This window comes from Cervus elaphus, chromosome 19, assembly GCF_910594005.1.
Source record: "Cervus elaphus chromosome 19, mCerEla1.1, whole genome shotgun sequence".
In the NCBI taxonomy this organism is placed as follows: Eukaryota; Metazoa; Chordata; class Mammalia; order Artiodactyla; family Cervidae; genus Cervus; species Cervus elaphus.
Window position 1 is genome coordinate 10,638,347 of NC_057833.1, and position 72,089 is coordinate 10,710,435.

General features: G+C 40.0%; 1 protein-coding gene across 1 annotated transcript; it reads left to right on the forward strand.

The window, feature by feature from the left end:
- Positions 1-14,448: 14,448 nt before the first annotated feature.
- LOC122675502 (TCDD inducible poly(ADP-ribose) polymerase) lies at positions 14,449-41,848 on the forward strand. Its single transcript, XM_043874375.1, has 6 exons — positions 14,449-14,700; positions 17,546-18,498; positions 33,194-33,362; positions 34,659-34,819; positions 38,823-39,101; positions 39,783-41,848. Exons 2-6 carry the CDS (start codon positions 17,585-17,587, stop codon positions 40,228-40,230), a joined length of 1,971 nt encoding a protein of 656 aa, XP_043730310.1. The 5' UTR covers positions 14,449-14,700; positions 17,546-17,584; the 3' UTR covers positions 40,231-41,848.
- Positions 41,849-72,089: the final 30,241 nt, after the last annotated feature.

Below are 72,089 nucleotides of genomic sequence, written 5' to 3' on the forward strand. Positions count from 1 at the left end.
AACCAAACTCTTCTACAACTAGCTCCTTCAACCCTCCCACACATTCTTAAGAAGGACTGAAATTCCATCAAGCACTTCCTTCATTCTATTGTTTCTGGGGCAGTTCCTCTTTTAACCCCTTGGGTGCTCAAATGCCTGCACATTCCAGTCAAAATGCACTCTCCAGAAAAGACTGAAAACTCTTTCACTAAACTTGAAATGACTACCAGCAGTTTAAAAAAGACACATCTCCCAAAGGAGAGTTTGCCTTTTGAGAAGTATGTACAGTGCCCAGCCAGTTGCCAAGGCATAATAGAATCTCTAATTTTTTGTTCAGTTAAATTGCCATATAGCTCAGTAGGTGAACTAGAGATTTCCATATCAAACTCTGTCTTCGTTAAAGCACTGCTTTCAGAGTGTTAACACTTTTTATTGATAAGTTCATATAGGAGAGAGCTAGAGTCTTAGATGATCAGGTGGGCATTTGCAGAAGATCTTTGTGATATTGCTGTTTTATGCTTAGCAAACAAAATAATTCTTATAATTTTCATGGATGGCTTATCTCAAGAACTATTTATAAACTTGAATTCAGAGAAGACAAAGTTTTATCTTAAGGTCTCGTTCATCTGAAACTCCAAACACATGCCTTAAGCTGTAATCAAAGTTCAAAATATTTGACAAGAATACTACATAGATGATGGTTTGTCTTCTTTTGTTCATCATATCAGAAGGCTTATAATGTCTGTTAGCAGTCATTTTAAGTTTGACCATTGGGTTAAGCTGGTGTGTGATTTCTTTAATGGTCAGATTACTTCTTTCCTTATTTTTAAAAAATACTTATTTGGCTGCATCAGGTCTTAGTCACGTCATGTGGGATCTTTTGTTGCCTTGTGCGGACTCTATAGTTGTGGAGTGTGCTGCTCTGAGGCATGAGGAATCTTAGTTTCCCAACAAGGGAACCCAAGTTTAGAACCCATCTTCTGCATTGCAAGCCAGATTCTTAACCACAGGACCATCAGGGAAATCCCATCTTTCCTTTAGCTATTAATGAGTAATGTTTGGGCTTCCCTGATGGCTCAGAAAGTAAAGAATCTGCCTGCAATGCAGGAGACTGAAGTTTGATCCCTAGGTCAGAAAGGTCCCCCAGAGAAGGGAATGGCAATCCACTCGAGTATTCCTGTCTGGAGAATTCCATGGACAGAGGAGCCTAGTGGGTTACAGTCCATGTAGTCAAAAAGAGTTGGACACAATTGAGCCATTAACACTTTCACTTTTTCTTTTAATCAATGTACAAGGAGATACTTGGAGACTATGTGAATGTTTTATTTTCCAACCTTTCACCCAGTAATGTTAACATCCATTGATGATCTTTCCTTGTCAATTATTATATTAGTTGTTATGAAATGACGATTTTCTAATCCTGTCAATCTATCTACATTTATTACCTGGAACCCTTCTGCAAAGAAGAGCTTTCCCTCCTCCCCTGCACCCTGCCTCCACTCCCTGCCTTTTTTTTTCTTTTTTCTTTTTTAGTATTTTGATTGACTCATGGATTCTTTTTCATTCAATATATTATAATGAATTGCCATCATTATTTTTAGAATTAAAATTGCCCTGTTTTGGCCAGTAGGAGAAACTTTAATTTGGCTTCTGTGTCCTTTGACATATCCCATTAGTTTGGAATGCTTATCTGGTTGCTTTTAATTGAGTGCCAGATATTGCATTTAGATAATTGTAAAAATAGTTTGAGGCCTACAATAATATTATCTTTCTCCAAGGAGGATTTATGTTTGCTTCTGGCAAGAGGTTAAGGCCACTAGCAATCCTAGATCATTTTAATCCAATTGCAGAACCTGAGAGGATTTGAAGCTAGGAGGGCTGGTCTATTTCTGGTTTACCCTCACTCCCCATGTAGTCCTTTGGGTCCCAACCCCAAACCTGGCGTCTCTCCTCTTGACCTTCCCTGAACTTCAGTTTTTATACCCCAATCCCTGCTAGGCTGTCAAAATTCTCTTCCGCTTCTCAGCCACCTCTTTGGGAAAAGTGGCTTGAAATGTTCTGCTCACCCCTGAGTCTTCTCTCAGGTCTAATTACCATAATTCTTTATGTTAGATCTTCGAATAATTTTAAAAAGTTTTTTTGCCAACTTTTAGGGTTGTCTGGGTAAGAAGGCTAGCCTGAATTACATAATCTATTACTGGAAGTGGAAGTTCTCCTGACCCCAGAGCTGACTTTTAGAAATAAACTATGGTCACATCATTTTTCTAACTTAAACACTGAAGTGACTGCCTATTTTTCTGCCCAATTCTTAATCAAGCCTAAAGGTCCAAATCCCTACATCTCTAGCCACTCTTCTCACTTTCTTCTTTCTAGACATACTTGCTCTCTTTGCATGCCACACCTTCACAATTCTGGCTTTGCACTTGCAGTTCCCATCTCCTGACCGCTGTTCATTTCTCCCACCCACCTCGCTCTGAGCTAGTTAATGCTTCCTTAATCATCAGAGCTCAGTCAAATGTTTCTTCACTGATGAAGTCTTCCCTGGCTCCCTCAGCCTAGGTAGGTCTCAGTGATGACACCCTGCTGTTCTTCAAAGCATTTAGTAAAGTTTGTAATTTTAGATTGATTTGAGTGATTATTTAAGTAATATCTGTCATCTTCCATATCCTATATGAAGTCAGGAATCATGTCTGTTCTGCTCACCACTGCACGCCCAGCAACTATTTGTGGCAGGCATTCAACAAAATAGAAGAATGAATAAAATTAATTGTCAATCAGCACTCCTTTTCTAGGTCACTTACATATGCAATTAGCCCACTTGTTTTTTTAACCAAGGGGTCCACGTACAGGATTTTGTTGATGCTGTTACAATTTCCTGACTTTTAACTTTGAAGCCTGATAAACAGTTTCGGTTTCCTTTTCTCTCACGGTCACATTGATTTCACGTCTGCAGAAGATTCTTTTTAACCAAAGAAACATTTTGATGTTTTTTGATGACTTTACATAACTCTGAAACCAAAAGGTTTCCTTCGTTTCAATGTAAACATACTGATGGAGAAATAACCAATTCAGAGCCTTGATTTCCAATTAAGTGAAGTCTTCAGAAAGTGAAAAATAAAAGTCAGAGTCTCAGGTAGGTGAAGGAGTCAAAAGAATTCAGTTAATAATGTTGCAAATATTTTCTTTTGTTTAATATAGATTTCCCTGGTAAATTTCCATCTGCTTTGCATTTGAAAATAAAAGACAGTTGCTTTTTAAGTTTGTAGGCAAGAAGTCAATAAATAATGGGAACTCTAATTGATACTATAGGTTTTTGTTTTAAAACCAGACTTTGCCTTACATTGCTAGAAACTTGTATGCACCTGTGCCAATTTTTTTTTTTTTTTTTAATAATTATTTATTTGGCTGCTGCACTGAGTCTTAGTTGCGGCATACAGGATCTTTAGTTGTGGCATTTGAACCCTTAGTTGTGGTATGTGGTATGTGGTATCTAGTTCCCTGACCAGGAATCAAACCCCAAACCCCCTGCATTGGGAATGTGGAGTCTTAGCCACTGGACCACTAAGGAAGTCCCTTAATTTTTTTTTTTTTTTAATAAATTTGTTTGTTTTTCATATTGTAATATGCTTGACTTGACTTGGCTATTTTTCTTCCTCTAAACCCAGAGAACCCATACAAATGTCAATTGTTTCTTCAGACTCAAATTAATTTCTTAGCTTCCCCAAATGGGGCCTTCATTAACAAAGTTAGGTAATAAGAACTGGAAATTAGCTTAGATTTATAGATTTTTTTTTCCTAACATGCCAAGCTTGCCTCTACCTCAGATGCTATTCCACCTACCTGAAATGCTCTTTCCCTAATATCCTCATGGCTAGAGACTGTGTCTTCCTGAGGCTTCTGCATAGATGTTTCTCTTGAAGGACATGCCTTTCTGAATGGCACGTCATTTTTTAAAAGCCCCTCATTACTTACCCAAACTATGTTTTTTAACATCTTACCCAGAGTGACTATATATCTTTATCCAGGACAGTTCTGGTTTCATTTGCATTCTCTTGACATAATTATAAATAATTACTCTCAATGTGTCCTTATTTGATGCATTATGTGGCTTGTCTACCCTTGAAAAAAAAATATGAAAGTGTTAGTCACTCTGACTAACATGACTAAGAGTCATGTCTGACTCTTTTGGGCCCTGTGGACTATAGCCTGCCGGTTCCTCTATCCATAGAATTCTCCAGGCAAGAATACTGGAGTGGGTAGCCATTCCCTTTTCCAGGGGAGCTTCCAAACTGTTACCATGTCTTATTTTTATAGCACTCATCACTACCTGATACCATCTGTCTGTCTCCTCCTGTTAGAATATTGACAGGAATTGAGCATTTTTTCTATTCTCAAGTGCTAGTATCCCTAGCACTTAGAAATGCTTAGAGAAAAAATATTCAGTAAATGTGTTGAAGGAATGAGGGAGTAGGTCATTAAGTACATGCTAATGATAAATGTTGAATCCGTTGGATCATAGAAAAAGCAAGAGAGTTCCAGAAAAACATCTGCTTTGTTGACTATGCCAAAGCCTTTGACTGTGTGGATCACAACAAATTGTGGAAAATTCTTAAAGAGACGGGAATACCAGACCACCTTATCTGCCTCCTGAGAAATCTGTATGCAGGTCAAGAAGCAACAGTTAGAACCAGACATGAAAAAAAAAAAAGAACCAGACATGAAACGATAGACTGGTTCCAAATTGGGAAAGGAGTATGGCAAGGCTATATATTGTCACCCTTCTTATTTAACTTATACACAGAGTACATCATGTGAAATGCCAGGCTGCATGAAGCACAACCTGAAATCAAGATTGCCAGGAGAAATATCAATAACCTCAGATATAGAGATGACACCAACCTTATGGCAGAAAGCAAAGAACAAAAGAGCTTCTTGATGAAAGTAAAAGAAGAGAGTGAAAAACCTGGCTTAAACTCAACATTCAAAAAACTAAGATCATGGCATCTGGTCCCATCACTTCATGGCAAATAGATGGGGAAACAGTGAAAGACTATCTTTTTTGGCTCCAAAATCACTGTAAATGGTGACTGCAGCCATGAAATTAAAAAATGCTTGCTCCTTGGAAGAAAAGTCATGACCAACCTAGACAGCATGTTAAAAAGCAGAGACATTACTTAGCTAACAAACGTCCATCTAGTCAAAACTATGGCTTTTCCAGTAGTCATGTATGGATGTGAGAGTTGGACTATAAAAAAGGCTGAGCACTGAAGTATTGATGCTTTTGAACTGTGGTGTTGGAGAAGATTCTTGAGAGTCCCTTGGACTGCAAGGAGATCAAACCAGTCAATCTTAAAGAAAATCAGTCCTGAATATTCATTGGAAGGACTGATGCTAAAGCTGAAACTCTAATATTTTGGCCACCTGATTTGAAGAACTGACTCATTGGAAAAGACCCTGATGCTGGGAAAGATTGAAGGCAGAAGGAGAAGGAGATGACAGAGGATGAGATGGTTGGATGGCATCACCGACTCGATGGACTTGAGTTTGAGCAAGCTCTGGGAGTTGGTAATGGACAGGGAGGCCTGGCGTGCTGCAGTCCCTGGGGTCTCAAAGAGTTGGACACGACTGAGTGACTGGACTGAACTGAATGTTAAATGTTCTCCTGTGAATTAGAGAGGAAAAGCTAAGACGGTCTATGTTCAGTGCACAAGTCCCAGCAAAGAGATTCTGGTTTGATTGGTCTTATGTAAAGAATATATATATTCTTTATATATATAAACAGATATGTTTATACATAGGTATATGTGTACACACACACACACATACATAATAAGTGGCTGAAGTGATTCTCAGGCCAAGTTGAAAACCTATGGTCTAGGTGCTATATGCCTAGAGGAGTCAGAGATGAAAGGCAGGTGGACTTTAGGGCCATCTCTTTTCAGTGAATGGCTAGCATGTCCAGTCTACCAAAATCAACGCACTGAGCTTGGACATTAGTGGGAAAATTTATGTTCTGTACACAATCCTGCCCAGTGTGACTGGCCAGGGCTAATGATGAATTAAATTCCTAAATTCTGTTTTTGTCACTGGAAAACATTTAGTATAGACAGAGTACAGGCTTTGCAGGGCCTGAAAAGAAATAGAAACTATTTATAGTCCAGAATGTCTTATGACAATACAAAAGTGGGAACAGGGAGGTTGTCCATGGAGAACTGATTCTGGGACTTGATGAAAATGAACACTTGGTCACAATTTATTCACTACAGGGAATAACGTTGTTATCAAACCTGTGCATACACCCTAATTATATCGCTAGGATAAATTCACACAGCTGAAATGCTGTTAACTCAGATGATACCTGCATATAATTTTCAAGATTACTTGGGGATCTTTAGTTACTTGGGAATTCACTTTTTTAAAATATAAACTTTTTCCCTATTAAATTTAGGTGTACTTCAAGTATAAACAACTGAGTTGCTTAACATTCTAAGAAATAATATCAATAATACTAGATACAATAATTCTAGAAATCTTAGTAATTCTCTGATGCTATGTAGTTCAGCTTAATTCTTCCTCACTATATATTCTTAGCACTTTGCATATATAATTTTATTAAAGCACCCACCACACTATAATGTATTTATTTGTTTTCCTTTGTGGCCATACCCGCCAAGTCTCCCTTCCCTCCTAGCACTACATACCTCCCCAAGTCCACCCCTCCACCCCAGACATTCCCCCTTCCTCCAACCCCAGAGTGTTTTAAACTCTGAACTCTTAAAGCAGCAGTGTCTAGAACATTTTGAAAGTGCAGAATCCTCTGCCTTCTGACATTTTGATTTCAAGAGGTCTAGGGTGGGGCTGGGCAATCTGTAGCTGACTTTTCCAGGTGTTCTGGGTGGTCAGTTCACAAACAATCAACAGAAAGTGGGACTTATCTTAGTCATTATTGCATAACTAGTACTTGGTATGTACACACCCAATAGACGTGAATTGAATAAACTGAATGAATGGCCTGGAAAAAATGTGGGACTTCTCTGAAGGAATCATTTAATACAGACCAAAACCAGTTAGATCGGACAGCACTTTGATTGAGTGCTGCATGAATTAACCACAGGTCTAAAATGAAGAGGATTAAAGATTACACCTGGCTGTCATGGATTCTGTGAAGATAAGAACAGTCTAATAAGCAACTAAGCCTGTGCACCACAACCATTGAACCTGTGCTCAAGAGCCTGGGAATCACAGCTACTGAGCCCATGGGCTGCAAACTGCTGGAGCCTGCGCGCCCCAAAGCCTGTGCCGTGCAACAGGAGAAGTCACTGCAATGAGAAGCCCACACACCTCAGCTGCAGAAGCCCCTGCTTGCCACAACTAGAGAAAAGCCTGAGAGCAGCAACAAAGACCCAGCATAGTCATAAATAAATAAAATTATTTTTTTAAAAATGAACAGGCCTATAGATTATTAGGCACTTTACAAATAAAATTTGGATAAACACAATAGATTGTGATCTGGCATACGCATTTTAGAATTCATCCTATTTTCTCTGTGTCATTTTCCAGTAAGCCTTCATTTTTCCCAGACAGAAGTATCTTGTTGCCTCATCAGAGGTAGAGAAAAAATGTTAAGTTTCAAGATAAAAGGAGATTATAAATGAGAAATATTTTTAAAACTTGGAAATGGTCTGCAAAGTGAACATTCTATCACTTTTTGAAAATATGTATCTTAAGTTTACATTTATCAAAACATGTTCATGTCAAGCTCTAAGCCATCCTATCTCTGAGCTTTAAATTAATTCACCCTTCATTCCTGCTGATGAAATTCTCTACTTTTAGTTGCTGTGACATATTGTCTAGTAGCATTTTCCAATCTTCTCCCACCAACACTATATTTAAGATCCACCTGAGGTAAATAAATTTCAGCCAGAATCTTTTCTTACTCTAGGATCTAAGAGTAGAGAACTGCCTCTCAAAAAAATAGGAAATCTTCCTTCAGATAAATTCCAAGAGTGGCCCATTAGTAACAACATCAAGATAGGGTTTTCACCAATAGGTTTCATGTTTTAAAACATCAGTAATTCAGTTGCATAAAAATAGTATGACTTTTCTTTCACTTTGAATATATCGCATACACGCACTTTGAGGTAGAGAATAAGCTGTCCTTATATACACAGCCAGAAAAAATTACAGCTTGGACTTAGCACTCAAAGATAAGGAATTGTCAACCTGCCATTTATGCAAATTGGCTGTGTTCTCAGAACAAAACTGCTGAGAGCCAAGCCCTCTGTTTTCAAATCTCAGGTCTTCATTGTGCGTTCTGAGTCATGCTAGTCACTGTTTCCTTCTTGGACTGGTAACCAGAAATGATTGTCTTTCTACCAGAAGGTTGCTGGGGAATTAACTATTACTAACAATTGTGAAAACAGAAAGCAAGAAAGAGATATTAATACTTTACAGCACGCATTCTGTTAATAAAAATGAAAACAGGAGATCTTCAGTCACTTGAAGTTTCAAGTAATCTCAGCTTTTACATGAATAAATCGTTCATTGGAAGTACTATACTGAACTGATCAGTCATGCTAAAGTAAATCCAGCAGAAAGGAGTCATGGGAATTAGCAATAAAAGGAGTACGTATGTGCTTGCTTAGTTGTGTCTGACTCCTTGTGACCCCATGGGCTGTAGCCTGCCAGACTCCTCTGTTCATGGAATTTTCCAGGGAAGAATACTGGAGTGGGTTGCCATTTCCTCCTCCAGGGGAAAAGGAGTACATGGAAAAGAAATTGGAATATTTCAACCCTATAAGCATATTTAAAAACAGATGACTTAGGGCCACATATGGAAAGTATGCACACACATCTGCCATATATGTTGCATGTATGTTTGTGTCTTGTAGTTTTGAAGAGCATTCAAATAGGCACTTCTTCATATACATGTACTTCTAATATTTAATCTAGTGACTTGAATGTAGTACTCAGTGAATAAGTGATCTTTTTTTAAGTGAGTTAATTTCAGTGACAAGAAACCAGTTAAGTAAAACTTAGTTACTTGGAATGTTAAACAGCTGTTTGTTTAAAAGCTATTTGTTTCCACATGGGAAAACTGCTTATAATAAGTGTGATGTTAGGTAAAATATGAATATACTGTAATGTTATAACGAAAAACCTTTGAATAAGATAAGACAGAATAACTATAACAAGGGGCTTCCCTGGTAGCTCAGTGGTAAAGAATTTGCCTGCCAATGCAAAAGATGAGGGTTTGATCCCTGGGTTGGGACTATCCCCTGGAGAAGGAAATGGCAACCAATTCCAATACTCTTGCCTGGGAAATCCCATGGACAGAGGAGCCTGGCAGGTTGCAGTCCCTGGGGTTGCAAAGAGTCAGATATGTTTTAGTGACTAAACAACAACAACTATAGCAAAGTGTTAAAATGGCACTTGGGAAGTTTCACCTATGGGTAGTCTTATGTCTTCTCTCTGCTTTCTATTTTTTTTATTTAATAAACATGTATCATAAAATGTTATATATATACTATACAACATGTATATAATTTGACATATCTGGAATTGGCAGGAAATGCTATAGGAGTAGAAATATTGCTTTGTGACAGTTCTTATGTTTCTGACATTCTAGGTCATGCCGTTGCTGTCCAATTGGTAGAGCCTGCAAGCAGGAAGACTTAGAAGATAACTTATGGCAGTTTCTGCTTTAGCCAAGAATATGTTTAGCTACATGTAACAGAAAACAGTTTAACCAAACTGGGGGTTTATTTTTCAGATATAACAATGAGTCCAGGGGTAGCCACTCTAGGACTGCTGTAGCAGCTTTAAGATGCCAAGAATGACCCAGCTCCTCCTATAATTCTGCTCCATGATCCTTAGCTTGTAGATACCATCTTTTTATTTTCCACATCATGTTCACCTTCATTATTGTCATGAGGTTCCAGTTCTATCTTCATGTTAGTATTCTATGAGGAAGAAATAAAAAGGAAGTAAAGAATTGGGGTATCTTTATGTTAGGAAAACCCACTCCAGTGTTCTTGCCTGGAGAATCCCAGGGACAGAGGAGCCTGGTGGGCTGCCGTCTATGGGTCGCACAGAGTCGGACACAACTGAAGCAACTCAGCGTCAGCAGCAGCAGCATATTAGGAAAAAAAAAAACTTTCTTTTAGAAATCATCACTCTACGTCTAGAACCATATCCCATGGCCACCTACATGTGTACAGGATCTAGGGAAATGCATTTTGAGGCTAGGCACATTGCTAGCCTTTCTCAAAAAAAAAGTATCAGAATCTTTCTATTAAAAAAGGGGTAACAAGCAATGTCTTTCCTTTCTTCTCATATAAGGAATACTCAATCCTGCCCTAAGAGAAAAAAGAAATCCCAAGGTTTCCACAATGAGCTTAGAGTACAAGATTCAGAAATCCTAATGATGTGGGCTACTCTGCAGTAGCAATGTGTATCTTCACGTACTAGCATCAGTTTTTAAAAAAGTTATCTGCCTATTAAGTAATGTAATGATGTAAGTAATTAAGTAACGGTGAGAGTGAAAAAGTTGGCTTAAAGCTCAACATTCAGAAAACTAAGATCATGGCATCCGGTCCCATCACTTCAGGGCAAATAGATGGGGAAACAGTGGAAACGGTGGCTGACTTTATTTTGGGGGGCTCCAAAATCACTGCAGATGGTGATTGCAGCCATGAAATTAAAAGACGCTTACTCCTTGGAAGGAAAGTTATGACCAACCTAGACAGCATATTAAGAGGCAGAGACATTACTTTGTCAACAAAGGTCCGTCTAGTCAAGGCTATGATTTTTCCAGTAGTCATATATGGATGTGAAAGTTGGACTATAAAGAAATCTGAGTGCCGAAGAATTGATGCTTTTGAACTGTGGTGTTGGAGAAGACTCTTAAGAGTCCCTTGGACTGCAAGGATATCCAACCAGTCCATCCTAAAGGAAATCAATCCTGGGTGTTCATTGAAAGGACTGATGTTGAAGCTGAAACTCCAATATTTTGGCCACCTGATGCGAAGAGCTGACTCATTTGAAAAGACCCTGATGCTAGGAAAGATTGAAGGCAAGAGGAGAAGGGGACAACAGAGGATGAGATGGTTAGATGGCATCACTGACTCAATGGACATGATTACATGATTTTGGGTAAACTCCAGGAGCTGGTGATGGACAGGGAAGCCTGGCGTGCTGCAATTCATGGGGTCTCAAAGAGTCGGACACGACTGAGCAACTGAACTGAACTGAACTGATAAGGAACATGATGTTGTTAAAACTCCTATTCAGAAAAGGGAAGACAGAGACACAGTGGTCACTGGGCCATAGAGCATCTCAAATCCTGTTGGCTACAGCAAAGACTCCATGCCCTTAGTTAATCTGTCAGCTTCTGGTTCTGTCAGGAAGATCTTATTACTGCATTATATTCCAGGGATCACATCTGAGGCAGACGTTGTGGAGGAGATACATTTTCGAAGCAGTAAAATTTTAGCAGTACAAGGAGCCTAGATCCAAGAGTGGTGGGTCCAGACTTTGGTGCCATTTTCCCCTTTGAGCCAATTGACACTCTGAAAACAGTAGTGGAGAGGTTGAGAACTAGTTAGGGCTCTCTGTTGCCTCAAAGGGAGTAAGTGGGGAGTGGTGGGTAAACAACAAGCTGGAATTCCAAAGGGCTACACCCTGGAAGTAACTTTTGATTATTAATCCTTGATTGGATTAAGGTGATCTGCTTTTATTCTAAGTATCTCCCAATATTCCCAGCCTCCAGCTGTCCCCTCCCATGTACACTCTGAACTTGGCTGTGTGATTTGCTTTGGCTGACAGTACATTACTAAGCATGATTCAACCAAAGGCTTGTGCACTGAGACTTGTCCCCTTAAAATGTTCCCTCTTGGAAACCCGAGAAGTTTCCATGTTGTGAGGAAGCCCAAGTTAGTCACATGAAGAATTCTTGTAGGAAAAAAACCAGGGAAGTCAGCCAAGAGCCAGAACAGACACATGGCCCTCCCTGAACCAGGCCCCAGCCATCTGAGCCACCCCAACTGAGCTTCCAGATACGGTGAAGCAGAGATGAGCTATCTGCACTATGCCCTGACTGAATTCTTCAGCCAGAGAATCCAGAATCATAAGCAAATAAGAGTTGTTGTTTTAAGTCATAAGTTTTGGGGTCATTTGTTCACAGCAATAAATAACCGAAACACTACTAAAAGAATATAGAATATATAACAAGTAACCTAATTGTTGAGAGAGACTAGGATCTAAAATACTCCAAAAGGCATGAAAGGAAAGAACATAGAACAGATGAGACAAACAGAAAACAAACAGTAGACTGGCAGATTTAAACTCAGATACTTGATTCTGGGAAACTCCATATATGAGTAGGCACAGATCAAGATTTGTCTCAATACAATTTAAAAAAATGTATTCATTTTTGGCTGTGCTGAATCTTTGTTGCTGCACACGGGCTTTGTCGCGTTGCAGGGAGAGGGGGCTCCTCTTCGTTGCGGTGTGCAGGCTTGTCACTACGGTGACATTTCTCGTGGAGCACAGGGGCTCTAGCTGTGTGGCCTTCAGTATCTGTGGCTTGCAGTCTCCTAGTTGCAGCTCAGGGGCTCTAGAGACCCGGTCCAGTAGATGTGGCACATAGGCTTAGCTGCCCCCCCTGCATGTGGGATCTTTCCAAACCAGGGATCTAATCTGTGTCCCCTGTATTGCTGCTGCTGCTAAGTCACTTCAGTCGTGCCCAACTCTGTGCAACTCCATAGACGGCAGCCCACCAGGCTCCTCTGTCCCTGGGATTCTCCAGGCAAGAATAGTGGAGTGGGTTGCCATTTCCTTCTTCGTCCCCTGCATTGGCAGGCAGACTTTAAACCACTGGACCACCTGGTAAGTCCCTCAGTACAATCTTTAAAGCTTGGAAATTCTTGTCTTTTACTTAGTAGCTTCTGAATCCTGTCTATAACATTTTCACCTTAAAGACCCTGCCTTGATGCCATATGAAATAGGCCTGCTGGGGGAGCACATTGTCACTATGTGGTTTCTGACTCTTTAGGACCCCATTGACTGTAGCCTGCCAGGCCCCTCTGTCTATGGGACTTCCCAGGCAAGAATACTGGAGTGGGCTGCCATTTCTTTCTCCAGGAGATCTTCCTTACTCAGGGGTTAGAACGCGTATCTCCTGTATTGGCAGACAGATTCTTTGCCATTGAGCCACCTAGGAAACCCAGGGTGCTAGGGGAGATAGTACCCTTAATCTTTTCTTTGCTGGTGTGTCACTCAGTTTGGTTTAGAACAGTTTAAGTAAGGCTTGGAACCATAATATTTATTATTATCCCTTCTTATTTTTTAACAAGCTTGATAAGGTTATATTAATACTGACTTTTTCAGCCCATAATGGCTCCAAGCTAAGGAATTAAGTCACTTTAGATTTCAGGTCACAGGAGAGCAACTCTTCGGAAGCTGTGTTCGTTTTCTACCAGCTAATGGGGATACAGTCATGATTAATTTTCCTTGATTTTGACCAGGGCCTACTTTCTCCGTATATAGTGGTGATTATATGAATAGTGCTTCTTCCTCCACCGCTGAAGAAATATTCAATAGATTGATTCACCATCCAGGATGTTTTACAATCCAGAAAATATTGCAAATTCGGGATATACGCCAAATATTTTAGAGGCAAGTACATGGTGCTACGAAAGCTCCATGAGGACAGGGAAGGTGTCTGGGCTGATCAGGACTGTAGTCTAAGCCTCCACTTCGCCCTCAGCATGCAATCCGCACTCGAAAAATATTTGTTGAATGAAAAGACAAGTCATCACGGTGTTTGTATCCTTTAAAACACACATAAACGTGCCTATACCTCAACACCCCAAAACAAAGTTTCCTTTCTGCAATGCTGCGAATGTTTCCCGTGAAACCCGTATGCCTGCAACCAGGTCGGGCAAGCGCTCGCCCCGGTGCTGTGTGGGCCCGCCCGTCCGGAACGGGGCGGGCGACCTCGTCTGGCCGCAGCAGCCATAGCAGCCGATAACCTCCTCTCGGGGTCGGCGGCTTCAGCGGCAGGAGGCCTCTGGTGAGGAGGCAAATAAACAAAGCCAACCGCACAAAAACGGGTTGTTCTGTTTCACATCCTCCCTCGGGTTTCCTCCGAACAAAGTGACCCTCCATGGGTCCGCAGGCAGGTGGAGCTCGCCCCACCCACGCGGCGCGCGCCTCCCCCCCTCACAGCTGCTCGACCCTAGACGCGTGTAGACGCGGGCCCTCCAGGCCACAGCAGCGGCGAGAGGACACGCCTCCTCCAGGGAGCACGCGGCCCCGCACGCACACCTCGCGCGCGCCTCCTCGCGAGCGCGCGCGCACGCGCACGCGGGGCGGGCCGCCTTCCCGGCACCCACTGAGCTCCCGGTCCCCTCACCCCACCCCACCCCCTGCCGCTCAGGCTCCGCCTCCGCGACAGGGCTGCTGAGAGGAGGCGACCGGAAGCCACTTTAAAGCAGAGCTCGAGGTGACAGGCGAGCGAGCTGGTTCGGGAGTGCAGTCGCGGCTCTCTGCGCTCCCCGCGGCAGAATGGCCCGAGTGCCGCTCGCCGCTTCTCGAGCCTATGACTCCTAGACGCCGGAGCCCACCCTCCGCGCCCAGCCGGCGGCGCGAACACTGCCTGCGACCCAGCGTCGTCCGGCTCTGCGCCTGTGGTCCGTTCTCTCAGACAGCCCGTTTCAGGTAAAGGACTCGGTTCTGAGGGGCCGGTGAGGAACCCTCGCTGGGATGGTGGTCGCGGAAAGGGGTGCCGGCCTTGCTGCCTGCTTTCACCGATCTGGGGTGATTGGTGTTTAGACTGCCTTTTTGTACCGAATTCACTTGGATCCAGTCAATATTAGGATGGCATTGATTTACACTTCTAGTCACTTCGGGTCTCTGGCAGGTGTATAAATTGGAGTAAGACACTGGGTTTAGTCGAGGCCGCCGGCGTCTCCGCGTTTCTACTAAGTAAGGGAGGCTCGGGGGCGCGTCTATGCGGTCGCCCCTGCCGGGCAGACCCCTGGCGTTCTGAGGCGCGCTGCGCGGGGGAGAGCGAGGCGGCTGAGGGGAGCCTTCCGGCAGACCCGCGTTACGGCTGCAGCCCAGAAGTTTGCAAGCTGTTTTCAGATTAACTTTAAAGTCCTCGCCTTCCTCCCCGCCAGCCCGAGAAACGCCCTCTGCGTTTCCTCGGCTCTGCTCAGGTCGGTCCTCCGAGCCTCGCAGGACAATCTTTTCGGGAAGGTCGGTCGAGGAAAGAAAGAAATTAAGGCGCCGCTAGTGGCTTCTGAAAGGGGGAGGGCAGCCGGGGCGGGGGGTCGCTGGGTGGGTGGGAGGAGGCTGGCCCGGGGGTATAGGAGCAGGAGGGGGTGGGATCCTCGGGAGCACCCGGGATCTGGCTGCGAATCGGCTGCGCCGGGAACAGTTCGTGCGATCCCGAGCGCCGAGCTGCGCAAACCGCCGCGGCCGGCAGGAGGCGTCCCTCGGACCCCCGGCCGGGATCCGAGCGTCGTTCTACGCCCAGACGGAGTCCTGAGTTGGGATCGGGGCGGTTTCCCCGATGGTGGTGGGGTGCAGAATGCCTGAGAACCGGGGCATCACCCGGGGGCATCGTGAGGTGAATGGTGAAGCTGTAGGTCGCTGGCAGAGGGACTGGAGGAAGTGTCCTTCCAATCTTTATTTTTTTTTCTGTTATGCAAACTAATTGAGGAACTAGGTTCTAGTGACTTCCTCACTCCAGCCACTCCTCCAGTTCTCTGCCTGTTTCTCGGTTTTATTTCTGAGTTGGACAGAGGGCAAAAATAGGAAAAGTTGTGGCGTGTGTGTGCCCTCGTATAAATGAACTGGGTTTCGTGTCTGTTTTGCCTTGATTGGGTGTGATAGGAGTGGTTAGTGTGTGTGTGTGTGTGTGTAAGTGCGTGCGTGGGGGAAGGCACAGGCCGGTTTGCTGTGGAGAGGGAATACCACAATCTGTGCCAATTGTGCCTTAAGGCAAGAGCACCAAATGATGAATAATAACGCCTGGCTTGGCTGCCTTCCAGTTGATTTATGTCTTATGTCAAGTCCCTCCTTCTTCGTGAAGCTTTCCCTAACAATGCCAGCTCACACTGAACTTTTTTCTACCTTTTCTTTTGTACTTGCCGTGTGCATTAACGCCTCGTTATATACTGTGTTTAATTTTTCCGAGTTTGATTTATTATGCACTTTTTACACATGTAGACTTCTAAATCCCTCCAATTAGATCTTGTATTCTTTTTTCTGGGGACTCAATTTTTTTCGTTTTGTTGCTTTTCTTGACCCATAAAGGCTCACGGAACTTGCCATTTAATTGGTGCTTTTTCTCCAATAATTCAGCTAGAAAATATCATGGAGCACCCACTGTGTGCAGTGTGCTAGGCACTGTACCCTGGATGCATACTTGGTGAAATCATGAGCCCTTGCAGCAAACATTTCTTTCAGTCTATTGGATAAGGGAGAAGAGGATTAATTGCTCATCACCACCCTTTTTCCACCTGGCATAATACTCAGTAAATATTTTCAGAATTAGTTAATGAATGCTAGATTGTAGAGGAGACACCATTCATCATTTTGCAAAGTTTTCTTTGCTTTTTAAGTTCTAGTTTTTTTCAATGGGTCTGGTTCTTCAAAGAAAGCACTTTTTAAGTCCCTGTGTAGTTCATTAGGAACCTGAAATTTGCTGTTTTGTTTTCTTGTGTTATTTTCCTGTGCCTTCATTTGTCTGTTTTTTTAATTCACATATGTAGCTTTTCTGAAGACAGGGAGGCCCCTTTCTGTATTAGGAAGTTGTGTTTGGTTTCTAAAACAGTGTGCAGTGGTTGTTGCTGATATAGCTTCTGTTGCTAAATAAACCCTGGTATTCTTCCGCTACTAGTGGTAATGTTTTGGGGATTGCAAAAGTAGACCCTTAACATCCTTGGGGAATATATTGGAACTTTCTGCATCTAGACGTGCTTCAACAGGTTCCTGGTTTTCTCCCATATAATATTTCAGTTGAGAGCCTGCTTCCTGAGTATAGCCTCATACCGCAAATTCACTCACAGTTAATTTGCAGTTTTTCCTGCATTTGACAAACTTTTTTTTTTTTTTTTTACAGTTTTTGTCACCTTATGAGACAGGAGATACATAAACAACTGTGAAGAGAACCACAAAGCAATAGAGATGTGGTTTCCCCACTGTCATAGATGCACGTATTTCTACCCCTCTCTCCACTCCATCCTAGACTTAAACTGTAAAAATTCATATCCCAGCAGAATTACAAATCATTTTATATTAAGTCCACAAATAAATGTCAGGAGCCTAGTGGAGAAGATGCTGTCTCTTTCATCTTTACCTGTTTGTGGGCTTTTGAATAACCTTGGCTCCTTTGGAGCCTTGATTTTCAACAAAATTAAAAAGTGACCTGTAAAGATGAAATATAGTATAGGAGAAAGGATTTCAGGAACTTAGAGACTAAAACAAAACATAATGATGAATGAAAAGGATTCTGTTGTTGTCAGCTTGGAAATGACCTTCTTTCCTTTTCTTGTAGGATTTTTAGACTGAGGAGCAATTGGAGCTAATCCACATCATGGAAGTGGAAACCACCGAACCTGAGCCAGATTGTGTAGTGCAGCCTCCTTCTCCTGATGAATTTTCATGCCCAGTGAGACTCTCTGAGAAGATCACTCCATTGAAGACTTGTTTTAAGAAAAAAGATCAGAAGAGGTTGGGAACTGGAACCTTGAGGTCTTTGAGGCCAATATTAAACACTTTGTTAGAATCTGGCTCACTTGATGGGGTTTTTAGATCTAGAAACCAGAGTGCAGAAGAGAGCAGCTTACATGAACCTCTGGTGAAGAAATCCTTGGAAATAAATACATCGTGTCCACCTACTGAAAACAGTATGTCTGTCCTGATTCCTGATGGGACAAATGTTGGGGGCCAGATGCCAGAAGCCCATCCTCCCACTGATGCTCCAGAGCAGGTGGTTCCAATCCAGGATCATAACTTTCCACCAGAAACCATCAGTGGGACAGTGGCAGATTCTACAGCAGGGCACTTCCAGACTGACCTTTTGCACCCAGTTTCAAGTGATGTTCCTGCTAGTCCTGACTGCATAGACAAAGTCATGGATTATGTTCCAGGGGTTTTCCAAGACAACAGTTTTACAATCCAGTACATTTTGGACACCAGTGACAAGTTGAGTACCGAGCTCTTTCAGGACAAAAGTGAGGAGGCCTCCCTTGATCTTGTGTTTGAGCTGGTGAACCAGCTACAGTACCACACTCACCAAGAGAACGGAATTGAAATTTGCATGGACTTTTTGCAAGGCACTTGTATTTATGGCAGGGATTGTTTGAAGCACCACACGATCTTGCCATATCACTGGCAGATCAAGAGGACAACTACGCAAAAGTGGCAGAGTGTATCCAATGACTCCCAGGAGCACTTGGAAAGATTTTACTGTAACCCAGAAAATGATAGAATGAGAATGAAGTATGGGTATGTATTCATAACTACTCTAAAGTTATTGTTAAATCATAGAAGGTAAAAAGGCTAAAGGCTTAGTAGGGTGGTTTCTTTTAGTAGTAACCTAACAGGTTTTATCCTCTTTTTCTACTTTTGTTCTTTTGGCTATGTGCTATCCTGATTTTTCATGGCAGTTGAATGCAGGCTATTTATCTAACCAAACAATGAAGGTTTTATGATTTGAACAATTCAGATGTCACTCTGCGCAATATGTGTGTGACTGAGAACTTGCATATACATTGAATACTGTGAATCAAATACTATTTTATCAGACAGGAGAGCTTCCTTTTGAAAGAAAATCTGTGGTGAATCTTATAAATTATGAATGCTTAATTTATCTAATTTTAAAGTTTTGCACACTCAGAAGTTGCTATATTTTTAAAAGAAAGTAGTGGTAGTTGAAGATTTTCATGACCCTCTTTTCATTTTGAATAGTTCAAAAAATTTTTCTGTGAATGATTCTGAGACCCTCCCAAACTTCTGAATTATGCCCAAACATGTCAAGTTTCTTTTTTAGTTTCCTTAAAGCTTTTTACCATTAATTTTATTATTCTATTTATCTTCCAGATAAACTGTTCCACAACTCAGTATTTTTTTAAACCTGAAAGAGTCTTTTAACAGTGAGTGAAGGGAAAATCTATGCCAATGGACATATTTATTTGTCATTTGCATAAAAGCAGTTATCCTCATGTTTTTTGTAGGCAAGACCTATATTGGGTTGACCATTTGGAAAAAAGATTGTATAGAAAAACCCAAATGACCTTTCTGGCCAACTCAATAAATAAATTGATTCTTTTAGTATGGATATCCAAGCATTATTCACTGATAGGGGAACTGAAATTCCCACATCTGCATTCTTTAATGAACTTGGAAATAGAGAAATAATAGTTGCTACATATAAAGTTGCTAGTGCAAAAATGGTTGTATAATAAGCACTGATCTTTGTATTCCTAAATTGTTTCTCCTGTAATATAAAGGGACTTACAACAAGCTAACTGTCCTAACTCAAAAGTTCAGAAGAACTTTGTGGAGAGTCAGTTTTGTTCACTAATAAGTTATACGACTTGTGTCTGGAGAGTCTGAAGGCAAATGGTGGTAGTGAACTATTTCCATGTTGTCCAATTCTGTTAGTTTTGATGTTAACCCTCCGTGTTCTAACAGTGCCAGAGCATTGTTGGTATCACAGTAAGCTGGCCTTTGTTTAACTTCTCTTGCTCCCATTTAGTATTAGGTAAGTGGTTTTCTTTGAATATTTCAGTACACAGACCTGTCTGTCTTTTTAGCAATTTTATTATCATGAGACTGGAATTTTGCATCTTGTGTTTCAAAAGCTACCTGTGGAGCAAGATGAGAAGCAATATAAAGCAATATAAAGCCGAAGTTTAGAGGCATTATTATGTAGAAGACCTCTTGGGATAAAAGTAAAGCTTATATCAAGAATATAGTTTTCCTGATCATAAATGTATTCTCTTGATAATATAATGCACTCAAGATCCTGTCCTGCTTGGGTAGCAGAATATTACAGAATTAGATCCTGTAATAAAGCTGACTACTTTTGACTTATTTTTTTAAGCCAGCATTGGAAGAGAGAAAAATGTTTTCCATTTTGCCTTAAAAATCTTTTTAATAAGGTATTGTCCAAAATCTCTGTTGCCTATGAGCTAGCAATTCTAATTGGTATGTCAAGGGTAATTAATTTTATATACTCTCAAAGCCACTCTAATCCTTCCATCTCCAGATTGCAAAACTGTGCATAACAGTGGCCTCCCACTTCACTCTTATGAAGCAGATTTCCAGTCTGCTGAGTACTTGAGCATCTTGGTACATTAAGTTTCTGTCTGTTTGAATTGGTTGAGAAGAAACTAGCAGGATTATTGTCCAACACATTATGTTCTCTTACTATGAGCAAGACAAGACAGGTATTTTGATCCCAGAAAATCCAGGAACTCTTAGGACAGCAGCATATTGAGTATTTTTTTTTTTTACTTTTTTTTTTTTTGGTGTCATATAATTTTTTTTTTTTTTTTTATTAGTTGGAGGCTAATTACTTCACAACATTTCAGTGGGTTTTGTCATACATTGATATGAATCAGCCATAGAGTTACACCATATTGAGTATTTTATCCTTTGGTAAACTTTCTTTGCTGAAAAATAGACATAGAGGAAAGCCCATATGCATTCATTGTTGGATCAGTTATAAAGTAGTTGCAGTGAGTGCTTGATTTCCAACCCAGTTTTAAGGAAGTAAATATTTATTTGACACTTGAGAGGAAAAGTTTGAGAGAATTATCATTATAGTTACTATTGCTGGCACTGTATTGTTACTGGTGGTAAGTGGTCCTGCCCTGATAAAAATAGCCAAAAGTATTGTTAATTACTAGTAAAGTGAAGTTCACCGTGGACTACAGTAAGAAATGTAAGATTGTAGATAGCCAAGTGTCAAAAATTGGGTTTTTGGGAAGTTGACCTGTGGTCACTGCAACCTGGTTTTCCTTGTATTCCAAAGCGATGTTGTGTTTCCTGGCAACAAGATGCAGATAACGGCATGTTGAGCCTTGCTGAGAGATTCACAAACAAGCTGGAGCAGCCCAGGTTCACATGGTTACCACATTATTTGGCTAAAGCTATTAATCTCTGTGGTCAGGCCTGTAAAGCTGGTCTATCTGTGCAGATTGCACATAACCAGGAAGTGTGTGTTCAGCTGTGTATATGCCCAAGCCGAACCTGGCAGTCTCTGGATTCAGGAATAATGAATGGCAGTTGTTTATCCCACTTGTTTTCCTCAGTTTATATGACTTGGTAAATCATTATTATATACTATACCCATAATAGTTCATTGTGTGGAACTTGGGGAAAGTTCATAGTTCTGCGTCTCTAGCAAAGATAAGAGTTCATAGTTTCAAACTGTGTAGATGAAATTCTTTGGTTTTTGCAAATGGATTTAACATTTAACTTAACTCAAATGAGATGTGCAGTGTTCATTTTATTCTTAAGAGTGAATGGAAGGAAAGTTGAGCTAGATAAGTTCACAGGTGCCTTCCAACTATTAGTCAAGATGCTTAGCTACTAAAAACACGTATAAAAATGGGATTTCAGTAATAAAAGTGCTTATTTGGTTCATTATAATGAAATTATTGTAACTATTCTTTTCCAATTTTGCCTTCACTCCAAATTATATTATTCTACTTTGCTTTCTCACTGCTTTTGTACATCTGCAACATCAACTGAAAACTGGTTCTATGTATGAACTCCCCATATTTAGATGCTGAGGCTTCTTTTGCACACAGGATGAGCTTTGGAGAATTTTCAAATCCAAATACACAGTTAAGAAAACAACATCGAATGTTGTGTTTTCCGTTAAGAAAACATAGTCTCTGACAGTTTAGGCGTTCATCCTGAGTAGAAAATGATAACTAAATGGCAGGACTAAGCGCTTTTAAAGGGGTCTCACTAACTGCAGAATACCATTGTAAAGAATGTGCAAATCTCCCCTTAGCAACTGAGATCGCCATTAGTTTTCACATTACATTCATTTTTAAGTGTGCCAGAATAGTCTCATAGTTATTATCACCCATAAGGAAGAGGCACTGTGCTGACCTTATTTTGGAGGTAACCTATAGGTGGAAATATGACCAGTGACTTATTTCTAATTCTGAATTTCCTGAAAAAGGGAAGGATGAAGAAGAAAGTTGCAAACACTGACTCCATGGTTAATTTTTGTCAGAAGATAGTGTTCTTTTCTCTTCTTTAGAATTAAAACTTATTGATAAAAGAAGTTTTGGGGCTTAAGCCTAGAGTGTTGTCATAGCTGTAGTTCATTAGTTTTGAGTGATTTTGATTGCTCATTGCTCTTAGAAGTTTGTTTCTGTTTTTTAAAAAACTGTCCAAGGGACAGTACCATTAGAAGACTTCACAGGAACTGCGTGAAAGAAGGAGAATTGCTTATTAGTGATAATGAAGAGCACATGCTGTTCTTTTCTATATGACTTGCAGAGTGGATTATCTAAAGTAGACCAAGCTCCTGACTGAACTCTACTGGAATAGTTAAATTAGCCAAGTTAGCTCTGGCCTGCACAGCTGTGATGATGTATGAACTAACTCATTATGTGTTATTGATAACACAGAGAGAGGAGAACAGCTGAAACTTACTATGCCTTGTGACTTTTTGGTATTTCTTGAATATACACAGCTGGATGAGTTTGAATTTATTTAAAAAATTCCTGCCGAAGAGAAAGAGAGAGCTCCATAAGCAAGAACTGTGTTTGAAGTGACTTTCAAAATGTGTGCCTAGTGTTTAAGGAGAAAGCAATCCAATGAATTATTTTCTGTACCTCTTTATGATGCTATTTACATATGAAATAAAGCTAATTGGCTTCTGTCTATACTAATCCAGGGAAGTTACTGGGTCTGTGTAGAGCCTTCATGGGAATCAATAGCAATCATTCATTTATTCCCTTTCTGGTTTTGTCAGTAAGCAGATTAGACTTTTTGAAGCAGCTGTCACCTGGCTTCAGGTTGGGGTCAGTCTATTCCTGATATATTCATGGTTAAGAAAATGGATCTTGTAGAGAGCAAAGATGTGTAACTTTTAAATCAGACAGTTGGGGAAATAAGTTACGAGGTTATCTGATAGTTCCTAAAAATAATTGCATGATACATTATACATTTTCTCGTTGAGTTGACTCTAAAGCTTTTACTTTTTATTGTAAATAGAAAAAATAATTCCATTCAACATTTAAAACTTCATTCTGCATATGTGAACGTGCAGAAAATGCAACTTTTGAGTGATTACTCTGTTCCTGTAAAACTACTCCCTATTGTTAGACTAGAATTTCTAGATTCTAGCTTTGCATTCTACCATAAAGCAAAGGTAAATTCATAAATTTCTTCTGGGTGCATCTTTGATCTTAGTGATTCTTAGTTTCATATTGGGTTTGGGGACTATTTCTAAAAGGTGTGAAGCAGTAGGTAACCCTTACAAACCTTGCCTACTTAGGGAATTTGAATAAAATGCAACCATGTAAGATTGTGACTGTTTTCCTGTGGCCTCTTGTATCTTATCCCCTGATTTGAGACCACCAGATTCTACATCCTTTGTCAAAAAAATAACTTTTTTCACATTTAAAATTAGGACCTGAGATCCTCTTAACCTAGGTCAGTACCCTTTGATAATTACCAGTATCCTGTTAGTTGCACTTGCCTTCTTGCGAAAGGAAAGCTTATTTTTTAGTTACAAGATGATTCTTGGTTTTTCTGGAAAAACTTTTTGTAAGGCTGGTTCAGATTGGACATTGGTAAGTTTTATAAGAAACTCCCTTTGTAAGTGCAGTAGAGTTTCTCTTTTAAATAAATCTGAGAATATTAAGCTAAAAGGAAGTGAATATGAATGACGGTTGTATCTTTGGAAGATACCAGAGTGCTGAAGGTTGAGCCATTTTGTGTTTCACTCTGGGCTTGAAATCCGTAGGTAATAGCTTAAGATCTTGAGGTGAACTGCACTTTGCAACACCGTCAGCAGAAACTGTACAGAAGAATAAAATATTTCTAATTAAAGTTCACCATTTCTAGGAGCAAACAAGTCAATGGTTTTAGATATGAAGGGACTCCCGTAACAAAACAAAATGTTATTTTTATATTCATAGATTATTTATGGCAGTGCTTTCTAGGGACCAGGGATCATGCTGCACAAACTCGCCTCTATTTAAAATCCCTGTAAGTGTTAAACATAATCCAGCCCAATCCCCAACACATTAGCTGAAAGCCTCAAATTTCTAATGTAGATTAATTCCTTGTTAATAGGAGGATTTGAAGTTATAAGGGATAGTTTCTGAGATATATTTTGAGATCTTCAAAAATGAAGGATTTTATGTAAAAATAAATTCCACTTATTGAGCTTGGTAGTTTGATTTATATTTGATTTGCGCAAAAAATAGTATTGTAGTGTTGTGCTAAATAAATATGACTAATTCTGTGAGCAGGAGCTCATTTTAGAAAGTTGATTATATTAATAAACTTCTGATTATGAAAATTCCAGTTTGCCTTGCTGACCTAGCCAATTGCTGTTGCTAAGACAAGCGCAGAAGGGAGTTAACTAAGCCCTCCTGTTTGCTGTGACCACACAGCAAAATATGTCTGTCTCCTCGGTCTTCTCTGCTCCGTGCTGTTTACTTACTGGTAACACCCACTTGACCAGTAAAGAATCTTTGCATGGTCATCACAATGAAAGGATAAGCGTGTTATGAGAGTGAGAATGTTAGAGCAACTGTTCGGTTTCATGTTCTACAGAAACCAGTGATTTGTGAATGTGTGTACCACAAAATGTGTAAGGAGTGCATTAGAATCCCTTGTGACTTAAGTTGTCTGAGAAAGAGTTTGGGAAGTTTGTATTCTGTATGCAAATAGATATCATTTGTTTTGGTGCTGTTGCCTCTGAGCATAAGGAAGGATTTGTGAATAGTCTTATGTTGAAACCTAGCACTTCTCATAATGATTAGAAAATAGTTTAAGCCACATTTACAGGAATTTCTCTTCATTAATTTTTTCCCCTTTTTGGATTAAGAGCTTCTTAAACTGTTACCTTCTCATTTGACATATAGCCATAAAGTGTGTGTGATTTTCTTTGCTCTGACTTTTTACCAGCACTGAATAGTCAGTGAAGAATGGCAGGGGTAGGATCCAAGAGTGAACTTTGCTTGCAGTGAACTTTCAGAATCTTGCCTGAACCCTGTGATCTTCACAGTTCCTGCAGCTGATCTGGGCGTAGGGAGGGCAAATGGCACAAACTACTCTAAATAATTTCCTGCTGCGGTTGGTCTTTGGTTTCTGACTGTCACCTGGCTTCGCTCTTTCATTTCCAGGCATTGCAAGAATAAAAATAAGCACAGGAGAAATACTAAATTTGCCTTCCAAGGTAATAAAAGAAAGACATCCTTGAATGGAGGGCAGAGGATGTGAAACAGAAGGAACTTTGCTTTCTGATGTTAGGATCGTCCAGATGCTGCCACTCATCAGTAAATAATGCCACTTACGTAAAGTGTTCCACAATTAATTTGTTACTAAAAATTAATTTTTACTTTGGTCATTTATCAATTAGTTTGTCTGTACTAACTGGGGGAAAAGGCAAAATTTTATTTTTTTATTGGAGTTTAAATGTTTTACAGTATTGTGTTAATTTCTGCTACACAACAAAGTGAATCAGCTATATGCAAAATTTTAAATAAAAAACCTTTCTTTAAAGGAGTTATTTATAAATTTGAAAGTCAATTCAGAAATAAGCTAACAAACTGTACCTTACTAGGGGCTACTAGGAGATAAATTTTATGATTATTTATAATTAGTGTTTCATTGATGAGTAAACAAGTACTAAGTTGACGTTATTTGAAAACAATTATTTTTAATCAGTTTGCATACAATTGATTTTATAATTATGTAGAAAAGTTTTATAAGTAAATATAATTCAGCCTACTTTATTGTCAGATTTCCTAGCCACAGAACTTAATCAGTTGAGTACATGGCAGACATTTTTTGTTTTCTACTTTGAGATTAAAAACCTCTCTGTTTTAAAAATATTTCACTTGACAAGGGGATATTTACTAATCTTCATAAAAAGCAATAACTACATAATTTAAGGTAGTATAAGACATGATACATTTCTTTTCAATGTGCTATATGTTTCCTATCCCAGCTGTTCTTATAGAAATTGTTTCACTTCCTCTTCAGGCCATGGTTGAGATGTCTCACTTAAGTTACCTTCTGAGAGTCTCAGGATATGTGACTGAACTGGGATAAAAGTTAAGGCTATATGACATTTTTGATGTCTTCAGGGTGTGAAATTTAGGCCCATGCCTCCATAAATAGATAGCTGCGAGATCTTCTGATCTCAGAATATAATTTTTATTTATGAAAGATTTTAGGCTTATCCACATATTATTAAAAAGTTCTTCTGCATTATTTGCTTTGAACTGATAGTTTTGTAATTAAAACAAAAAAGCCCAACATAACAGTGTTTTAGTAGGTTCTCTTCCTCAGGTAGCTATTGTAATTTGCTTTCAGGGGTTGCCTGAGGTAGAGAGGACTTATGATTTGTTAGGGATTTAGGAAACACTTAGGTGTACTCAGATCTGGGCCATGTCCTAGTACAGAGTTCTTTGAGAATAAACTCTTAGGTGTCTGTTTAGTTCCCCACATGCTTTTGGATAATATAGAATTATAAAAACTTAAAAAACAAGGTATCCTTTCATAGAGACAACCTACCTGCCTGGCTTTTTTCTCCTATTTCTTATCCTCTCATTTTTATTTCACTGTGTTCACTTCTAGAATCACTTTAACACCACAGATTAGATGTCTGACAATTTGTAAATCAAGCATGTGGTTTAGCACACAGATAAATCCACTCATTAACTTACTGCCTCCTCATTCACCTGTTTCCAAGATGTCCTAGGAGGGACCAAGAGTGCAGCACACACAGCTAGAAGTTTGCTCTAAGAAAGTTGATCCCTGGACACTCGAAGCCCCATTGAATCTTAAAGTGGGGAATATTTTTACCTACCCCAAAATCTTTTGAGGTAAATATATCATCCAGGTTTAATGTTAATTGTTTTACAGGGTGCTCTAAGTCTCAGCAATCCTGCCTTGAATAAGTCAGGGTCTCCTTAGAGGTGGGCAGATTTAATTGCAAGTCAACATTTGATTCTTAGCTTGCTTATAACTACTGAGGGTCATACACAAAGTAACGTTAAAATAAAAGCAAAACAAAACTCTGAGTTCTGATTTGTAGGTATGTCTGTATTTACAACTACTTCTGGATACCAAGGGGGAAAACCCAGTTGTTACCAGGACCCAAAGTCATAGTGTAGAAGTAGAGAAATTTAACCTCTGGTAAACAGTGAAAGATGTTGCTTTGTATGTAGGCAACATACAAAGATAGATCATTTTTATTGCCTTCCCAAATAACTTCCTGCTATGTATTCAAGTCAGTGTTAGCAAAAATCTTAATTAGTGACAGAATAAATGACAGTTATTATGCTTCTAAAGCAGAAAGAGTACATAGTCCTCTGAAGTTTAATAACTAAACTGCTTTCACAGTGTATTTTGGTATTATATATGCCATGGCTTTGATTCTCATCACCTTGTAACATATTTGAAGGAATCTATAAGCTGCCAGATATTCCAGCACTGCTAAATGAGTTCCTGGAAACATCAAAGCCAGGTATCAAAAGCCAGCTATATTTCGTGCGCCTGTGAAATTTCTTTAGCAGCAGCAAACATACCCCATCTGTCATGCCTGTCTCAAGTCTGTAGCAGAAGAAGCCTAAATAACTCTCGATACTGCATTTGATCTTTATTCTTCTCTCATCGTGACCTTCAGCTGGGGGCGACATTTTCCCTTTATATCATAGTAATAAATAATTGTGTCTGGTTAATCCAGCTGATTAGGGTGGGTGTTGATTAGTTTGAGGTCACAGGTTTATCCTTGTAGAAACCAGTTAACTTTTATAGGCAGGAAGCCAAGATTCCGAAGTCTAACTCATCTAGTTAAAACTGTACAGAGTAAGGTCCAGAAAACTTGACTTACCTGACGTTTGCTAAAGTCTGAGTTCTATATCTTATTTGCATCATCTTCCTACTTAAATGTGTTCCATCTTCTGTGATTCTAGTCTCATTTAATGGCACCATTAATCCAGTCACCAGATCTGAAACATGGGACACATCCTGGACTCCTTCCACTCCTTTCAGCCCCTCCATGCAGTTAGCCTAACTCTTAAATACTCTCAAATCGTCCCCATTGTTGCCTCCTCAGTTCTCTGCCATAATTTGTCTCATTTGCACGTTAGTAGTTATAGATGGCTAAGTATAGAATAATAAATATTTATAATAAACATGCTAATAAATATTTAGCAAATAAGTGCCTATCTCCACCCCTCCCCCACCTCTCTCTACCAAGATAAACAAATCTGCCCTTCCTACCACTGCTGTTGGAGTGACCTTTATAAAAGGCAAATCTGACCCTTGTTGAAATCCACCGGTGATTCCTGTAGCCCACAGAATCAAGTCCTAACCTCTTAACCCAGCACACAAAGCTCTTCATTATCTGGCCCCAGCCAACCTGTTCAGTTCAGGCTTATCTGTTATCATCCTGCTCACACACACAGACACCCTGACCTCCCACATGAACTGCATGTGCTGCTTGCTCTGGATTGCTTGAGCGGCGCTTGGTTGGCTTCTGCACGTGTCAGTCACTCTGCATGTGGTGTCCTGCCTCTCATGGTCTGCCTGCTGGCTGGCCAGACTTGGCTCGTGTTTCACCTACTCTGGGACACGTCCCTTGACCACCTTCGTGACCCTTTTCCCAGCAGTGAGGCCTCTGGATTGCTCCCAGACCACCTCTGTGCCACACTTCACACTGCGCCACAGGGCTTGCTTGTCTTTCCCCACTGACTTTTGGGCATTTTACCATTTTCATCTTCTTAGCCTGGCCATAGCCCAGCACTTAATCATTGTGTCCACTTATGATTACGTTTGTTGTCACATTTCTTTCTTGGTTTTGAACAATTTGTAAATAGAGAAATTGCCTAAAATGGTTACATTCTCCTGAGCTCCCAAATGCATAATCCCAAGAACTATTTATCCAACAAAGAGATTGTGTCCTAATTTCTGTTTTATTCAGCAACTATTTATTTAATAGTTTTGGTTTCCATTACATTACATTCTATCATTTATATTGCAGGCCCTTTGTACTTTTTAGTATCTGACATACACATTCTAGAACAAATGATGGTATGGGTGTTGGTACTCTGTGTGTTGATAATATATGTTGGAAATGTTGGTATGTCAAGATATTTGTTGAGTGGAAAGAGAGTCATTGTTAGTAAGCATCGAAATTATGAGAATGGGTGTTCTCTTCAGAATTTTTAATTTTGCAAAATTCTTAGATTGGTATGTGTGCTGGTGTGTTTGGTGAAGCATGTTGACACAGAATTGTTAATATTTCTATAGTCCACTCTCCTTCTTCCCATTAAAGCAAAATTCAGCCATTGGCTCACAATGGTTTTTGTGTTTTTTTTTTCTAATTTGTTGTGATAAAGTTTTATTTTGGGTGAGTCCAGATGGATTGATTCAGCCACATGATACATTTAACTAAATCTAAAGCATACTGCTCAGTGGCTGCCTCCCATTCTCACTCTTCTCTGGCCATCCCTCAGTCAGGCTGTCTTTAAGTCAGACAGGGTTCCCTTCTGCCAGGATGACTGCATCCTGCTTTTAGGAAGCCCTGTCTCTCCTCTCTCCAGCCCCATCTCTAGCACTGTCTCTGTTGCTCAGTTAATACACATCCTGTATTGACCACTTTGACCTTTTACCTCCATCTGCTCAACAGTCTAAATTCCAACCTTTATTTAAGGCTCTGAGACCCTAGACTTGCCTCCTTAGCCTGACATCTCGCACTGTGCCTTGTAGTATGCTGTTCACATTTTCTTATCTCTTACGTATCCCTGTTGAGAAGGTTTCCTTTTCCAACGTTGGCCCTGTTATTCCCTGTCCCTACCCTTCAAGCAAAACGCTTGAAGAACTTTTTTCTTCCATATAACCTTCAGTTTCTGGTAATTATTTCCTGTTGAAGTGTTAGGTTACTTAGTCATGTCTGACTCTGATCCTGTCGACTATAGCCTACCGGGCTCCTCTGTCCTTGGGATTCTTTAGGCAAGAATACTGGAGTGGATTGTCATTCCTGTCTCCAGGGGATCTTCCCAACCTAGGGATCGAACCCAGGTTTCCTGCATTGTAGGCAGATTCTTTACTGTCTGAACTACCGAGGAATCCCTATTTCCTATTAAACTGTTGCTAAAATTCTTTCTCTTACAGAAAGCTATCTTGGATTGATACTGTAAAGCGTGTTATTTTCTTTACCTTTATCCATTCCTGGAGCAGTAGGCACCACCTCTCCCATAATGCTGCACGCCTTTTCTTTGTCTTCTCATTCCCAGAATGTACTTGTGTTAGATAGGCAGATGTACTGCTTCTTTGGTGATAGATTTTGTTAGTTTTTTCTGTCTTGAAGCCAGGGACTACATCTGTTTGATTCTTTGTGTATTCCCTAAAACAGCCCACCATCACCATTTCCATACACACGACTCATAACTGGTTTCTGATAATACAAAACAATGGTTTGATAAGAGTGGTGAATGTTGAACATTTGGCTTTCGTGTTGGATGAATTTTATACTGATGCAGATTGAAGAGAATAAAAACTCTTGGCTTTGGATTTTTTAAGCATTCCCTGTTTAAGGGAGAGCAGGTGGTAAAATTAATCTTATAAAAAGATAATTTAATGTTTTTCAAATTTGTTATTTTGTCCCTGTCAACTCTAGAAAAGCATATTGAAAATCAAGTAGAGCTAAAATAGTATTTTGATACATCAATCCACAGAACAGTTGATTGTAGTAAATTAGGATTTGTCATAGAAATTTCATAATGCCCAAAAGACTGAAGTGCTCAGAGAATGTAGCAAAAGCTGCAGTTTTAGATGTCTTTCTCATGCAAATCATTATGAAGTCTTAATAATATAGGCGTAAACAGAAATTGCTAGAGAGATGTCCAGAATAAAATCTGGACGGCAAAAAGCATTGGCTGTTTATAGTATAATGTATGTTAACATATTAACTGCAATACTAAGAATTCCATAAAGAAAATACTGAGGATTTGTTGACTCATAATTGGGAATAGTTACTGGGAAATAAACTTAAAGCAGGAAAATCTGTTTAGAAACTGGAAGTGATCTTAAGAGGAAGAAAGAGGTTAATATCTCTCCACTCGATAACATCAGAGTCTCCTAAAATTAAGGGAAAATTGTTTAAAGTAACTTGATGTGAAGTTTAATTTCAGTATAGGAGTTCCAGTTTTCAGTGTTTTTCTTTTTTGTAGAATTTCCCAGAAACATTTTTTTTAAATTCTGGATTACGTATTCCTATTTACCATAAATAATTTTAAACAAAGTAGTGTTCAAATATGATATAAACTGCATTTTATTGTCTTCGCATTTCACACTGAAAATTATATGTTCCTTTTAAGACTACATTCTGCTAGTTAGGATGAAATTAGGCATTCTAATCCTCACTTGAAATTAAGCAAGAAATTAGGGTTTGGGGAAGCTCTTTAGGAATTTTTAAAGGAACATAACTGCTTTTTACAAGTTATGTGCTCCATGGCCACATCAGTTTGTATATGACTTTGAGTTTTTGGTTTTGGTTTGTTTTTTTCCCAAAGAGAAGCTAATTCACAAATTATGAACATTGGGGTGGAGGGTAGAAAATATTTTCTCTCCCTCACATTTGCCAGCGGTGTTTAGTGAGAGATGTTAATAGGTATTCATGGTAAAAGGGAGAGTATTGTCATAGGTTTGGAAGAGTACTTTCTAGCCCTCACCATGGTATTGATACTTCAGTCTCTACCTTCACATATTTAAGGGACAGAGGAGTAGCTGCAGTAAGTAAATTGTTTAACTCTGTGTAGACAACTTTTTCAGACTTGACCACAGAATGTTTTTTTGCGCAGAGTACCTATTTAACAGTCCTTGAAACAAGTGTTCCAAGAGCAGAGTCTGGAGTTTCACAGTAACCAACAAAACCCATAGGTCAAAATTCATACCCTTTTCAAAATCCTAATTACAAGAAAGCATGTCAGTTATTGGGAATATCTGTCCAAACACCTGGATTTCATATGAGCCAGTTGTGAGTGCCACTGGATCTGGAGTATCTGGATGTGTGTTAAAGACATTCGTTTAGAAATCTGTGGTGGAAAGAATAAAATAATGCATTTAAAAACTTAGTCACTCTGCTTATAGCTGTGATGTTATATTTTCTTAGGGAAATTTTGAAATATATACAAAAAGAAAAATGAACATTTTGCCATTAATGGTTCAGATGAGTCAAACAGTAGATGAAGTCCCATTAAAAAAGAAACACAAATTTTTTGTACCACCCTTTATAAATTTAAGTGATTCTGATTTATATAGTGGGAACTCCCCCTCCCCAATAAAGTATGGATGCAGCAGCAGCAGACCATATATCAAAATGACAGAACTATTCTCATGCTGAACGTTATGATAATCCAGTCTATTTTTTCTCATCATATTTTGTCAACCTTTTTTATTTTCCACCCACAGGATAAAAGATGATATTGATGTTAGGTAGATTAGCAGTACTTGTCTCATCTGAGGTCATTTAGTTTTTCCTATCTTTCATCAGGCAATATTGTATATTCCTGTTGTGATGCCTCTGAAAAAAAGACAGGCTTCAAGAGAAGTTTCTTTTCTCTCTCTGCTTTCCATGTCAGCTTCATCCTAGAGCTGACCCCCTAATTGGTTGAGACCAGGTTTGGCTTATCCTCCTGTGGTGGGAAGAGCCAGGACTATGTTGATTGGTTCAGGCCAGTAATGCTGTAGGATAGAATCAATTCCTGCTCCATGGCTTGGACATTTTGGTCTTGTTAAGAAAAGACATAAAGGAAATGGGGAAACCACTCACAATGATATCTTTTTACTGCAAACAAAACAAGCTTTGAAAATTCTACAATATACTATACTAGATATTTGTAATGTCATATGCTATGTTTCGGTATTTCTGTTTTGCAAATATACTGATATTAACAGTTCATTTTTTCTTGGGTCTTTTTAGAGGACAAGAATTTTGGGCAGATTTGAATGCCATGAATGTGTATGAAACAGCTGAATTTGACCAACTACGAAGGCTGTCCACACCACCCTCTAGCAATGTCAACTCTATTTACCACACAGTCTGGAAATTCTTCTGTAGGGACCACTTTGGATGGAGGGAGTATCCTGAGGTATTTACAGAGTATTTTTCCAAAAAGTGCATTTAAATTTTTTTGTCTTTCACTGTTCCTTTCTGATGATGGCTAGATAGAACCACAAACCAAAGAGCTTTTGGATATTGCCTTGTTGACAATGAATAATACTTTTCTCTCTTGATTTTTCTGGAAATGTATTTTTTTCCCATTAATTTCCTGGAGCCCGTAAATGGAATACCATTGTTATCAGAGAGAAAATGCTTTTCCCGGTGTCTTATTACAATAGGGACCAAGTATTTACTGTGATAAGTACTCAGACTCAGTGCCAACTTTGGAGTAATTTTAATGAGATGAGCACTAGTGTAACTTTTGACTATATCTGGCTCCTGGTGATTGGATCATGTGTTAAACTATTAGCATTTTAGAAGACTGGGGAAAACAATTGCCCTTATGCCCCTGGAAGAAGTACTTGAAAATGTTTATTGAACTGTGGTCAAGCAAATCAGTCATTTAAAATTATATCACAAGTGCATAGGTATCCTTAGTCTGAGATGGTAAGAATAGTTCATCAATTACACAGTGAGGTTTTAAAATGATGGTAGTTTACTTTGCCTCTGAATGAGAATTCTGAGTCACAATTAATTGCCCCAAAATGGATTTAAAGATTAATTTCACATTCCAGAGATCTGACTTCTTTAATTGATTAAATTCATTTCCAGCATTACAAAAAGGGAGAACTGACTTATCTACCTTAGATAAGGAAATAGCAAAAGAAAACAACCTAATATGTTAATTAGTATAAAACACAATATTGAGTTAAAATTTCTTATTCTTAAGTAGTCACTAGTATCTGGTATCTCCCGAAGAGAATAAGAGGCTGTTTAAAGTATATTTGGATAGTCCAATGTAGTTGGACTGTCCCTGTGTTTTTCCTCTTGAGAGGTTTCTTGGGTTTGGAATGTAATTGATTTATGTGAGCAGTATGTACTACCATCTTTAATCCTCTTCTGAAACTCTCTTAAGGAATAGAAACAATAAAATCTCCAGGACATTTATAAGGCCTCTAATTAGGATAGACTAACCTTTCACGTTTCATAAGGTGGGAAATCCATGGAAGCATCTTTCTGTTCTGCATCTTAGAAAAAAATAAAATTCCTGCATATAACACGAAGTAATTTGATTCACTGTACTTTTTGGTGCTCTTCTGATGTTAATAGCAAAGTTAACTATTTTTACCTTTTGTTACATTAACATGTTTCCTATCTTATAGTGACTGTCTATTGCTTTTTTAACTTGCTGATTTTTCTTTACCTTCTGTTTCCTCCTCCATAGTCTGTTATTCGATTGATTGAAGAAGCCAACTCTCGAGGTTTGAAAGAAGTCCGATTTATGATGTGGAACAACCACTACATTCTCCACAACTCATTCTTCAGAAGAGAAATAAAAAGGAGACCCCTTTTCCGTTCCTGTTTTATACTGCTTCCATATTTACAGTATGTGTCCAGCAGAAATTCTCACCCTCCATTTTATGTAAACGTACAACTTTTAAATGCCCAAAAGACTTTAAAAGACTAACTTGATTATCTAAAATGTAAAATTGAGTTATTCTTTAGGTTTAATTCTTTCAAAAATAGAGTTCAGATGAGCTGTAATTAACCCAGCACTAAAAGAGTGAGCATCCTCTTGCATTTTTTTGGACTAGAAAGCAAAGTAAACATTTTTCCACAACTAAAAGTAGTTCTATCTAGATTAAGTCAGTGTTTGCATTTGCCTCTTTCATGGAAGATTGAGATACCCTTCCAAGTTATGGGACTATTTTCTAGCCCATAAACTGCCTTGGCAAGTAGAGATTGTCCCTCAAGGTAGTGTTCTCCATTCATCTCCCTTCAGTGAACTTGCATGGAGCGAATTCACCTTTTCAAGCAATTTGCATTCTCATTTGCTCAGTAAGGCCCATTTTCCTGTAACACTCATTAAAAGTACCTGTCATACTTTTAGGTTTGAGACTGAGCTCAAACTTCTGAATTAAAGGGGAGCTCTCCTTCCAGTTCCCCCAGTGCCATTTTTTTTTTCCTCTGGAGAGCCTACTGGCACATCTCCATTGATGGCTAAAGCTGGGGCACATTGCCATTAGCAAGGCCATCTCCGAGAGGTAGTGTCTCTAGGGAAATCATTATCTACTCTAGTCAGATAGATCATATTTAGAGCTTGATTTTTAAAATACAGCTAGGTTTACTTGGTTTTATGAACTGGGGAGATCTAGGGTAATAGTGGTTGGCATCTTATATTCTTACTAGTAGTTTATTTCAAGTCCAAAGTGTGTTTTTTGCATATCATTATGGTAGTCTTAATGATTCTAATTCTGAGATTGCGATGGAAACATTAAAAACAAAATTTAAACAAAAATCCTTGAAATGCTCAGTACCTAAAAGCAGTTTGTTAGTAAGGCAGATTTAAGAAATATATGTTTCTAAACTTGAGGTAAACATGTGCTTTCTTCTTAGTTTAGGTGTGAAAATTTTACCCTGTGGTTTTTTTTTTTCTTCTTCTTTTTTTAGAAACTAGTAAAAACGCCGTTCTGTAATTGCGCTAGCACAGCTGAGACAGTGCCAGCGCCCGGCAGCTAGGAACAGACTGTGAGACAGTGGGGCTCATCAGGGAGACCCGCAGCCTGGCGTGCTGGGCCAGTCAAGCACGATGCGGCTTCTGTGTGAGAGGAGGAATGCTCGTTCAGTGCTGCGATGTGGGGAGAGTTTTACAGAAGAGTGAAAATTGATTTGTTTCGATCCTAAGACTAGCAATTATGGAATGCCCTTCCCTTCACCTTTTTTTAAACTTAGGCTTGTTTTGTAGAAGTATGAGCTGTAAAACTGCTGTGAGCAGTAGTAGAGTTAATACCACAAATATGGCCTTCCTATTTTTGGCAAAGAAAGTCACTCTTTTCCTTTTCAAACTTTCCTATTTTAGTCTTCTTATCTGGAACAGTAATCATCAGGTAAAAAGTAGAGCTTAGCAAATCAAACAGATCATGCAGACATTTCAACAGGAAAAGAGTAGAGTAGCAGCAAGTTCACCAGGGTGTGATGGTGCATGCAGCCATCGAGTTCCTGTCTGCTCTAGAGTCCGGGGCTGGCCTAGAGGGGAGAGAAAGGAGAAGGACCAATTCCAAAAGTCAGATTTCAGAAGTGGATTTTAGAGAGACCATGGTCTTAGTCAGGAAGAAAGTTTTGTGTGTGGTTTTTTTTTTTTTTGAAAGTTTTGTTTTGAAGTGTTAGTAAGTGCAAAGCTTCCAAGAAAATCATGGGTGTCAAAAAGGCTGTAACTATCAGCGTATCAGAGATACCTAAGAATTGGGAATGCTAGAGTAGGGAGGTGGGAGTGAATTTCCTGCAAAGCTGGCTCTTTTTAAAGGGTTTCCCTGCCTTTTCCCCCTTCCAGTTTTATTAACATAATTGACATAAAACACTGTATAAGTTGAAAGTGCACAGCATAATGACTTTATATATATTGCAGAATTATTACCACAGTCAAGTTTAGCTGATGTTTCTCAGTTAAATTTTTTTCCATGTGCTTGCTGGTTTTTAATAGGGCTAGTAAAAATCTTACTCTTGAATATTCTTGGAATACTTGAGCTAAACACACAAATACCAGCTTTCAAAGTTCGGAAGTCCATTTCAACTGACAGGACATCTGTCCTGTGCAGTCACCTCATGGTCTTGATAAGGCCTGAGACCCACAGAGTAGCGCTCCTCAGCCTTTCTGGCACCAGGGACGGGTTCCATGGAAGACAGTTTTTCCACAGACTAGGGGTTAGAGGAAGGTTTCTGGATGATTCAAGCACATTACATTTATTGTGCACCTTATTTTTATGATTATTATAGCAGCTCCACCTCAGATCATCAGGCATTAGCTCCAGGACATTAGGGACCCCTCCCAAAAAGGACAAAATTAATTTTTACTTCATCACTGAAGTTAGGAAATGTTTTTCAGAATGGCCAGAGGAGGGAAGGAGAGTGATAAACGGTGACCTTAGATTAGGAGAATTCATTCTTCAGAGGTCCTTGAGTATATGCTCCATAGCCTTTGACTGACTCTGGCTCCCTAGAGAAGGATAGGTATGTAGGAAGCTTGCAATGTGTCCATTGGAATACCCATGAGCTGTATATGAAGCTTTCATTTTGTGAACTGATTTCCAGGCAGGAATGGTAGCAGAAGGAAGAGGAACCGTCTCTTCTGTTGTCAGTGCCAGGTTTTCAGTACAGCTGTGACAGCCTGTAACCTATTTTGGGCAGAGTGGTTGGGAGAATCTTACCTTCCTCCTTCAACCCAGAAACCTCTGTTGGTAACATCAACCCCTAACAATACTGGTAAACCTGGTGGGTTAGGACTTAGACTCTTCACAGAGCAGAAATAGAGGGAACAGCTAAAAATAAGGAGATTATAGTCTGTGTTTCCTGACATTCCTCTAGAATAGTGACGGCTTTTTAAGGAGTTACATACCTGTCAGAATTTGATTAAAGCAGTGGGGCCTCTCTTCAGAAAAATGTACCAGGCAAGGAAGGCTCTGGAGGAGTCTGTCAGGTCTTTGTGAAAATGCTCCAGAAGACAACTGGCAGGCCTTCTTTGCCCTGAATCTGAGTGTCAGGGTTAGGATTCCCTTTATCTCTGCTTATTTCCTTTTGCTATATTTTGAAAACGGCCAAGAAATAGGATTTAAATCATGTAATCAGGCAGGAATAAGTAACTGCTTGTCTAAACTCATCCTTTAGAGTAACAGACCTAAACTTACGGTTCAAGGATATTCTGGTATCTAGGGCTTAAGGTAATTAGCTCTATCTTAAGCACATCTAAAGCTATAAAATTTGAATTATATTGATGGTTTTGTTGTTATATGTGATATTTAAAACTGAAGAAAATGCCAAATGTCAACTTTTCTTTTGATACCAAACCCATGATCTGTTTATTTTTATAAAAAGACATTTTAAAAAAAAAATATTTTCTGTCATCTCCCTGTAAGCTCCCTCTTACCCACCTGCCTCACTGTCTCCATTCACTATGCTTCCCCATCTAAGTAGCCTTTAGTAGTGATATGTTTTCTGCTTAGTACAACAAAGTTTGAGGAACACATACAAATTGTTGTTACCTTGAAATGGAGTGTAACTATATAGGCAAAAGAGGAATCCAGGACTCAGAAAGGAAAGATATTTATAAATTGGTGCTTGCTTGCTTGCCTTGCAGCAGTACATTCCAGAGTTTTCTCCATAAGGAAGCCGGGGGGGAACTAATAATAGGTTATCTGTACAGTGTTCACGCTAAGGTTTTTTCTTTCCTTTAATTGATAGCATTTTCTATAATTTTTTAAACTTTTATATTGGAGTATAGGCCAGTTGTTTTTAGACATTCATTTAAGCTATTCAGATTATAGTGTTAGAGCACTGTAATGTGAGTTGGACTTATGCTGAGGTTTACATGGACATTCCTCCCTCTCCCTTCCAGGACACTTGGTGGTGTTCCCACACAGGCTCCTCCACCTCTTGAAGCAACCTCCTCATCACAGATCATCTGCCCAGATGGGGTCACCTCAGCAAACTTTTACCCTGAAACTTGGGTTTATATGCATCCTTCTCAGGACTTCATTCAAGTGCCTGTTTCTGCAGAGGACAAAAGTTACCGAATCATCTATAATCTTTTTCATAAGACTGTGCCTGAGTTTAAATATAGAATTTTGCAAATATTGAGAGTCCAAAATCAGTTTCTTTGGGAGAAATATAAAAGGTGAGTCAGCAATATGAAAAGTTCAAAAGAGGTTTTCTTGATGTAGTTAATGATAAATGCAGAACATAATAGTAAAGACTTGCATATAGAACTTAATGTCTCATTTTTTCATATATTAACTCATAATTCTCATAACAGACCTTCCAAGTAGGATTATTATAGTCTGCATTTTACAGAAAGAAAACTGAGTCACAGAAAAGTTCGGTAACTTGCCACAGGTCATACAGCTAATAAGATATGGTGCTGGAATTTGAACCCAGGCAGGCTAGCACCAGAGGCCTTGTTATTGATCACTTTATGATGCTGTATTTCAAGTCAGCCACAAATTAATGTAATTCGGTGTGGGGGAGCTTGCTGGTAGATTTGAGGAACCTCAGAATTGAGAGACTTTCAGGTTGGTGGAATTAGGTAAGGAAGTCACCCTGAGAAGGTAAGCTATGAGAGCTAGATTTGAAATGAAAGAGCAAGTGAACAAATGGTTGGTGGAGCAGAGAGGGAAAGGGCTTTTGTCTGCTGTGCAAAAGAGAAGTTTAAACTTGCAGTATGATCTTTGATGATATTTTTGCCCTTGATGGCTACGTTAACATTTCCTCCCCATTGAAACCATAAAGAGAACATCATGCTTATTAAACTCATCTATACCTTCCTTTTTTTGAATTCCCTGTCTACTTTTTGCTTTAGGAAAAAGGAATATATGAACCGGAAAATGTTTGGCCGTGACAGAATAATAAATGAGAGACATTTATTTCATGGAACATCCCAGGATGTGGTAGATGGGATCTGCAAGCACAACTTTGACCCTCGAGTCTGTGGAAAGCATGCTACAATGTTTGGACAGGGCAGTTACTTTGCAAAGAAGGCAAGCTACTCTCATAACTTTTCTAAGAAGTCCTCCAAAGGAGTCCATTTCATGTTTCTGGCTAAAGTGCTAACTGGCAGATACACTATGGGCAGTCACGGCATGAGAAGGCCCCCTCCTGTCAACCCCGGCAGCGTCACCAGTGACCTGTATGACTCTTGTGTCGATAATTTCTTTGAGCCTCAGATTTTTGTCATTTTTAATGACGACCAGAGTTACCCTTATTTTGTTATCCAATATGAAGAAGTCAGTAACACTGTTTCCATTTGAAAAATCTTGGTACTGCTAAATTATTTGTACAAACTCAATCCAGCATTTGTAGCAGGTTTTGGATGGGTGGGCAGAGTAGGGAACAGCATTGGAAATAGGGCAGTTTTAAGACCATTTTTTTAAGTGCTAGAAAGTGAAAAAAAATTTTTTAAGAAAAACACAAGTTTTAAAATGACCACTTATTCTTTAATTACTTACTAATTGTTGTTCGCGTGCTCAGTGTGGGAAAGACTAGGATTGCACACTCTTTTCACTCACACCTGTACATCATAGGCCGCAATGTTATTAGAAGCGCTTTTATAAAGAAACAGACAGCCTAGCTAAATGTGGCTTAAGCCTGGTAGAAGTTTGGCCAAATGGAGGCTGTGAGCAAATGTGAGGATCCAGTTCATTTACAAAGATTAAAACTGACTGGAACTAGTAGCACCATATTTACTCTGTCCAAAGCACTGCTGCTGTGGTGTAGGATGAGTTGATGGCATTCTGGTGGGTGGAAAGAAATTTCTGTTTCTATCAGTAGGACTGAAATATGTCACCCAACCACAGAGCATCAATGACTTTAACTGTTCTGCAGAGTTTGCCTGAGAACTCAGTTCTGTTTAGAGAAAGTAAGAGGAAAAAGGAACCATTTGAAAAATTTGTCACCAGCAAAATTTTTCATTAACTAGTTATATAAAATGTGGTTCTTATGTTAAACTTCAGCCTTAGAAAACTCAGTCTCTCATTATCATCCACCCCAGTTTGAAGGAGTTGGGCACCTGATTTGGTTAAAGCCAGTCTTGAGAATTAAAAGTATTACTTTTAGGGTTCTAGACGTAGACCCTGACTGAAGGTTTTAGAGAAAGAATACATCTGTAACTGAATTGGTTAGAGTTTATTACTGTACTTTGCACAAAGTAGATCTCAAAAAAGTATTTGTTGACATGGAAATATTGTTAAACGTGGACCCCCACCCCTCTGCCTGCTTCGCCAGATGTAGCTGGGTTCCCCGGTCAACTCTGTATCTTACACTACTTCACAGAAACACAGACTTGGAAATTGTGCCAGTGGCCAGGCGGGAGCAGTGTTAGGAGACCGGGCCGCTACCTGAGCCGAGAGGTAGCCGCTCAGTGTACTTTGCCTTAAGCAAAGCAAACAGACCTGGATTTACAAAAGTGGAAGTGGTTGTTCACGAAAGAATTCACTATGGAATTCTTTCAGACTCCAAGCTCTCCTCGTATGTTTGCAGTTATTTCATTTATACACAACTCTTCAGGAACTTCTGTGTTGTTCAAAGCAAGATCTATCTATCCTGATGTCTCAGTGACTTGGCCTGTTTAAGCACTTACCAGGGCTTCCACACAGTTATTTATTTTGCCCTCGTTGATCTTTTTGTTTGCTGCCATTGGCATGAAATAGCCAGCTGAGGCTGGTATAGTTGCCCTTTCATTCAGTTGTAACTTGTAAACCAGTAATTCCCAATCTTTTTCAAGTTAAGACATCTTACTGTTGCTTATTTGGTTTTATGAAACTTGTTCCTTTTTTTTCTCCCTAAAGGAAAAAAAAAAAAGCTTTATGACATATTTATTTTTTTAATAAAACTAAAGCAAAAATAAAAGTTCTGGTAATTCTTTAAAAACTTTGTTGTTTTGGTTCTCTTTAAGACAGCTGCATTATGATCTGTAAATGCTGGTCGGTTGCGTGAATGAATGTGTGATTGAATGACTGAGTGAACAGACCTAACCAGAAATGCTGCCTAAACACTTGTGCTCTGAGAATCAGCAAAAAAAGTGCATTATCTGGCAATTGACTTAAATCACAAGAGAATAGTAAATATTTTTCAGGTAAACGCTTGAGGGAAAGAGATAAGTTTTATATCAGCAAACAGCAATAGTAAAAAACATATATATTACCAGGTTGTCCCCTTCAGCAGGTGTTAAAGGAAATATAAAAAGGAAGTGTAAAAATTTCATCTGCTCTCAAGCACCTTGCTGCTGGTGTTTGGTCGCTCAGTTGTGTCCGACTCTTCTGCGACTTCATTAACTGTAGCCCAAAAGTCTCCTCTGTCCATGGAATTCTCCAGACAAGAATACTGGAGCAGGTTGTCATTTCCTTCTCCAGGGGATCTTCCCTACCCAGGGATCAAACCTGAGTGGGTCTCCTGCATTGGCAGGCGGAGTCTTTACCACTGAGCCCCCAGGGAAGCCCCTCAAGCACCTTAGCTGCTTTCAGCTAACCTAAAGTGACCTGACTGGTAAAGATAAGCCTCTTTGATGTACTTTCTCTCCAGTGTGATTTTTAAATTCATGTATAGTATTGTATGTTTTAACTAAGCAAAGACCTGTGGAGTCAGACCAAATTTTGTAATGATTCCATGGATTTAAAACACTGAAAGGGATTCAGCAAATCTGTCTCCTTCCTGGCACCACTGTAATTTATACCATTTTAGAAAGCTGGAACTATGGTTAAGATTTTTAGGGGGAGTCTGCAAACCAAGATATTCCAGTGTCATACATTTCTGTGGACGAGAAAGTTTACATGTGCAAGGTTAATAAATATTGGGCCCTTTGTATTTATAAATTCTAAAGCCCAACTCCACCTTTTTGCAATAAACCTCCTTTAGTAAATGGTTTAGATACAAACATAATCATTAGGGCCTGAAATATTGATCTTTGGGGAAAAATTTTTATTATACTAGGTCTGAAAATGACTTTTAAAAATGATGCCCAAACAGTCCCATATGGTCGTTTTAAATCAGAGGGGTTTCCATTAATTAAGGAAGGTAAGTGGTTTGTGTAGTCAGTTTTCTCATCTCATTCTCATCTCGTGTGTAGTAGGTTTTCTTTCCAGGACTACAAATGATAAGAATGTTCTTTGAGACTTTACAATCCAGTTTTTATAAAATGCTATACAAACCAAAAATGTTTATTTACAAATTAAAAACCAGAAGCAGTATGGAGGTTCCTCAGAAAACTAAAAATAGAGTTAGCATGTGATCCAGCAATCCCACTCCTGGGCACATATCCAGACAAAAGCAATTCAAAAAGAAACATGGCACCCCTACGTTCATAGCAGCACTGTTCACAATAGCCAAAACACAGAGACAACTTACATGTCCAGTGACAGACGGATGGATCAAGGTGATGTGGGGTGTGTGTATACACACACACGGGAATACCACTCAGCCATAAGAGAGAATGAAATACTGTCATTTGCAGCAACATCGATGCACCAGCATTTATCATATTAAGTCAAAAATACCATATGATATCATTTAATGTGGAATCTAAAATATGGCACAAATGAAAAACTCATTTGTGCCATACGACTCACAGACACAGAAAATAGACATGCCAAGGAGGAGGGGAGAAGGAAGAGCGATGGACCGAGAGTTTGGGGCTAGTAGATGCACGCTAGTATATACAGGATGTATATATATCAACAAGGTCCTACTGTATAGTACAGGACACTTTCCAATCTCCTGCGATAAACCATAATGGAAAAGAATATTTAAAAAAGAATGTATAGATGTGTATGTGTCACTTTGTTGTACAGCAGAAATTACACAACATTGTAAATCAACTATACTTCAGTACTGAAAAAGCCAGAAGCGTTTTCCTTAGCAATGATAGTGTCAGGTTTTAAAAAGGCTCATTTAGTTTATTGACTTAGGTACTCTTATTGAGAAAGAAATGGCAACCCACTCCAGTACTCTTGCCTGGAGAATCCCATGGACGGAGGAGCCTGGTGGGCTACAGTCCACGGGGTCGCAGAGTCGGACACAACTGAGCGACTTCACTATCCCTACTCTTATTGCAGGCAAAATAAATTAATAAGACTACTTTTCCTTAGCTTGCTTACAAGCTATCATCATCATAGGCAGAAAAAAGGTGCTATTGAAGAGTTTCATCAGCATTATTAGCTGGTTTTCTTTTATTGCTTTATTCACTGTTCAGCATATGTTTTGGGTGACTAATGCCTGACTAGAACTTTCAGATGGCAGCTCTTTTAAGGCTTTAATCTTATATAAATGTGGAAGATTTGTGTGTTAGAACACTGCTAAATTCTCCAAACCAGAGCAGAGATAGCCACCCACTTTGATGATGTTAGAATTTTATGGGCTTAATTGTACTTAAAGTGAAGTCGCTCAATTGTGTCTGACTCTTTGTGACCCCATGGACTATAGCCTACCAGGCTTCTATAGCCATGGGATTTTCCAGGCAAGAATACTGGAGTGCGTTGCCATTTCCTTCTCCAGGGGATCTTCCTGACCCAGGGATTGTGGCCGTTGTAGGCAGATGCTTTGCTGTCAGCCACCAGGGAAGTCCTAATTGTGCTCAAGTACCTAATTAATAAGATGAAAATGACCAAAAGCTCTTATGAATCCAGTGATCTTTTAAAGCAAATTCATATTAACGTGACAACCATATCTACATTTTATGTGTAGGATATACTTAGTTTCTAAACAACATTTAGGGCCCATGTGTATTTATGGACTCCTTACAATAATTCCTACATGCTGCTAAAGTTTCCAGCCAATAGGCTGGAAACTGGGCTGGACTATTTCTATATTCAAGTTTTATAGCTATGTTTATCTCCTTAATTACATCCAACCCTAAAATTTAGCCTGAATCAAGTCAGCTCAGAGGCTCGACACAGTGCTCAGAAGCCTCTAACCTTTATAAAAGAAGTTTTAGGTGCCAAATTGTCATTGGTTGGGCCTTCTGTCTACATACATCAGCTGCACTTCTGTATTTCACAGCACATTAAGGACAGTATTTAACAGGTCTGAGTGGCAAGAGTACACTCAAGAGATGCTATCCAACTATATGAGACTGTGGGACTCTTCCAAGCTTATTAGCTTGGAATTCAATTCCTTATGCAACCACCAGTTTATAAATTTTTTTTGAGCAGCAGTGATGGATTTGGGGCATTAACCCATACCTTTCTGACAAAGGTCCTACCTGAAGGTTTGCATTTCAAAGTATCTTGGTTACGGGTTTAAATCATAATTTCTAAGCTGAGTGAAATAAACTATTCTACTTCAGAGTAGCAACCATAAATCTAATGAGAATTACTCTCACTGACCTAAGCCAACTGAATGCAGTAACTACTAGCTTTAGTTCCAACGACTTGTAAATGCAGCTGAATTTCTTCTAAATGTAAATTTCTACCCATATGAATACATTTTCTAAAAAAAAAAAGTTGGTAGTCTCATTTATAATTAACTTGTAGGCATATATAAGTCAGTGCTAGATCGGAGTGGGAATGCAGATTTTGTGAATCATTGTTACTCAATTTTGCAATGAATTACTGTCATAGAGAGCAGTGGCTTAGTCACAAGCCTGTCTAAGAAAGTTACCCAATCTTAGTGTTTGCTTGTTGACTGAGATACAGAATGTAAATCAGCACAGTGCCTGGCTTGTGGTATACTATCACATTTTAGCCGGTGGGAGTAACACAGAAGTAGTATCATGGTAGGCTGGACAATGGCCCCAAAAACATCCAAGTCCTAATTCCAGGAACCTGTTCATAGGGTATATGGCAAACAAGGCGTTGCAGACATGATTTAAGGCCTTGGGATGGGGAGATGATTCTGGATTATTCTAGAAGCCCAATGTAGTCAAGGATTCTTGAGTGAGTGAGGCAGGGGACTTCCCTGGTGGTCCAGTGGCTGGTGGTCCACTGAAAGGTGAGCACCCCAGGTCGGTAGGTGTCCAATATGCTCCTGGAGCAGCACAGAGAAACAGCCCCAGAAGGAATGAAGAGGCTGAGTACAAAAGAAATGATGCCCAGTTGTGGATGTATCTGGTGATGAAAGTAAACTCCAGTGCTGTAAACAACAATACTACATAGGAACCTGGAATGTTAGATCCATGAATCAAGGTAAATTGGAAGTGGTCAAACAGGAGATGGCAAGAGTGAACATTGACATTTTAAGATTCAGTGACCTGAAATGGATGAGAATGGGTAAATTTAATTCAGATGACCATTGTATCTACCACTCTCTACTGTGGGCAAGAATCCCTTAGAAGAAATGGAATAGCCCTCATACTCAACAAAAGAGTCTGAAATGCAGTACTTAGATGCAATCTCAAAAATGATAGAATGATCTCGGTTCATTTCCAAGGCAAACCATTCAATATCGTAGTAAACCAAGTCTATGCCCCAACCACTAATGCTGAAGAAGCTGAAAGGTTCTTCAGAAACTTTCAGACCTACAAGACCTTCTAGAACTAACACCAGAAAAAGATGTCCTTTTCATTATAGGGGATTGGAATGCAAAAGTAGGAAGTCAAGAGATACCTGGAGTAACAGGCAAATTTGGCCTTGGAGTACAAAATGAAGCAGGGCAAAGGGTAACAGTTTTGCCAAAAGAATGCACTGGTCATGGCAAACACCCTCTTCCAACAACACAAAAGACACTCTACACATGGATATCGCCAGATGGTCAATACTGAAATCACACTGATTATACCTTTGCAGCCGAAGATGAAGAAGCTCTATACAGTCAGCCTAAACAAGACCTGGAGCTGACTGTGGCTCAGACTGTGAACTCCTTATTGAAAAATTCAGACTTAAATATAAGAAAGTAGAGAAAACCACTAGGCCTTTCAGGTATGACCTAAATCAAATCCTTTATGATTATACAGTGGAAGTGACAAACAGATTCAAGGGATTAGATCTGATAGAGTGCCTGAAGAACTATGAATGGAGGTTCGTAACATTGTATAGGATGTGGTGATCAAAACTATCCCCAAGAAAAAGAAATGCAAAAAGGCAAAATGATTGTCTGAGGAAGCTTTACAAATAGCTGAGAAAAGAAAAGAAGAGAAGCAAAAGGCAAAGGAAAATAGGAAAATATACCCATTTGAATGCAGAGTTCCAAAGAATAGCAAGGAGAAATAAGAAAGCCTTCCTTGGTGATCAGTGCAAAGAAATAGAGGAAAACAATTGAATGGGAAAGATTAGAGATCTCTTCAAGAAAATTAGAGATACCAAGGGAACATTTCATGCACAGATGGGCACAATAAAGGACAGAAATAGTATGGACCTAACAGAAACAGAAGATATTAAGAAGAGGTGACAAGAATACACAGAAGAACTGTACAGAAAGGTCTTAATGACCCAGACAACCACAATGGTGTAGTCACTCACCTAGAGCCAGATATCCTAGAGTGTGAAGTCAAGTGGGCCTTAGGAAACATTACTACAAACAAAGCTGGTGGAGGTGATGGAATTCCAGTTGAGCTATTTCAAACCCTAAAAGAGTATGCTGTGAAAGCGCTGCAGTCAATATGCCAGCAAATCGGGAAAATTCAGCAGTGGCCACAGGACTGGAAAAGTTCAGTTTTCATTCAATCCCAAAGAAAGGCAATGCCAAAGAATGTTCAAACCACCGCACAATTGCACTCATCTCACATGCTAGTAAAGTAATGCTCAAAACTCTCCAAGCCAGGCTTCAACAATACGTGAACTTTCAGATGTTCAAGCTGGATTTAGAAAAGGCAGAGGAACCAGAGTTCAAATTGCCAACATCCATTGGGTCATTGAAAAAGCAAAAGAGTTCCAGAAAAACATCTACTGCTTTATTGAATATGCCAAAGCCTTTGACTGTGTGGATCACAATAAACTGTGGAAAATGCTTCAAGAGATGGGAATACCAGACTACCTGACCTGCCTCCCGAGAAATCTGTATGCAGGTCAAGAAGCAACAGTTAGAACCAGACATGAACAACAGACTGGTTCCAAATAGGAAAAGGAGTACATCAAGGCTGTATATTGTCACCCTGCTTATTGAACTTATATGCAGAGTACATCATGCGAAGTGCTGGGCTGAATGAAGCACAAGCTGGAATCAAGATTGCTGGGAGAAATATCAATAACCTCAGATATGTAGATGATACCACACTTATGGCAGAAAGCAAAGAAGAAATAAAGAGCCCCTTGATGAAAGTGAAAGATGAGAGTGAAAAAGTTGGCTTAAAACTCAACATTCAAAACACTAAGATTATGGCATCCGGTCCCATCACTTCATGGCAAATAGATGGGGAAAAAATGGAGACAGTGACAGACTATTTTGGGGGGCTCCAAAATCACTGCAGATGGTGACTGCAGCCATGAAATTAAAAGACACTTGCTCCTTGGAAGAAAATCTATGACCAACCTAGACAGCATATTTAAAAGCAGAGATGTTCCTTCATCAACAAAGGTCTGTCTAGTCAAAGCTATGTTTTTTCCAGTAGTCATGTATGTATGTGAGAGTTGGACTATAAAGAAAGCTGAGCACAGAAGAATTGATGCTTTTGAACTGTGGTGTTGGAGGAGACTCTTGAGAGTCCCTTGGACTGCGAGGATATCCAACCAGTCCATCCTAAAGGAAATCAGTCCTGAATAATCATTAGAAGGACTGATACTGAAGCTGAAACTCCAATACTTTGGCCACCTCATGCGAAGAACTGACTCATTTGAAAAGACCCTGATGCTGGGAGAGATTGAAGGTGGGAGGAGAAGGGGATGACAGAGGATGAGATGGTTGGATGGCATCACCGACTCGATGGACATGAGTTTGAGCAAGCTCCAGGAGTTGGTGATGGACAGGGAAGCCTGGCGTGCTGCAATCCATGGGGTTGCAGAGTTGGACACGACTGAGTGACTTAACTGAACTGAACCTCAGGATGTGCTGAGACAACATAGGCCTTGAATTTGTGGCAGGGTTAGGGTTAGGGTTAGGGAGATAAAACTGCTTGGAGATGACAAACTTAAATTGTCTTATTACCAGCAGCTAACTCAGTTAGCTTTCTCCATTCATGCACACAAACGTATCATGAATGTATGCTAAGTCACTTTAGTTGTGTCCAACTCTTCGCGACCCTGTTGACTGTAGCCTGCCAGGTTTTTCTGTCCATAGAATTCTCCAGGCAAGAATACTGGACTAGGTTGCCATACCCTCCTCCAGGGGATCTTCCAAACCCAATTAAGGTACTAACAGGTAGTATCTGACTGAGAAACTCAGGAATACCCCATCATGAGCGTGACCCGTTCTGCTTTGGATCTATCAATTCACCTTCCCACAAGGTCTCTGAGAAGGTATTTGCCCAAAGGAAGCAAAGCAAAGAGATCATTATCAGCCAAGGTCTTGACTAATCTCCAATACAGTAAACTGGACTAAAGGTTGAATGGCAGAAGGCCACTCTTGTCTATTAATAGGACCAAACACCGTGGATCTAGCAGGATATATAGAAGCCCTGCTTCAACTACTCTCTACATCTAATGCCTTAAGTAGAGTTGAGCCTTCACTCTATGACACAAAGAAAAACTATTTCTAAGAAAAAATATTATTTAGAGCTGTTGCTGCTGCGTTGCTTCAGTCGTGTCTGACTCTGTGCGATCCCATAGATGGCAGCCCACCAGGCTCCCCCCGTCCCTGGGATTCTCTAGGCAAGAACACTGGAGTGGGTTGCCAGTTCCTTCTCCAATGCATGAAAGTGAAAAGTGAAAGTGAAGTTGCTCAGTCATGGCTGACTGTTAGCCACCCCATGGACTGCAGCTCACCAGGCTCCCCCGTCCCTGGGATTTTCCAGGCAAGAGTAGTGGAGTGGGTCGCCATTGCCTTCTCCATTATTCAGAGCAAGGGTTGCCAAACTTTTTTTTGTATAAAGAGCCTGATAATAAATATTTTAGACTTGGTGGATCACACAGAATCTCACAGCTATTGAACCCTGCCATTGTAGAACAAAGACAGCCACAGATGATGTGTAAGTGAATGAGAATAGCTATGATATAATAAAACCTTATCCTAGCCTCAGGTCACCTATGCTGTCTAGCACTTCTCACTCAATGTAATTGAACCAAAGTTAGTTTATTTGATTTCTTACTTGAGATGTCCAGGTACTGTATCAAATTTTTGTTTCTAACTCCTACTGTAGCTGTGCTAATTACAGAGAATGCATTATTATTACTTATTAATATTTTTTCCCTCTCTATCCTATATTAGACCATGTTCAATGCACAAAGAAGACTGAAAATCTTTAAGAAGGCTATGCCCTCATGACCAACATTACTTATAAAGGCCTGTTTTCCACTTTGGGGGCAGTGGATCATGAGGCCACTACTAGAAGGTGCCCATCATTGCACTGATAGACACCCCAGTTGAAAGGAAATCCAGTCGTTGATGTTCTATGAGAAACCTCCCATTAGATCATGAATAGATGAGAAACAAACCAGACCCACTATGGCAGGTGGTCAGTCCCTTACTACGGTACCAAGTGGATGGAAAACTTTTCTGACTTGGGATTTTTGGTCATAGGATGGCCAAGCACCTGAAGACATCCCTAAAGGCAAGAGATCACATAATAACTCGTCCCCCTTTTTTCAAAAATTAGAGTTGTCTGGGTGGTGGTGGGGTTCCCTAGAGCCAAGAAATAGCCCAGGGAAGTTCTCTGGAGACAATGGGAGACAACAAGATGGAAAGGACAGAAACTATATTCTACCACTATGACCATACATGTTTGACAAGGCTCAGGACCAGCCCCAAGTCTGAAGAGGCCTCAGTGTCTGATCTGTAAGAGATTAGGACTGGGACATTGGTTTTATTCTGGTCTACTCTCCAGAAATGGAAGAGGGTATCTCATGAGCAAAAGTGAGCAAAAGAGAAATAAACAAACAAAAGCAAAACAAATGCTGGAAGCTCAAAGACATACCTATAGATAAAATAAAGACCTCTAAAGAGCTTTGATGGCTTTTGATAGAATTGCCACAGGGTCTCAGAAAAGTCAAATCGGTAGTGATGGCTATGGTGGTAGTGACTATGATCATTGGGGAGGGGATGGCAGTCCTTCATGTTGATGCTGACCATGATGTTGGTGATGGAGAAAGTGACAGTGATGTGGTAGTGGAGAGAGTGATGCTCATGGCCAAGGTGGTCATGTAGGTCATGATGGTGGTGATGGTGATGATAGCTTTCTTGCTATTTGTAGTGGTGGTGGTTGAAAGAGGGGGGAAAAATAGACACCTAGTGCTTGATTTAGAAAGAAAGTAGGGGTAATAAATTATATAGTGTCCAGCTCCATTATAAAGACTCACAAGGGAAGTACAAAAAAATTCTGACCTTGAGCCCTACCTCAGAACTCAATCTGATCACTTTGAAGTCAGAAAAGAAAAACAGTAGATTCAAACGCTGATTTAATTGTTTAGTAAAAAAGAGAGATCTATGGTAATTTTTTTTTTTTTAATTTTATGAAGATATGTTAAAAGAGTCTTGATTTTGAAAGTGAAGCTTTTTCACCACCTCCACTCATGATGAAAAGGCTCAGGGCTACCGTACTGTTGTAACTCCAGGAAATATTACTCACACATCTGTGTGAATAGCACCCTGGAGGAGTTTAAAGCTCAGGGTACTGCTATGCTTAAGGCATTGGCATGACACGGTAGCCTGCAGTGGTCTGAGAAACTGGGGCAGAGATTGAAGGAAGAGCTAAGAAGGCAGAAGGTTTTCAAAAGTTCTTAGTGCTGACGACAGGGAGACAGACCAGGCCCAAATCCACACAGAATCAATAAGAGATTCCCAACAGTGGACAGCAGTCCATGATCTTCAGAAGGACATTGTGTGATATCAAAATTTTAGGTTGATTCCCTTATTAAGACAAGGTAAATACAGGGTAAACTGCATTTCTTTGAACTGTGGTGCTGGACAAGACTCTTGAAAGAACTTTGGACTGCAAGGAGATCAAACCAGTTAATCCTAAAGTAAATCAACCCTGACTATTTATTAGAAGGACTGATGCTGAAGTTCGAATACTTTCACAACCTGATTCAAAGAGCCGACTCATTGAAAAAGACTCTGATGCTGGGAAGAATTGAAGGCAAATGGAGAAGAGGGTGGCAGAGGATGAGATAGTTAGACAGCATCACTGAATTAATGGACAATGAATCTGAGCAAACTCAGAGATAGTGATGGACAGGGAAGCCTGGCGTGCTGCAGTCCATGGAGTCACAAAGAGTCGGACACAACTCAGCAACTGAACAACAACAATAGCAAACTGTATTTACCCTTTGTTATCCACAAATCTTAAGGAAAATCTTACAATAGCCTTGAGTCTCAAGGAATGCTGGAAAGGAGATTATGCCCACTCTTGAAAGTCATGTAGAGAAGGAATAGGATGAAAGACGACAGGTGACAGACCACTGAGCCAGGATAGAGACATCAGGCAGCCACCAGAGAAGTGTAACCACCAATAGAATTTAAGCACCTCCTACCGAAATTCAGGGGCATTTGCTTGTCTTCTCATAACTAAGCAAGATGGGAGGAGCGGAATTATTTATTGTGATATTAAAGAAAAGGGTGATCCTGGAAGACTGGAGAACTTGGAAATACTTAGGCACAATGATAATGTCTACTGACGTTTATTGAACATTCATGATATTTATTGAATATTTACTACATGGTACACTCTATTAAATGCTTTGTGGGCCTTATCTCAACATACAGTGAGAAAGTAAGACCTTTTAGATCAAGGGAATGCAACCAGTGAGTGGCAGAGCCCTATTTAAACCTGTCTGCTAAATTCCAAACTCACACTCGAAAAGCACTGGTCTCCAAATATTGTGACGATACATTCCCATTATTAAAAACTTCAGGGGCATGCACTGTAATCTATGTATATTTATTTATCCATAAATTATATACATATATGTATATATCTTCTCCACTAATAAATTATATACAATATAAAATAAATATGAAAATAGAGAAAGATGAAGTAAATAACTTTTATATGTTTTAAAAGCAAGAAATGTAGTATTTTTATATTTATTAAATGCACATACATACTGTTGCTCTTGCTAAAAAATAATAGTATTAATAGCTGGTAAAAGTATATCATGAATATATCCAAATGGAAGATGCCCATCACTGACAAAACTTACTAAATCATTATAGTAACTTTTTCATTCTTAACCATAGTTTTGGAATGTTCACTAGCCACAGTAATCATGAAAGAAAAAGATATAAAAGGAATCCAAATTGGAAAAGAAGAAGTAAAACTGTAACTGTTTGCTGATAACCATGATACTATACATAGAAAATCCTTGCAGGATACAACATTAATACACAGAAATCTTTTGCATTTCTATACACTATCAATGAAAGATTAGAAAGAGAAATTAAGGAAACAATCCCATTTGCCACTGCATCAAAAACAATAAAATATCTAGGAATAAATCTACCTACGGAAGCAAAAGACCTATACTCTGAAAAAAAGATGTTGATGAAAGAAATAGAAGATAACACAAACAGATGGATACACCATGTCCTTAGATTGGAAGAATCAATATTGTGAAAACAACTATACTACCCAAGACAGTCTACAGATTCAGTGCAATTCCTATCAAATTACCAACAGCATTTTTCACAGAACTAGAAAAAAAATTTTTTTTTTTAATTTGCATGGAAACATGAAAGATCCCAAAGAGCCAAAGCAATCCTAAGAAAGGATAAAATAGAGCTGGAGGAATCTGGTTCCCTGGCTTCAGACTATCCTACAAAGTCACAGTAATCAAAACAGTTTGGTACTGGTGCAAAAATGGAAACATAGATCAATGGAACAGAATAGAAAGTCTAGAAATAAATGCATGCACCTATAGTCAATTAATCTATGACAAAGGAGGCAAGAATATACAATTGGAGAAAAGATGGCCTCTTCAATAAGTATGCTGGAAAAACTGAACAGCTACATGTAAAATAAAGAAATTAGATCATATTCTCTAGCTTCTCAGGTGGTGCTAGTAGAAAGAACCTGCCTGCCAATACAGGAGACAAAAGAGACGCAGGTGCAATCCCTGGATTGAGAAGATCCCTGGTGAAGGAAATGGCAACCCACTCCAGTTTTCTTGTCTGGAGAATTCCACAGACAGAGGAGCCTGGTGGGCTACAGTCCATGGCACTGAAAAGAGTCAGACACGACTGAAGCGACCTAGCACACATGCAACATCTAACATCATACACAAAAATAGACTCAAAATGGATTAAAGTCCTAAATGTAAGGCTGGATACTATAAAGGTCTTAGAGGAAAACAGGCAGAACACTCTATAAATTGCAGCAATATTTTTTTGATCCACCTCCTAGAGTAATGAAAACTAAAAAATAAACAAGTGGGACTTAATTAACTTAAAAGCTTTTACACAGCCTTGGAAACCATAAACAAAACAAAAAGACAGTCCCCATAATGGGAGAAAATATTTGCAAGTGAAGCAGCTGACAAAGGATTAATCTCCAAAATATACAAGCAGCTCATGCAGCTCAATATCAGAAAAACAACCCAATCAAAAACATTGGTGGAAGACCTAAAAAGACATTGCTCCAAAGAAGACATACAGATGGCCAAAAAGCACATGAAAAGATACTCAATATCTCTCATTATAGAGAAATGCAAATCAAAACTACAATGAGATATCACCTCACACTGGTCAGAATGGTCATCATAAAAAAGTCTACAAACAACAAATGCTGAAGAGAATGTGGAGAAAAAGGAACCCTCTTAACCCTCTAGCACTGTTGGTGGGAATGTAAGTTGACACAGCTACTATGGAAGACAGTAAAGAGATTCCCTAAAAAACTGGGAACAACATTACCACATGACCCAGCAATCCCACTACTGGGCATATACCCTGAGAAAACCATAATTCAAAATGACACATGTACCCCAGTGTTCGTTTTTTCACCCCAGTGTTCATTGCAGCACTATTTACCATCATCAGGACATGGAGTCAACCAAGATGTCCATTGACAGATGAATGGATAAAGAAGTTGTGGCATATGCGTACAATGGAATATTACTCAGCCATAAAAAGGAATGAATTTGAGTCAGCTGTAGTGAGGTAGATGATCCTAGAGCCTGTTACACAGAGTGGCTAAGTTGGCAAGAGAAAAACAAATATCGTATAGTAACACATATATGTGGAATCTAGAAAAATGCTACTGATGAACTTATTTGCACGGCAGCGGTGGAGAAGCTGACATGGGGAACAGACTGTGGACACAGCAAGGGGAGGAGAAGGTGGGATGAAGTGAGAGAGCAGCATTGAGATATGCACAGTACCATGTGTAAAACAGACAGCTAGTGAGAAGCCGCCGTATAATTCAGGGAGCCCGCTCAGCGCTCTGCGAGGACGTAAAGGGGTGGAATACGGGGATGAGGGAGGGAGGCTCACGAGGGAAGGGATATATGTATCCTTATAGCTGATGCATGTTTCTGTATAGCAGAAACCAACACAACATTATAAAGCTATTATCCTCCAATTAAAAATAAATTTAAATTTAAAAAAAATTTTTTGTATGGAAACACAAAAGCAATCCTGAGAAAGAAAAACAAAGCTGGAGGAATCTGGTTCTCTGGCTTAAAGACTATATTACAGAGTCACGGCAATCAAAACAATTTGGTACTTGTGCAAACAACAAAAATATAGATCAATGGAACAGGACAGAAGGCCCAGAAATAAATGCACACATCTATAGTCAATGAATCTGCAACAAAGAAGACAAGAATATCCAATGGAGAAAGAGTCCCTTCACTAAGTGGTAATGGGAAAATTGGACAGCTACATGTAAAAGAATGAAACTAGAACATTTTCTAACACCAGACACAAAAATAAATGCAAAATGGATTAAAGACCTAAATGTAAAGCTGGATACTATAAAATTCTTAGAGGAACACATATGCAGAACATTCTTGGATATAAATTGCAGCAAAATCTTTTGTGATCCACCTCCTAGAGTAACAAAAATTTTAAAAAACAAGTTGGACCTAATTAACTTAACAGCTCTTGCACAGCAAAGTAAAGTGAAATTGCTCAGTCGTGTCCGCCTCTTTGCGACCCCATGGACTGTAGCCTACCAGGATCCTCAGTCCATGGGGTTTTCCAGGTAAGAAGACTGGAGTGGGTTGCCATTTCCTTCTCCAGGGGATCTTCCTGACCCAGGGATTGAACCTGGGTCTCCCACATTGTAGGCAGACGCTTTACTGTCTGAGCTACCAGGGAAGCAGGAAACCATAAACAAAAAGACAACGCACAAAAAGGGATAAAATATCTGCAAATGAAGTGACCAACAAGGGATTAATCTCCAAAATATATAAACAGCTCATGCAGCTCAATATAAAAAAAAACCAAACAACCCAATCAAAAAATGGGCAGATCTATATAGATATTTCTTTAAAGAAGACATACAGATAATCAAAAATTACATGAAAAGTTACTCATTATTAGAGGAACACAAATCAAAACTACAATGAAATATCACCTCACACCAGTCAGAATGGCCATCATCAAAAAATCTATTAATAATAAATGCTAGAGAGGGTATGGAGAAATGGGAACCTTCTTACACTGTTGGTGGGAATGTAAGTTGGCACAGCCATTATGAAGAATACAGAGATTTCTTCGGAAAAAAAAAAAAAATTAGACCTACCATATGACCCAGCTTGCACAAGCTTCTATCCCCATTCATCAGAAGGAGACAGAAGAAGCAAGAACTGCATTCCCACGGCCTCCAGAATGAAAACCACAATCACAGAAAGCTAACCAAAAGGACCACATGGATCACAGTCTTGTGTAACTCAGTGAAGCCAGGAGCCATACCGTGCAGGGCCACCTGAGATGGACAGGTCATGGTGAAGAGTTCTGACAAAATGTGGTCCACTGGAGAAGGTAATGACTCCAGTGATCTTGCCTTGAGAACCGCATGAACAGTATGAAAATGCTAAAAGATACAACATGGACGACGAGCCTGTCAGTTCAGTAGGTGTCCCATATGCTACTGGGGAAAAGCAGAGAAATAGCTCCAGAAAGAATAAAGAGGAAACAATGCTCAGTTGTGAATGTGTCTGGTGGTAAAAGTAAAATCTGATGCTGTAAAGAACAATATTGCATAGGAACCTTGAATGTTAGGTCCATTATGGGTGCTAAGTCACTTCAGTCATGTCTGATTCTTTGCAGCCCCATGGACTGTCAGTCTCCTATGTCCATGAGATTCTCCAGGCAAGAATACTGGTGTGGGTGGCCATGCGCTTCTCCAGGGTATCTTCCAAACCCAGGGGTCAAACCCGCATCTCTTACATCTCCTGCATTGAGAGGTGGGCTCTTTACCACTAGCGCCACCTGGGTAAATTGGACGTAGTCAAGCGGGAGATGGCAAGAGTGGACATCAACATTTTAGGAATCAGTGAAGAAATGGAATAGTCCTCATAGTCAACAAAAGAGTCTGAAATGCAGTACTTGGGTGCAGTCTCAAAAATGAAAGAATGATCTTGGTTTATTTCCAAGGCAAACCATTCAATATCATAGTAATCCAAGTCTATGCTCCAATCATTAATGTTGAAGAAGCTGAAGTTGAACGGTTCTATGAAGAGCTATAAGACCTTCTAGAACTACACCAGAAAAAGATGTCCTTTTCATCATAGGGGATTGGAATACAAAAGTAGGAAATCAAGAGATACCTGGAGTAACAGGCAAGTTTGGCCTTGGAGTACAGAATGAAGCAGGGCAAAGACTAACAGAGTTTTGCCAAAAGAACGCCCTGGTCATAGCAAACACCCTTTTCCAACAACACAAGAGACAACTGTAGAGTTGTTGGACATCACCAGATGGTCAACACTGAAATCAGACTGATTACATTCCTTGCAGTCAAAGATGGAGAAGTTCTATACACTCAGCTAAAACAGGACCTGGAGCTGACTGTGGCTCAGATCATGAACTCCTTATTGCAAAATTCAGACTTAAATTGAAGAAAGTAGGGAAAACCACTAAACCATTCAGGTATGACCTAAAACAAATCCCTTATTATTATACAGTGGAGGTGACAAATAGATTCAAGGGATTAGATCTGGTAGAGTGCTGAAGAACTATGGACAGAGGTTCGTAATACTGTACAGGAAGCAATGACCAAAACCATCCAAAAGAAAAAAAAAATGCAAGAAGGCAAAATGGTTGTCTGAGGAAGACTTACAAATAGCTGTAAAAAGAAGACAAGTGAAAGGCAAAAGAGAAAGGGAAAGATATACCCAAATGAATGCAGAGTTCCAGAGAACAGAAGGAGAGAGAAGCCTTCTTAAGTGAACAATATGAAGAAATATAGGAAAGCGATAAAATGGGAAAGACTAAAAAATTGGAGATATCAAGGGAACATTTCATGTAAGGATGGGCACAATAAAGAACAGACACAGCAAGAACCTAAGAGAGGCAGAAGATATTAAGAAGAGATGGCAACAATACACAGAAGAAACAATTACGATGGCATGGTCACTCACCTAGAGCCAGACATCCTACAGTGTGAAGTCAAGTGGGCCTTAGGAAGCCTTACTACAAACAAAGCTAGGGGAGGCGGTGGAATTCCAGCTGAGCTATTTCAAATCCTAAAAGATGATGCTGTTAAAGTGCTGCACTCAATATGCTAGCAAATTTGGAAGACTCAGCAGGGGCCACAGGAGTGGAAAATGTCAGTTTTCATTCCAATCCCAAAGAAAGGTAATGCCGAAGAATGTTCAAACGAATGCACAATTGGGCTCATTTCAAATGCTAGCAAGGTAATGCTCAAAATCTTCAAGCTAGGCTTCAACAGTATGTGAACTGAGAACTTCCAGATGTTCAAGCTGAATTTAGAAAAGGCAGAGGAATCAGAGATCAAATTGCCAACATCTGTTGTGTCATGGAGAAAGCAAGGGAATTCCAGAAGAACATCTACCTCTGCTTCACTGACTACACTAAAGCCTTTGACTGTGTGGATCAAAACAGACTGTGGAAAATTATTCAAGGGAAGGGATACCAGACCACCTTACCTGCCTCCTGAGAAACTTGTATGTAGGACATGAAGCAACAGTTAGAACTGGACATGGAACAACGGACTGGTTCAAAATTGGGAAAGAAGTATGTCAAGGCTGTACATTGTCACCCTATTTAACTTATATGCAGAGTACAGCATGTGAAATGCTGGGTTGGATATATCACAAGCTGGAATCAAGATTGCCAGGAGAAATAACAATAACCTCAGATATGCAGATACCACCATTTTAATGGCAGAAAGTGAAGAGGAACTAAAGAGCCTCTTGAGGAAGGTGAAAGAGGAGAGTGAAAATGCTGGCTTAAAACTTGACATGCAAAACTCTAGGTCCCATTGTTGTTCAGTCACTCACTCATGTCTGAGTCTTTGCGACCCCACGGACTGCAGCACCCCAGACCTCCCTGTCCTTCATCTCCCAGTATTTGCTCAAACTCATGTTCATTGAGTTGGTGATGCCATCCAACCATCTCATCCTCTGTCATCCCCTTCTCCTCCTGCCTTCAATCTTTCCCAGCATCTGGGTCTTTCCCAACGAGTTGGCTCTTTGCACCAGGTGGCCTAACTATTGGAGCTTCAGCTTTAGCACCAGTCCTTCCAATGAAAACCCAGGACTGATCTCCTTTAGGATGGACTGGTTGGATTTCCTTGCAGTCCAAGAGACTCTCAAGAGTCCTCTCCAACACCACAGTTCAAAAGCATCAGTTCTTTGGCACTCAACTTTCTTTATGGTCCAGCTGTCACATCCATACATGACCACTGGAAAAACCATAGCTCTCACTAGATGGACCTTTGTAGGCAGTCATGCCTCTGCTTTTTAATATGCTGTCCAGGTATGTTATTGCTTTTCTTCCAAGGAGCAAGCTTTTTTTAATTTCATGACTGCAGTCACCCTCCACAGTGATTTTGGAGCCTAAGAAAATAAAGTCTGTCACTATTTCCATTGTTTCCTCATCTATCTGTCCCATTACTTCAAGGCAAATAGATGGGGAATAAGTAGAAGCAGTGACAGGTTTTATTTTCTTGGGCTCCCTAATCACTGCAGATGGTGACTGTAGCCATGAAATTAAAATATGCTTGTGCCTTGGAAGAAAAGTATGACAAACCTAGACAGCATATTAAAAAACAGAGACATCAGTTTGTCAGCAAAGGTTCATATAGTCAAAGCTATGGTTTTTCCAGTAGTCATGTACAGATGTGAGAGTTGGACCATAAAGAAGTCTGAGGGCCTACAAATTGATGCCTTCAAGTTGTGGTCCTGGAGAAGACTCTTGAGAGTCTCTTGGACCACATGGAGAGGAAACTGGTCAGTCCTAAAGGAAATCTACTTTGAATATGCATTGGAAGGACTGATGCTAAAGCTGAGGCTCCAATACTTTGGCCACTTGGTTGGAAGAGTTGACTTACGGGAAAAGATCCTGATGCTGGGAAAGATTGAGCAGGGGGTGACAGAGGATGAGATGTTGGATGGCATCACCAACTCAATGCACAGGAGTTTGAGCAAGTTCCAGGAGATAGTGAAGGACAGGGAAGCCTGGTGTGCTGCAGTCCATGGGGTTGTAAAGGATATGACTTAGTGAATGAACCACATGATCCAGCAATCCCACTCCTAGGCATATATTTGGATAAAAGCATAATTCAAAAAGATACATGCACCACACTACTGACTGCAGGACTATTTAGAATAGCCAGGACATGGAAGCAACTTACATGTCCATCAACAGAACAGATTAAGAAAATGTGGTACGCATGTACAATGGAATATTCCTTAGCCTTAAAAAAAGAATGAAACAATGCCATTTATAGCAGCATTGATGGACCTACAGATTTTCATACTAAGTGAAGTAAATCGGACAGAGGAAGACAAATACCATATGATACCACTTATGTGTGGAGTCTTAAAAAAATTATATAAATGAACTTATTTACAAAACAGAAACAGACTTATAGATACTGAAAACAAAGTTATGATTGGTTACCAAAGGGGAAAGGTGAGAAGAGGGACAAACTAGGAATTTGGGATTAACATATACATACTATTATAATTAAAATAGATCACCAATAAGTACTTACTATATAGCATAGGGAATTCTACTCAATATTCTGGAATAACCTATATGGGAAAAGAATCTGATAAAGAATGTATATACATACATGTATAACAGAATCATCACTTTGCTGTACATGAGACTAACACAATATTATAAATCAACTATAATATAGTTTTTAATGTTTTAAAAATAAGAACTGTAGTGTTTTTATATTAAATGTGCACAAATATTTTTGTACTTACTAAAAATAATAGTAGCTGGAAAAAATATATCATGAAAATACTCAAATGGAAGATGTCCATCACTGACTAAACTTACTAAATCTTAATACCTATTTTTTTAATTTTTAACCTTAGACAAAATTTTCTGCTGAAATTCAGCTAATAAATATTCATACTTTCAGATGTCAGTCATTCTTGCAAACTAATAAAAAGGTGTTGTATTTTTATATTTTTAGCATATAGCTTTAAATTCCATCAAAACTCTTCATTTAGATGACTTTTAAATGGAAAATTTCACTTCCAAATGTTTCTAAGAATGTACATGAGAACATTTTTATGTGATATACTTTTTTTTAAGAAACAGAATTACATGAAATGGAAACACATCAAAATATTCTTTTTCAAAATGTTCTCTCCAAAGTAGATGTCTTGTGAAATAGATAAGTAATTTTGTGCAATGTTTAAAAGTGAAAAGACAATTTCACTTCAAAAGAAGAATTGCTTGCTTTGTGTTTTTTCAAAAATATCTTCTAGGTCACTAGTGTCAGCTATTTGTCATCAGAAGTCAGCAACTTTGAAACATTAATGTTTTCATATAAAAATGTATAACTCATTTTTAATGCTACCTTTCTTTTAAGCATTTTTGTCAGGAGATAACCAGTGAACCTACATACAAGACTGATTTTCATGGTCACAATCCTCCACATAGACAGGGTTTGGCAAATGTTCTCTATAAGAGCTTTGATAGCAAATATATTAGGTTTTCCAGATCATATAGTCTCTTGCAACTACTCAGTTCAGCTGTTGATAACACTGAAAAGATGATAGTAAACCAAGGAGCATGGCTGTGTAAGTAAAACTTTATTTACAAAAACAGGTATCAGCCGGGATTTGGCTGTGGCTATGGTTTGCCGACACAAGACTTAGGGTGAAGTGATCCTTAAATCCACTCAACCAAGCACAGATAACCTGCCATATGTTACTTCAATAGGGAAAAGAGTGCGCCTCCAACTGCTCTGGGAACGTCTCCCTTTTTCCTGAGGGCACCATGCCTACTGTACACGATGTGTGCCCCTCCAACAGACAGGCCTGAGTTCAGTTCAGTTGCGTCCGACTCTTTGCAACCCCATGAACCGCAGCACGCCAGGCTTCCCTGTCCATCAGCCTATGTCAAAGTTCAAAGCTGGGGAAACAAGATTTTTCTTAAACAGTTTTAGATTAAAATGAATGCAAATAGATATTCCAAAGTTTTGTCTTTCATCTCTATTGATCATTTTTTACACCCCACTTCGGAGATCTTCACTCAGAACTATAGCACATAGGCCTGTGAAAGCAGGTCACTGAGATAAAAGGGGAGGTGAAGTGAAGGAGTGGGTGTTTACTGCCTCTAACACCAGCCATCTTTCAGATGGGGGGGTGGCGTGGGGGAGGCAATGTAGCGGCTTCCTTCAAGGACAAAGGTCGAGGACTACAGATGAACCAGTGGAAGAAGAAACAAAATAGGGCTTGGGCTTTGGACAGACTTTCTCATCGCCATCCAGACAAAGGCTGTTGTGCTTTTACCACACTCTTTTGCTGTAATTTAATTAAAGGTATGTCTCTACCACTAGACTGGGTGCTCCGTGATGGTATCTTTGTATCTTCAGTAACTTTTTTTTTTTTTTTTTTTTAAGAAACCAAGTGTCATGAGCAGTCAATACATATTTGTTGAGTGAGTGAATACAGAGGTAACAGAAGAAGAGCCACAAAATTTGCAACTATTTCTTAAGGAATAAGGTTAATGTAAGATTAGCTAAAACAAGACTTCTCTGGTGGTTCAGATGATAAAGAACCCACCTGCCAATGTAGGAAACCTGGGTTTGATCCCTGGGTTGGGACGATCGTTTGGAGAAGGAAGTAGCTACCCACTCCAGTATTCTTGCCTGGAGAATTCCATGAACAGAGGAGCCTGGCGGGCTATAGTCCATGGGGTTGCAGAGTTGAACACAACTGAGTGACTAACCCTTCCCCTTTCAAAATAAGACACATAAAAATATAAGGCAGTTTGTGTCTCCAAGGTGTCCCTGTGCATCTCAGCACCACTTCACTGAGGGAGAGAGGGAGGGAAGAAATTACAATGACTCAGGAGAAAGGGATATTTCACCATCATCATCAGATGTGCAGGAGATGCAAGGTAAGCTTAAACCAGGTTTTTTTCACAGATAGTTAAGTGGCAATGATTTAGTTGATTTGATCAACACGGATTGCAGAACTGGAAAATTTTGGTAAAACACAACCTACTTCATGCCAAATTATCTGGTTTGTTTAGATTTACTGAACTGGAAAATGCCAAATCCCTTTGCACTTGGCACCGCGTGAATATTACCTACAATGATTAAGGGCAGAGTCCCAGACCGTGTCAAAACACCAGCCAGCTGATGACGTGTGGTCCTTAACCAAGGCGTGGTTTCCCCTGAAAATAAAGGCTAACCCTATCTTCTGTATTTCATATGTTTGAGCTGGTGTCATTTTATATATCTCAAGTGTTGTTAAGCCTGGACATTATTTGTCAATTAAGAATCTTCCAGTCATGCTAATCTTAGTGAGCCTTATCTATAGGTTTGTGTGCTGTCTCAGCTCAGCTCTCTAAAAACTCCTGCTGAATCAACATATTCATTCTCTTTGGGATAGGGAAATGGACCAGTTTGAAATGGAGGGAACAGAGGTGTGGGTAGAATGTGAAAGTAGGAAATTAATGTTACTTTACAAGTAGCAAAGGACTCAGCTTGGAGGAGGAAAGCTGCACTCTAGTCCCAGCTTTTCTGATAGCTTCATCTAAGTTACCCAGCCATTACAGTCTTCGGTTTCCTTACCTGTCAAATGACTGAGTCAGGACTCTACTCAACCTTCTGTGACTCTAAGACAAATGAAGAAATAAGTCTGTCATTAATACTGAAGACCTTGACTTTAGTGACATAATATGCTTCACAAAGTCATGTGACTCAGGGTTGTGACTCTAAACAGGAATCTCAAAAATAGAAGGTGGAAAATACAAGTCAAAACCCAGATTATTCACTCTCCCTGATCTCCACAGGACGTGCAAACATTTACTGTCTGTATCAGCAGCCCCTCTTGGAGTCAACCAATCTTAGTCTTGATTTCTAGAGTTTTGTCTGAATTATTCTCTTCCTCAGGTTTCTCTCTCCACGTCCACTAGCCAGTGCCCACACCATAACTCTTTCCTTCCCTCCTCCAAGAATACCAGAAAATGTGTGTTTGCAAGGGCCACCAAAGCCTGCCCTGAAACCTGATCATGAGGACAGGGTACCCTGATCTGGAGTGGGCCCAGTCCTCGCCAGTGACCCACTTTTTAATAGATAACAGACTGCCACTGGAAAGGCCTTCAGGGATATTGACTCTGGCCTCCTCCTCTGGGGCTCAGGCGGCAGCGCAAGCCCAATGGCCCCGGAGCCCAAGGGTCCAACACACCTTTCACCAGTGCGGTGCCAGCCTCCCAGCGCGGGGAACCTCTGCCAAGAATGGAAGGCATTCGCTTCTTGAATGGAGCATTCAAAGCTGCTGCCACGTGTTGAAGGTGAACCCTTTCTGTCCCTTGTGCCTCTCCTTGGTCAGACTGTGCTCTGACTCAGCTTCACATGCAGCTGTTCCCCGGGGTGTTACCATAGTTTCTTTTTTTTTTTTTCCTAATGAGCCATTTCTCCTTTCTGCAGCCCCACTGGGACTCAAACCTCAGGCCATTCTACTAATTCACCAGGCTCTGCCTTGGCTTGGATTCTCACAGCCACCTTGCAGCTGATGGAAATTCCTCCCACAAGCAAATTAATTCCTCACGCTTCTACTAGATACATATTTAATGCATTTTTAAAATAGATACTGAATGTCATTTCCATGGCTATTACAGATTATCGATGGCAAATTTTCTTTTCAATAAAACTTTTATATGCATATATGATTTATTTAACATGGGGCAGATTTTATTACCATGAAGAATAGAGGTTATAAGTATTATTTGCTGTCCTCCCTGGCACAGTGATGTAGGAAACCATACAGACTATGCTCTGAACACAGACATCTGAAAACATTTGATTTCCATCATATTTCTTAAGAATTTTACTATTAGTTTAAGACTCTTATCAGGCCATAATTATAAACGGACCAGAACATGAAATAGCTGTGAGAGCTAAGAAAAACATTCCTGCTGGAACAAGTTCACTCTTAGAAACCCAGGCCTCTTATGACTTAGAAGATTATAATATTGTACATGCATTAGAAGGTATTTTTCAAGAAAAATCTTTTTTCCACTTCTTCTGAACACTGGTCAGTTCAGTTGTTCAAATCTTCAAATGGATTAGAAATGAGTGCCCTGTCTTCCGAAAAAGGAGGCCCATTCTAAGGGAAAATGCCTTTCCTACAACATGTCCTAAACTCACTCTCACTGAAGCCATATCCAAGCCTGACTGAGAAATGCCCACATGTCGAGCTAGCCAAGAAGACGATTACACACTATGTTAAGAGCTTTTCCACTTTTAACATTTAAAATTCTTTCCAGCCAGAACTGTGATGTGTGAGTACACATGAAAAGATCTTTGTATGAAGATTATATATAATTATATTGCAATGCTCTATTTTCAACATGTTTATCAAATAGCTAAGACATACACAGGGTGAAAAATGCTTAAGTTACAAAAGAATATATAGCATTTCCCTAATTCTCCCCTAACCCCTGCTGAGGCGAAAATTTATGAGTTTCTTGTATACCCCTCCAAAGATAACGTGTCTATATTCTTTTTAAAAAAGATTGTAGCATAGTAAACATAATTCTTGAATGTTTTTCCCTCTTTTAAATTTATCTTGGAGCTCAATCTCATTCTTTTAATGACAACAAAGTGTTCTCTCATATGAATATTCCATAATTTATTTAGCCAATCCCCTAGTGATAAACTTTTGGACTGTTCACAGGCTTTTGCTATTACAAACTATACTGTGATGAACATCCATACGTACACACACGTCTTCCTGCATATATGTCATTGTTCCTACAGAATAAATTTCTACAAGTAGGGTTGTTGGGTCTAAGGATAATTTTTTTTCTTTTAAAGTCGCGTATTGCAGCTTGTAGGATCTTAGCTCCCCCTGAAGGGATTGAACCCAGGCCCTGGCAGTGAAAGTGCCAAGTCCTAACCACTGGACCATCAGGGAATTTCTAATAATGCAGTTTTAATTTTAGTAGATATTACAATTTTGACCTCCCCAGAGACTGAACCAATTTACCAGCACTCCTTGCCTACCTCCCTCAACTCAAAAAAGAAAAAAGTATGAAAGAGCAATGCTTTCCTAATCAGTCTCTGCTCTATTTGAGTTTGTATTTGTGGAATTGCTTTAAGTACAGATAATATCAGAACATGATACAACTGACATAATATTGTCATTCACGTCTCCACTCAAATGTTACTCCCTCCAAAGCTTCCCTGACCACCCAACACACACATCCTCAGGCACACTCTAGCCCATTCCCTTGGTTCCCAACCTTTTTGACACCAGGGACCGGTTTCATGGAAGACAGTTTTTCCAAAGACCGGGATTTGGAGGGGGATAGTTTCAGGATGATTCAAGTGCATTTCATTTGCTGTGCACTTTTATTTCTACTATTATTGTATCAGCTCCACCTGAGATCATCAGGCATTCGATCCCTGATGCTGAGAATCCCTGCATTATCCTTTGTGTATCACCGTCATTTGTAACTATCAGAGAATTACCTTGCTTCTTTTTTATCTCCCTCTACCCTGTCACCACCCACTAGAGGGTAAGCCTTGGGAGAAGGTAAGCCAGGAAGCACAATGACCCAGTACTTTGAACAGAATCTGGCAGGAAACTGGCACTCAATATGCATATGTTGAATGAAGCCCTGGCTTCAAAGGTACCTCTGGTACAAAGGATGCGCATATGCTCTGGGATAACTTTCCAGAGTCCTCAAACAAGAGAGGGGGTGGTGGGTGCTGCTTAGAGGAGTTTTTAACTCATTCTGAGACTATTTTACAGGCCTCAGAGAGAAAACAAGGCCCCCACTATTTTGACGAAAACAAATGGGGCTGGTAGAAACCATCCAATTCTTTGATTTGAGCCTGAACAAAAATAAATCGCATTATCCTTCGTTTTGAGCAAACAATGTGTCAAAGTGTCAAACACTTTTCAAACATTTGTAAAGTGGCTTGAAGAACGTCAAGCACCATTGCTCTATTAAGAGCCTAGAGAGATCTTCTTAATGAAAAATAAAAGCAGCAGTTTTGGACTTTCAGTTCATAAAGTACCCTATTTTGAGGAAGTTCTGTCAGGTGGTATCTGTTGTGGAGGTGATTCACTGAATACAGGTGGTAATAAATGAGTGTTTGTCGAAGGGGTGTTTCTAAATCCTCTAAGGGTTATGCGCTGGGTCCCGGGTGTGGCTGGCAGCCTCAGCTAGGCCTAATTAATTAGATTCAGCCGTGTGGGAAACTTTAGTAATGACTGTTGGTATGAACATTTCTTGCCGCCCATTAACTGGCTTGCCACCAGGAACACAAGAAAATGTCATTTGAGCTTTCTGGACATTATGTATTCTGGGAGATATAGGGCAATACCATGTGAATTTTCCCACTGGAAAAGATTTCTCAGTCTTAATGCAGGAAGTAGGTTCATCTTCATTGCTAAAGAAAGTACATTTTTCAGAATTCTTAGAGAAGCCTGCTAACTCAGTTGCTTATATAGCACGTGCATGTAGGCTTTCAGCAGCCAGTGCCAAGTCAAGGGGGAGGCTTCTGGAGTTTAGACCCTTTAATCCTCGTTAGTCACCTTTGCCAATACTTTAAACAGACAGTGAGTGTTTTCTCAAGCTTAAAGTGTTATGAAAGCACAGCTTCTAGAATAAGTCTCCCAGCTGACCCCCACCTCCAGCTGCAAGTCCCCCACGCACCCCCCAAACAGTAGTTCTGAAGTCACCCCCCAGGCCTAGTTCTCCATATCTGAAGACCCTGGAGAAAGCAGCCATTGCAGGGCCATCTGTCCAAAGACAGCCTGAGTTGTCAGCTCTCTACTTCCTCCCCACCAGACATACCACCTCCAGGGAATTCATTCCTGGCAGCCTTTCACAGGGGTTTCCCTGGTGACTCAGTGGTAAAGAATTCACCGGCCAATGCAGGGGACATGGGTTTAATCCCAGATCTGTGAAGATCCTACATGCCATGGAGCAACTAAGCCCATGCACCACAACTATTAAATTCCACATGCTCTAGAGCCCACGCTCTGCAATAAGAGAAGCCGCCTGTGTACTGCAGCTAAGAGTAGCCCCTGCCCACTGCAACTAGAGAAAGCCCTCACAGCAACAAAGACCCAACACAGTCAAAATTAATTTTTTAAAAAAGATGTAGGGACCCAAGTTGGCCTGAAGGATTCTAGGTAACTCCTTTTCATACCATATATTTTTCAGACCTTTTGTAAAATACCCTTCAAAGCAAAATGAAGGGTATATTTATGTTTAAGAAATATACACACTTTTGGAAAAAGGTATTGCTAAAATCGTGTCCCAGTTAAGATTCTCCAATACATTTCCGTACTGGTTGTCAAACATCTAAGGCAGGTTGTCTGCCTGCCTTAGATTTTCTGTCCAGGAAGTAAGAATTTTCCCACAAGTGACTTAAATTGCCTAGGGGGAAAAGGTGGAGGGAGAAACACACTTCCTGGCATGTGGAATGAGGAGTGAGGTTATGATTCCCGCTCATATGATCCACTGAATCTTTCTGAAACCAAATGCCCTCTAATTAAGAAAGCTGCCCCTTAGAAAGGCTCATCTCGCCAAGCCCAGCTCAAGTCCTCCCCTTTGAATGAGCACCAAATAAGAACCCGTGTCTCCACTCAGTTGTGCCGAGGTGAGGGCACAAGATTAAGGATGAGGCTTTCTCTGTAGTTTTAAATCCTCTACAGAACTGTTCTGTCAAGGACCTGTGGGTGGGTTTCCAGGGCAGCTGTGACTATAGTCTAACCCTGCATCAAGTTTGTATGAGAAAAGCCCATGTGGGGTTATCACCTTGGTCAGCTGGGGCCACTAATACAGGATACTCAGTGGCCTAAACCAACGGTCCGCCACGTTTTGGGCACCAGGGACCTGTTTCACGGAAGACAATTTTTCCATGGTCTGGCAATGGGGGATGATTCAAGAGCATTACATTCATTGTGCACTTTATTTCTATAATCATCAGGCATTAGATTCTGGAAGTTGGGGACCCCTGACTTAAAAAACGAACTTATTTTCTCACCGTTCTGGGGGCTGGAAGTCAAGATCAGAGTGCCAGTTTGACCCGACTCTGGTGAAGACTCTTTCTGGTTTGTGAATGGTCATGTTCTTACTGTGCCAGAAAGAGACAAAAACGTGAGGGCCCCACCCGAAGACCATCCTCCTAATACACCACTGCAGGAGGCGCAGGACTCACAGAGGCACACGCCAGCCAAGGCCCAGCTGTCAGCATGGAGGCTAAGAGAACACAGCCCAGATTCATCCTTCATCTAGTACTTACTGAGCCCCTACCGTGAGTCAGGAGCAGGTCTAGGCGCTGGCCATACAACAGCCAAGAACACATCAACCTTCCCTGCCTTTGTAAAGCTTCCAGTTTACATATTCCACCAAAAGCCTGGCACTCAATAATTCCAACACAGAGCGAGAGGCTTTGACAAGCTGAGGTTCTGAGCACTCCATCGGTGCTGCATTTTTAAAATGTGCCTTGCCTCATGTTTCTTCCCTTTGTCAAATCTTGAGCCACGCTGGGAGAACATGCTGTTCAGAGGCGGAGCGGCCCAGGCTGGGAGCAGAGGCCCGGGAGCCGCGCCCCACGGGTGCTGCTCGGCCTGTGGCTGACTGTGCTGTGTGCAGCCGCTCGGCTGCACCCTGCCCGGCTGCAAGCCTTGTGGTCATCCAGTCCAGACACTGAAGAAAGAGCCCAGAGCAGAGACAGAGACGCCAGTGGTCTATCAGACAGGGGGAGCCTTACTCAGAGTCCTGGAGAGACACCTCGCCCAGTGTGGCAGACGACAGTGAGCAGGATGTAGCCGCCATCTTCGCTACATTGGCAAGATCTTCTGGGGGAATTAATGTCAGGTGGGCTGTTACCAGGGACTACTTATGCCCTATAATTAAGAGAATCGGGTAGTCATGTGAGAGAAGCAGGGCCTGGTCGAGCTGGGGATACAGAGGACAAGAGGATAGCCATCTTGAATGGCCTGACCATACAGGGACCCTGAATCAGAAAGTTCCACCATGTCCCCATTTCTTCACTGGCACAGAAGGGATGATGCTGTTTACCTGCATCCTAGGGAGGTGTGTGAATTTTTCCTACCAGTTGGAGACTGGAAAGATGGAAGGACAAGTAAATGAGATTTACAACTTGCCTCCACGCAGCTCACTTGCTGCCTGCCTTTTAGAAGATCCATGTGTAAACATAGGACCGTGTAATTAACCTGATGTCAACACCAGCTGAACAAAAGCGCAGGGCTGAGGAGGGCCAGGTGGCCCAGGAGAGAGACATTCGGGCAGGATTTGTGAAAGAAAGAGCCCTTTCCTCTGGCTCCTTATTCAAATCCCTTCCAGGGAGGAGTGACCTACTAAATGTGGGCAAATAGTTCCCGGAACTGCTGAGTTTCTTCCACACAGAAAAAACAAAATGTTACCCCTGGCAGGCATTTATATTCCAAGAAGCCATGGGTAGCCAGTGGCTATGGGCATTTGTCCAGATACTTCGGGTGGAAGTTGCAATTACCTGAATTACCCCCAACAAATTCTGTGATATGGTGATGTCTGGTGATGTCTGCTACGTTAAGTAGGGCGTGGAAGACGCATTGTGTTTGGTCCTGTGATTGCTGACGGAGATGGGGGATGGGTGGCAGTTAATGGTTAAATTTCTATCTCCCACTTTGTCCAGTGTTTTTCTTCACTTGGGGAAATAACAAATATTGTGATAAGATGAATAGAGCAACTTTAAAACAGAAAGTGTGAGAGAAAGCCATGTTGCTGTAATAGTAATGAAAAATGCAAAGGTAAACTTCACATGAAATTAAGACATAAAAATCACAATGTGCTATCACCATACTCCTATCAGAGTGGCCATCAACAAAACAATACAAATAACAAATGTTCGTGAGGATGTAGAGAAAAGGGAACCCTTGTGCACTACTGATGGGAAAGGAAACTGGTACAGTCACCTTGGGAAACAGTATGGAGGTTTCTCAAAAAAAAAAAAAAGCTAAAAATAGAACTACCATTATCACCCAAGCATTCTATTCGTGAGTGTATATCCAAAGACAACAAAAACCCTAATTAGAAAAGATACATGAATCTCAATGTTCACAGCAGCATTACTTACATTTGCCAAGATATGGAAGCAACCTAAGTGTCTATCAACAGGTAAATGGATAAAGATGTGACCTACATATACAACAGAATACTATTCAACCATAAAAAGAATGAAATTTTGCCACTTAAAACAACATGGATGGACTTGGAGGATATTATGCTAAGTGAAATCAGAGAAGGACAAATACTGTAAGATATTACTATATGTGGAACATAAAAAATAAAACAAACTAGTGAATATAACAAAAAAGAAACGACTCAGATATAGAGAAGAAACTGGTGGTTATCAGTGGTGAGAAGGAAGGAAGGCGGGACAAGATAGGGATAGGGGATTAAGATATACAAACTATTGTGTATAAAATAAATAAGCTACGGGGATATATTGTACAACACAGGGAATACA

Excerpts from the sequence above, each read along its gene's own strand:
- LOC122675502 (XM_043874375.1), top strand. The coding sequence starts at position 17,585 with ATGGAAGTGGAAACCACCGAACCTGAGCCAGATTGTGTAGTGCAGCCT. Across the intron at positions 18,499-33,193 it reads AGAATGAGAATGAAGTATGG|AGGACAAGAATTTTGGGCAG; the intron begins GTATGTATTCAT and ends GGGTCTTTTTAG. Across the intron at positions 33,363-34,658 it reads GATGGAGGGAGTATCCTGAG|TCTGTTATTCGATTGATTGA; the intron begins GTATTTACAGAG and ends CCTCCTCCATAG.